We start from the raw sequence: 72,089 nt of genomic DNA on the forward strand, positions 1-72,089 counted from the left end.
GGGAATAGAAGAGAGTTGGATTAATTGCCCTCCTATCCAATTCGGCCAATTTGGTCCTTTGGGCCGCATGTGGCAGGGTAATGTTGAATTGAGTGGGTTGAGCATGCCCACCACTACTACCGGCACCACTACTTTCTCCTACATTACCACTCCTTGGTTCGGCTCTTTGCCTCTTTGAACCACCAGCCATTTCTTACAACAACAATATAGAAATTTTCCAAAGCAACACACCACAACAACCCAACAATTTCCAACAATTCTACACAATGACCACAAAAACAAAACTCTCCAAAACTTTGCACAACCACCAATTCTAAAACCAAAACTTTCTACAAACCAAAACCTAGCAAAAATCCACAATAATTTTCCCTTGCCAAAGCACCACAACAAACAACACACTACAATTCACAACAAATTTTCACCACATAAAACACAAAACCCATTCATTCACCATCAATTCTCCAATTAAGCCAACCTTAATAAGTAAATATCCAAAGAAATAGGGAAAATTAACTTAGTAAGAGTAGGATTATACCAACAATTGGAGACAAATTAGCCTAGAGTTGGAATTGAAGAAGAACCCGGCTTGGCCCGACGCGAACCCGGTAGAACCCGCTTCAATTCTTGATGAAATCCGGACTAGGTGCTGAATTCTTGATGGATATGTATGATTTTTGGAGATAGGGATGAATAATTTGTGAATTTTAGAGGAATTCGTAGTTGGAAGGTGGAGATTTGGAGGAGATGAAGGTTTGGTTATGGAGGAAGAAGTTGAGGGAGTTTGAGGTGAGAGAAGGGATAGGGATAGGGAGTTTGAGGTGAGAATTTGGGTGCTCAAAATTAAGAGGGGATAAAACGCAAAGTCTGAATTGAGGGTCGGAGCGGGCGCTCTAAGGGTAGAGCGGCCGCTCTAACATTTCGCTGAAAAATCAGGTTTCTGGGTTGAAAATCAAAGCGCCCGCTCTATGACCAGGGCGCCCGCTCTAAAGCTGCGCAATTTTCCCACACTTAGTCAATTTTTCACCCAAAACTCAGAGCTCCCGCTCTCGCTTCTCGGATTTTAGCACCAAAAATGTAGAATTTCTGAGGGACCTTCAAAGCGCCCGCTCTACACCCAGAGCGCCCGCTCTAAAGTCTCGAAATTTTCCTTCCTTAGCCCCCTTAAAATCAGAGCGCCCGCTCTACACCCAGAGCGCCCGCTCTAAATTCTCGAAATTTTCCTTCCTTAGCCCCCTTAAAATCAGAGCGCCCGCTCTACACCCAGAGCGCCCGCTCTAAATTCTCGGATTTTGGCCTCAAGTATTCTGAATAATTCCCAATGATGCAGAGCGCCCGCCCTCTGTTTAGAGCGCCCGCTCTAGACTGTCGGATTTTTGGCTTTAAAAGCATTATTTCCCAAACCTGCAAACACTCAAATATCACTCAAACCAAAATCGTTAGTACTTCTATAGGATGCGACCTAAGTACCCGACTCAACCATTGATTGGTTGAGCCAAGAGGTCGTGCCCTTCGGTTTATAGCATTTTGGCTAACGATAACCAACATAAACCATCCCCTCTTTGGGGAAAAATCCTCCGGATTTTTGCAAAGTACTTAAAACAAAAAGTAACTAAAGAGATAGTTCAAAGACAAATATTCACAATATACTACAAAGCATGCTAGTTTAACGTCCCTAGCTTGACGTTACGTCACGAGCAATAAAGCTAAGGGGGAGGAACGGTGTGGACCGTCCCAAGCATTAGGCAACCGATCTTTCCAATATCTCCTTCATCATAGTATCTTTTGATCCGTTGCCCATTCACCATGAACCGGCTCCCATCTTCATGATTTTCCAATTCGAACGAGCCATAGGGGGTTACTTTGGTGATTGTAAACGGCCCCACCCATTTGGACTTGAGCTTCCCGGGAAAGAGTCGGAGACGTGAGTTGAAGAGAAGAACCTTGTTACCCACCTCGAAGTCACGATCTCGAATCCTTTTGTCGTGCCACCTCTTGGTTTGTTCTTTGTAGAGTCTAGAGCTCTCATAAGCATCATACCTCAACTCTTCCAACTCGTTGAGCTTGAGTAGCCTCTTTTCTCCGGCCAAGTGAAGGTCCATGTTGAGTTCCTTTACAGCCCACCATGCCTTGTACTCCAATTCCACCGGAAGGTGGCATCCCTTACCATAGACAAGTCGATATGGCGTGGTGCCAATCGGTGTCTTGTAAGCGGTCCGTAAGGCCCATAGTACATCATCCAGTCTTAGGGACCAATCTTTTCTAGACTTGTTGACCATCCTCTCGAGCAAACTCTTAATTTCTCTGTTGGACACCTCCACTTGCCCTTGGGTTTGTGGATGGTAAGGGAGTCCAACCTTATGATGTACCCCATATTTCTTCAAAAGTGCTTCGAGTTGTTTCTTGGCGAAATGAGATCCGCCATCACTAATTAGGCACCGTGGCACCCCAAATCTAGGAAAGATGATCTTCTTGAGCAACTTCAACACTACCTTATGGTCATTTGTGGGTGATGGTATCGCTTCCACCCATTTAGTCACATAATCCACAGCCACAAGGATATACAAATTCCCACATGAGGAGACAAACGGACCCATGAAGTCCACTCCCCATACATCAAATGGCTCAACTTCTAAGATTGATTGTTGCGGCATTTCATTTCTCTTTGTGATTCCTCCCATCCTTTGGCATCGGTCACATCGAAGGATGAACTTGTGAACATCTTTGCGCATAGTTGGCCACCAAAGCTTGCAACCTAGGATCCTTGCCACGGTCTTGTTGACACCTCCATGACCTCCACAAGGTAGTGAATGACAATGTTCCATAATACCTTCCATCTCATGATTTGCCACACATTTCCGGAACAAACCGTCACTACACTTCTTGTACAAGCTTGGATCATCCCAAAAATACCTCTTAACTTCCTTGAAGAACCTCTTCCTTTGTCGAGCATCATAGTCATGAGGTACCACCCCGCTTGCTAAATAATTTGCAATATCAGCGAACCAAGGGATGGTGTTGGTAACGATCGCCATAAGAGAGTCATCTCGAAGCTCATCATCGATGGGATCCTCTTTGTCAAGGTAAGAAGGGTGGTCTAACGGCAACCTTGAGAGGTGGTCAGCCACTAGGTTCTCACTTCCTTTCTTATCCCGTATTTCAATGTCAAATTCTTGTAAGAGAAGGACCCATCGGATTAGACGCGGCTTAGCATCCTTTTTGCTCATTAAATACTTCACCGCGGAGTGATCGGTGTAGACAATGGCCTTGTTGCACACTAAATAGGGTCTAAACTTGTCAAAAGCGAAGACCACCGCCAACATTTCCTTCTCCGTGGTGGTGTAATTCTTTTGTGCCGTATCTAAAGTCCGGCTTGCATAAGAGATCACATTCAATTTCTTTTCTTTCCTTTGCCCAAGGACTGCTCCAACTGCATTATCACTCGCGTCACACATTAGTTCAAACGGGAGTTCCCAATTCGGTGCTTGCACTATAGGCGCATTCACTAAAGCATTTTTCAAGGTTTCAAATGCCTTAGTGCAAGCATCATCGAATTTGAACTCCACCTCTTTTTGAAGTAAACTCGTCAAAGGTCTCGCTATTTGTGCAAAATCTTTGATAAATCGGCGATAGAAGCCGGCGTGCCCCAAGAAGGCACGTACCCCGGTCACCGATGATGGTGGGGGTAGCTTTTCTATCGCCGAGACCTTTGCCGGGTCTACCTCAATACCATTAATGGACACTTTATGCCCGAGGACAATGCCCTCCTCGACCATAAAATGGCACTTTTCCCAATTCAACACAAGGTTCGTCTCTTGACACCTCTTTAAAACCTTTTCGAGATTGTGCAAGCATAGGTCAAAAGACGAACCACAAACACTGAAATCATCCATGAAATTTTCTATTGCATTTTCGATCATATCAGAAAAGATTGCTGTCATACATCGTTGGAAAGTCGATGGGGCATTGCACAATCCGAAGGGCATCCTTCGGTAGGCAAATGTCCCAAATGGACAAGTGAAGGTTGTTTTATGTTGGTCATCCGGGTGAATTGGGATTTGAAAGAAACCCGAATAACCATCAAGAAAACAATAGTGTGAATGCTTCACCAACCTTTCCAACATTTGATCGATAAATGGCAAGGGGAAATGATCTTTTCTAGTGGCTTTATTAAGCCTCCTATAGTCAATGCACATTCTCCACCCCGTGACAGTGCGGGTGGAGATATCATTCCCCTTGTCATCTTGTATGATGGTCATGCCTCCCTTTTTGGGAACCACATGAACCGGGCTCACCCATTTGCTATCGGAGATAGCATAAATGATCCCCGCTTCACGTAGTTTGAGGATTTCCTTCTTAACCACTTCCTTCAAAGTCGGATTCAACCGCCTTTGAGGTTCAATGGAAGAGGCATGATGATAAGTGGCATTTATGCCACTATTTAGATCCTCTAATCGCGGTATTTTTCTACGTTTGTCCCTTGTTTGTACCCCCTTTTGCTCCGTTTCTCTCTTTATTATGTTTGTGTGCTTTTCCTCGTGTTTTGTAGGCTTTTGGAGTTGATTTTGAGAGAATGAAGAGCTTGGAGAATTGGAGTTCATTTGAAGAGCTACAAAGGAAGTTAAGGAGCAAGCAAGCAAGGCCATGCGAACAGCGCGGGTCGCGCTTTCAGAATGGCGCGGGCGCGCCAAACCCAACGCGGGCGTGCCTAACATTGGGGTCGAAAATATTGGAGGCAGAATGTAGGCGCGATTTGGGCGCGGCTTAGGCGCGGGCGCTCCTATCATAGGCGCGGGCGCTCCTAACATAGGCGCGGGCGCGCCTAAGTTAGGCGCGGGCGCTCAAGGGCCTGAACTCCAAAACTAACCTTTGTTCACTCTTTTAGCCATAACTTTTGATTTACACATCGGATTGCGGTGATTCAAATTGCGTTGGAAACTAGACTTGAAGAGCTTTCCAACGATAGGTCGCACGCTACAAGAAGCCTCCTAGAACAGAAGTTATGGATATTTTAATTTGAATGTCGCTGCCAGGCCGAAACCCAGATTGGCGCGGGCGCGCCATTTTACTGCGGTTCTATTTTTAGCCCGATTCTCTCCTATTTTTGAATGAGTTTTGGGTGGTGGGTTTCTTTGGGGGTTTTCTCTCTCCTCTTTGAGGGGTTAAACCCTAACATCTCTCCATCAATCTTCACATAAATTAGGCTTAGATTTAGTTTTAATCTTTGTTTTTATACTTTGCAATGTAGATTAAGAGTAATTTAGGGTATTTTAGAGAGAGAAAGTGAAGAGCTTCAATGGTGGATTGAAGAAGATGAAGATGCAAAGTGACATTGTTTTGGATTCCTTTTCAATACTTCAATGAGCATTCTAAACTCTATCTCATTTATTGTTCTTTCTTAATTTCTTGCTTGATTAGAGTAGTTGTTTAGTTTAATTGCTTCTCTTTGTTCTTCTTGTTGGGTTTTGTGTTAGTTGTTCATGATTAGTGAGTAATTCCCTTTACTAAGGGATTGGTGATAGCATGTGGTGAATCTTGAATGTATTAGGCTAGACAAATGTTGGTTATATGTGATTAAATATACCTTGTAACCATGTTTTACTAATTACTCCATGTGAATGGCCAATCATGTGTTGTAATTGGGTGGATTGAACTAAGTTATGACGATAGTGTAACTTAGGGATATCCATTAGGTGATCGATTCTATGCAAAAACCTTAACTTTCACAGCTTATGACGATAGTATGAGCATGTGTAAAGTTGGGAAAGCCTTTGACCCCGATAGGTGGTTAGATGGTATTGTTGGTATTGCCTTATATGAGATATTTGGTTTGCATGTAAACTCATTTCCATTGCCTAACTTTATTGAAGATCATTGTCATGTTTGACCCTCTCCCTTGGTGTTAGTTTAACTTAATATAAATCTCATTTTTGTTTATTGTTCTATCCATCCTATCTCTTTGACCTAGCTTAATTGGTGGTGGTGTTGATAGTGTTTATGTCGTCTCCGTGGTTCGACCCTCTACTTACCACTAAACTTGTTTAGTGTAGGTGTAGGTTTATAAATATTGTTTGGTTGAGGGTAATTAGTCCAACGACCTAATTATCCTTCACCAAAATGGCGCCGTTACCGGGGACGGCTTCCATTATTGTTGTATTACCTTATTGAGTCTAGGTCTTTGCGAATATTTTCTTTTCTTTTTGTTTATTTTTTTGTTTTAAAAAAAAAAGAAAAAAAAGGGGAAATTCCAAAAATATTTGAGCTTTCTTATTTAGTTGCTATTTGTTTTGCCTCATTGAGTCATGGATCAATTTGTCCAGAATGAAATGTCATGTCCTTCTTTGCCTCAATTTGAATATGAGCCCTTTTGGGTATACTTTAATAGGTTTGAAGACTTCTCTAATTACCTTGGTTGTACTTTATGGGAGTCTTGTGAGATAATTTATTGGGGTTTAAATGAGTACACTAGGGGGGTGGTTGAAAACATATTTAATGGTGAATTTCGAGCCACATCTTCGGATGAGGCTTGGGATTTCTATTTGTGGTTTGCTCGGGATAGCAATGAGCAAGATAATTATGATAATTGTCGTGATTTTTCTAACTCTTGCATAAACTCTAATGATGATTCTTATGTTCCCCATGATGATCCCTTGATGCATGATGGCAACCCTTCCCTTTTGTATGCTAATTGTGATGAGATGCATCCCAATGTTGATAATGTTCATGATATTTTTCAATGTTCATCAATTATGTGCATGAATTCCAATGATGCTTCACACACCCCAAATTCTCAAATGCATAATTCTTCATCTTCCTTTCCTTTTTCATACACGATTCCTAATGAGTTCCCCTATGTGTCTAATGAGCCTTTTTGTGAGGGTAATTCAGTGGGGAGATCGAAGGAAGAAGAGTGTATGGAGATGCTTAAGGAGTTTATGAGAAAACAAGATGAAGAGAGGAATGAAAGGGAAGCTTGGATTAAAATGATGGAAAGTAAAATTTCCCAACTAGCCTCATCCCAAGAGGATGCCCTTCCTTCTTCTCCCTCCTCCCATTTGAGTGAGCCTAAGGGTAATCAAGAGAGTGAGACAACTCATTTGGAATTTGAGAATGTGATTGAGGATGATGATTTTGAAAGTGATGGAGGGAGTATGGATGGTGAGATTTTTCATGACTTCGTGAATACCAACCCCTCCACCCAATTTGAGCCTCAAAACTCTTCGCAACCCATTGACGATACAAAATTGATGCAATTAAACATTGATTTGAGGTTGCTTAGAGAAAAGTTTGGTTTAGGTGATGATGAGATACCAATGTTCATTCATGGTGACTTGGGGAATGTTAAAAATGATGATCATGCTCTTGTTGAGAGTGAAATATCCCAATTGGTGATTGAGAATACATCGAAAATCTTTGAGGGTATTGAAGATGAGTTAGAAGAGAAAGCTTGTGATTCAATGCTAGGTGGTGTAATTGAGGTGGTGAGTGCGATCCCAATTCAAACCCCTTCAACTTACATCCCTTTTTCAAGGAAGTTTAGCAATATTCCTTCTTTTCCCATCTCACTACCATATTTTCTTAAAAATAAACCAATTGAGGACCCCCTTGCCTCTCTATACCACCATGACCTTACTTTTGATTTCAATGATGAGCTTTCACCTTCCAAAATGCAACTAAATGAGTTTGTTCCCTCTTTTTCTTTTTCTTATTTTAATTTTTCTTTTGATTTTTCTTTTGATTCTTTTTATTTTTCTTTTCCCCCTCCCCTCAAGCATAGAGTTTCTTTCAACTTTGTGCTTGCTTGTCATATGAGCATCACTTATGCTCTTTTTCATGAAATATTTTCCGATGCATATGACAAGCTTTTGCGTTCTTTGTCCGGTTATTTACTAATAAGGTCAATCTTGGACCTTAAACAAGACTTTCTCGGGAAGTAACCCGTGTTTTTATTGATTTTACTTTTCCTTATTTCTTTTAATTTTGTTTTCCTCTTGTTTCTCTTTGTATATAGTTACTTGATGTCTATACTTTTGCGCATGACCTTGGATCGGGAACCATAAGAAGAAACAAACCAAGGAATGCTTGTGATTGGAAGTTGAAGCATCAAAGAAGAGTAATTAGATGGAAATGATGAAAATGAGTTCATTTGCGGGTTTCACACCCACCTATCATTTGGTTCACTCTTTCCATTTTCTTTTTTTTATTGCTTTACCTTCTTATTTGCATGTGGTTTGAAAGATACATGTTTGTGGTTTTGTTGTTTCCTTCTTCCCTTTCTTGGTCTCTTGATTGCTGATTTACCCCCTCCATACATACCAAGGTTTATTTTTGACTTTGGTTATCTATATTTGGATGGCCATGAGCGCCTTATTGATTTGACTTTTGGTATACATGGATTTGTTGATCATGCTCTCATCTTGCGCAACTGTATAAACATTCTCAAGTTGTTCTTGTCTTGTGAATATTTGCTTGTATGGAGTCTTTTCCTTTAAAAACAAGGCAAGTTTTCGTATGTGTTTTATTCATTCTTGTTTTGGACTTAATGTTTTTGAGCTTATGTCCTTGAAGGCTTTCCTTCCTAATTGGTAATGGTATGCACGGTTTGAGAGTGTTTTGGGTTCAGTTAAACATATTTTAATGCTAAGGTAGCGGTTTTAAGAACTTTGGGATACTTGTAGCCTTAATCCATGGTTGTGGTAAGACGGTGTCGCTCTCCATAGTGGATATGAATCCCTTAGGTCGGTAATTGCTATACAAATCCCGTGTGAGGTTTATTTGTTCTAGCCTTCATCAACTTTGTTGAGTGGCATATTTGGATCCTTGGTTATGCATTTTTCAATCCAGAGTTTGACTTCTATCTACCCGAGATCGTGACCGAACCCTTTAAGGGAGGACATAGGCATTTTTCATTTTCTTATCCTTCTTTTTGTTTTGTTACAAAATTGGTTTTCTTTTAAATTTGCCCCTCTTGCTAACCCGTTGAGCCTATTTCCCTTTCTTGATTTTGAGCCACGTTACAAACCGAATGACCTTTTGTTCCCCTAAACCTTTTGTTTATGTGAAGCATGTTGGTTTGAGAATTGTTTTGTGTTGATTTTGAACGCAAATGAGAAAGTTGTAGTTCTTTGGTCAAGCAAGTGAGTAAACTGTGTTTCTATTCAGTGAAATAAGAGCAAATGCTTATGAAAAGCCGTCCTTACTCAAATAAGGTAAGGACCCAAAAAAAAAAAAAAAAAAAAAAAAAAAAAAAAAAAAAAAAAACTTCATATCCCTCGTGTTTGAGCATTGAGGACAATGCTCCGTTCAAGTGTGGGGGAGTCCTGTTTCTTAGTCTTGTTAGTGTGTGTTTATTGAATAAGTGTGGGGGAATACCACCAAATTTTTAAATTTTTCAAAATTTTTCCCACCTTACACCCCAAGCATACCCTTACAACCAATAAAAGACCTTTAGACCCTATAGAGTTTAGTCTTTATCGATGGAGGAAGATAGTTGTCAAGCTTATAGAGAGAGAGTGCATAGCCAAGACGTCGGGATAACCTTCTCATCGTTTTCATTTCTTTATCTTTTTCCGGTTCCTTCGAGGAACCATGAGAAGCCCACCTAATGGTTGACTTGAAGCTAGTGGAGAGAATGCGGCTAGCTAGTTTGGGATGAAAGGTGAATTGTACGGCTCTTAGTTCTCTATGCTTAGCTTAGTCTATGTTTCTTTCAACCCTAAACATCTTGGAATGTGCATACCCTTATTTGTTTAGAAAGTTGTGCATTCATTGGTGCTTGTTTCGTTCCAAAAAGTCCACCAAGAACGTCTTGTTTTTGTGTTTATTTTATTTGTCCATGCATTTCCTTGTTTGTGTTGCTTTATGTGTAGAGTTATGGGTTAAACTCTTTGGAAACCCTTACGAGATCACACTCGTCCTCATAGGCGACTTTGAGGTTTAAATGGCTTGTTGTTTACGCTAAAAACAACCGTGATTCCTACGGAAGTGAGTTAGTGTATATTCTTTTTCACCCCTCTCCTTTTAGTGTTATTAGATCCTTTTTCTTTCTTTTTGTTTCTGCTTTTGTTCTTGCTTGAGGACAAGCAAGAGGCAAGTGTGGGGGAATTTGATAAGTGGCATTTATGCCACTATTTAGATCCTCTAATCGCGGTATTTTTCTACGTTTGTCCCTTGTTTGTACCCCCTTTTGCTCCGTTTCTCTCTTTATTATGTTTGTGTGCTTTTCCTCGTGTTTTGTAGGCTTTTGGAGTTGATTTTGAGAGAATGAAGAGCTTGGAGAATTGGAGTTCATTTGAAGAGCTACAAAGGAAGTTAAGGAGCAAGCAAGCAAGGCCATGCGAACAGCGCGGGTCGCGCTTTCAGAATGGCGCGGGCGCGCCAAACCCAGCGCGGGCGTGCCTAACATTGGGGTCGAAAATATTGGAGGCAGAATGTAGGCGCGATTTGGGCGCGGCTTAGGCGCGGGCGCTCCTATCATAGGCGCGGGCGCTCCTAACATAGGCGCGGGCGCGCCTAAGTTAGGCGCGGGCGCTCAAGGGCCTGAACTCCAAAACTAACCTTTGTTCACTCTTTTAGCCATAACTTTTGATTTACACATCGGATTGCGGTGATTCAAATTGCGTTGGAAACTAGACTTGAAGAGCTTTCCAACGATAGGTCGCACGCTACAAGAAGCCTCCTAGAACAGAAGTTATGGATATTTTAATTTGAATGTCGCTGCCAGGCCGAAACCCAGATTGGCGCGGGCGCGCCATTCTACTGCGGTTCTATTTTTAGCCCGATTCTCTCCTATTTTTGAATGAGTTTTGGGTGGTGGGTTTCTTTGGGGGTTTTCTCTCTCCTCTTTGAGGGGTTAAACCCTAACATCTCTCCATCAATCTTCACATAAATTAGGCTTAGATTTAGTTTTAATCTTTGTTTTTATACTTTGCAATGTAGATTAAGAGTAATTTAGGGTATTTTAGAGAGAGAAAGTGAAGAGCTTCAATGGTGGATTGAAGAAGATGAAGATGCAAAGTGACATTGTTTTGGATTCCTTTTCAATACTTCAATGAGCATTCTAAACTCTATCTCATTTATTGTTCTTTCTTAATTTCTTGCTTGATTAGAGTAGTTGTTTAGTTTAATTGCTTCTCTTTGTTCTTCTTGTTGGGTTTTGTGTTAGTTGTTCATGATTAGTGAGTAATTCCCTTTACTAAGGGATTGGTGATAGCATGTGGTGAATCTTGAATGTATTAGGCTAGACAAATGTTGGTTATATGTGATTAAATATACCTTGTAACCATGTTTTACTAATTACTCCATGTGAATGGCCAATCATGTGTTGTAATTGGGTGGATTGAACTAAGTTATGACGATAGTGTAACTTAGGGATATCCATTAGGTGATCGATTCTATGCAAAAACCTTAACTTTCACAGCTTATGACGATAGTATGAGCATGTGTTAAGTTGGGAAAGCCTTTGACCCCGATAGGTGGTTAGATGGTATTGTTGGTATTGCCTTATATGAGATATTTGGTTTGCATGTAAACTCATTTCCATTGCCTAACTTTATTGAAGATCATTGTCATGTTTGACCCTCTCCCTTGGTGTTAGTTTAACTTAATATAAATCTCATTTTTGTTTATTGTTCTATCCATCCTATCTCTTTGACCTAGCTTAATTGGTGGTGGTGTTGATAGTGTTTATGTCGTCTCCGTGGTTCGACCCTCTACTTACCACTAAACTTGTTTAGTGTAGGTGTAGGTTTATAAATATTGTTTGGTTGAGGGTAATTAGTCCAACGACCTAATTATCCTTCACCACATGATCATCCTCAAGATGAATGCGATGCATACACAAGCTAGGGCTAATCCCCTTAATATCATCAATGCTATACCCGATAACACTCCTATATTTTTTTAAAATCTCAATTAATTTTTGCAATGAGGTGTCATCGAGGTTAGCATTGACAATAATAGGATGTAAGCATTCATCATCCAAATAAGCATATTTGAGAGAAGGAGGGAGGGGTTTTAGTTCTACCTTGGGAGGAGGCGTGGAACTCTCCTCCTTAGACTCACTTTGGATCGATGGGAGCTCATCCACGGCTCCTTGAGTCTCGGGATGAGTTTCACCTTCAAGGCTTTCAACCTCCAAGGCACACAAAGATTCTCCTTCACCCACCTCCTCACATGGGAGGTCTTCATCACCCTTGTCTTTAAATACCTCATGAGACTTCACCAATTCATCAAGTTCGGAGTCCACCAAGTCCACCCGCCAAATCTTCTCTACCATAGGTTGCTTCAAAGTCTTTGAGAATTCAAACTTGTACTTCTCATTGGCCACCTCACATGTAATGGTATTATCTTTGCAATTGACGACCGCTCCCATGGTCTTGAGTGCCTCTCTTCCAAGGATAAGAGGAGTATGAGGGTCCTCCTCCATATCCATCACCACAAAATCGCAAGGCACAAACAAATTCCCAATCTTGATAGGAACGTCTTCTAACTCACCGCATGGGAATTTTGTGGACCGGTCGGCTAATTGAATCACCTTTCTTGAAGGTATCATCTCGAACTTGAGCTTCTTTGCAATGGATAGTGGCATGAGGCTCACACTTGCCCCAAGATCGGCTAGTGCACCCGTGGTCTCCATATCACCAATCTTGACCGGAAGAGTGAAGCTTCCCGGATCACATTGCTTGGTAGGCAAGGTTCTTTGCACTAGGGCACTAACTTGATGAGGAAGAGTGATACACTCATCACTTAGCTTCTTTTTGTTGGAGAGGAGTTCCTTGAGGAATTTTGCATAGGGTGGCATTTGAGTCATGGCTTCAAGGAATGGAATGTTGATGTGAAGTGACTTGAGCATAGCCATAAACTTGTTGTACTTGTCATTCAATCTCCTCTCAACAATCCTCTCGGGATAAGGCGGTGGTGGTTCAAACCTTGATGGTTGATAAGATGTTGATGGTTGCTTGTCTTTCCCAACTTCCTTGCTCTTTTCACTACCTTCACCCTTCTTCTTCTCAATGCTTCCTTCAACACTATTGTCAATTATTTGACCTTGGCTATCTCCATTGACCTCTTCAACCACTTGCTCTTCACCCTCCTTGTTGTGCTCCGATTGATCACTCCTAGGCCCCTCATAAGACTTTCCGGACCTAAGAGAGATAGCTTTGATATGATGGGTGGTAGCCGGGTTGGTAGTAGGTTGGCCCGGGAGCTTCTCATTGGCTAGATTGGTCACCCTCTCGGCGAGTTGAGCCACTTGATTATCCATCATCTTTTGATGTGCGGTGACCTCTTGATGCCTTTGATCCGCTTTTCGCTCACTATTGGTTATTCTTTGATCCATGGCGGATAGGCTTGATTGGATTCTGTTGAGAGTTTCCATGAGCATTTGTTGATTAGGATCATTTTTCATGGAAGGGTTGGGTTGGAAATTCTGAAATTGGTTGGGTGGTCCTTGCTTGAATGGTGCTCTAGGGTGATTGCTAGCATTTGGATTTGGAAAGGGAGCCATTTGACCCGTGTTGTGGCTTGGGCCACTTGCATCTTGAAATCTATTACCATAATTGGCATTGGGGGCTCTCCAATTATCACGTTGATTGTTCATGTACCCCATTGCCGCTACATGTTCGGGGTCTCGACCACCACAATATGATATATCATGGTTGGTACCCCCACAATTCTCACAAGAGAAAGAGTGTACTTGATTGGTGGAGGAAGATGAAGACCCTTGGCTATTTCCCAGCTTCTTGTCAATGACTTGTTCCATAAGAGCCTTGAGTGAACCTTGATCAAGCTCGAATTTGCCCGAAGCTCTCTCTTCACCTCTTCTTCTTCCACCACTCGTAGAATAGTACCTCACAACTTCCTCTATGGTGTCCTCCAATTGAGCTTGAGGCACCTTGCTAATATGTCCACCACATCCGGAATTCAAATTTTGCTTGGGTATGTCGTCAAGACCATCATAGAAGAACTTGATGAGAAGTTGCTTGTCAAACTCATGGTGTGGGCAAGCTCTCACATACTCTTTAAACCGGTCCCAAGCTTCCCCCAAAGATTCATACCTTTCTTGCCTAAATGATGAAATTTTCTGCCTCAATTCGGTTGATTTGTCTTCGGGAATGAACTTGTTCAAGAAAGCTTTGGCCGTGTCTCTCCATGAGGCCAACGAGCCGGGCTTTAGGTTTTTGAGCCACCTGTAAGCCTTGCCTGTGAGCGAATACCGAAAAAGGTGCATCCGGATGTATTCTTGGGTGACTTGGTTGGTTTGGAGTAAAGCACATGTCTCGAGAAATTTGTCCAAATGCTCTATCGGATCTTCATGAGCTGCTCCAGAAAATTGATCTCCACGCACCATTTGAGTGTAGTGCGGGTGGATAGTGAAATTTGTTTCCGTTGTAGGAAGTAGAATCCCACATTGCAATTCATGACTACCCGGATTACCAAAGTCACCAAAAAGAGCGCCATTGGCATCCCCCATGTCTGAAGAAATATCACTAGAAGAATCAAAGAACTCCTCCTCCTCACCCGTTTGTTCAACAAATAGTCTCCTCACTCGCCTTAGAGTGCGGTCAATGTCGAGATCGAGGTCGTGAGTAGGTGGTCCCTGTGATCTTCTAAGCATTCAACACAGCTAAACAGACAATTAGCGAATGACAACAACGGAGAAATAAATGAAAAATAGAAGGATAGAAGTAGAAAACAATTGAAAAACAAGATAACTAAGCAATAAACAATGTTGCCGTTCCCCGGCAACGGCGCCAAAACTTGATCGGCCCCCTAGGTGTCGTTAGTTCCTAAAGGTCGAGTCAAGAATAAAAAGAAAACCCACGTCCTAAACTAACCAAAGGTAGCATAGTGGAAGAGGGGTCGAATCCTCAGGGAAGGTCAAACGTCTCTTGCTTAGATCACTTATAAGTCAATTGAAAAGGGAGGAATAAATTTTTGATGGATTTATCTATAGCTACTAGGGAAACAAATAAACTAAGAACTAAATTAACAAGCAACAAGCAGAGGTATAAAACTTCGAAAATCAAGGAATAGCAAACACTAGGGGATAGGGGAGAATTCCTAACTAACAATGATTTCAACAATTAGAGGCAACAAGAATGGTTCAATCGGTCAACCAAGCAGTTGGGGCCTATGGTCCAACATCTAGGATTCCCTCTCGGGCTCACCTAAACACCGCCTACCCAACCCCGCCTCGGTGGTCGAGGTCATCCCTAACCTAGTCATCATCACATACAAGCTCACTCTCGCGCAACTAGCATGCAACACAAAATAGGGTCTTAGAGGTGATCAATCTCTAATTCCTAACAACTAAAACCTAGGTTGGAATCAATTGCAAAACTTCTCAATCTACCCAATCTTGCACCACATATCATTCATTTCATCATTAGTTCATCATTTCCCCCCTCCCCTAGCTAGAAACCTAGCCTAGAGAAGGAAGGGTCATACCAAAGCACACAAGAACATTAACAAAAGCAAAAACTAAGTTTAATGAGAGAAACATGGCTAAAACCAGAAAATAGGATGATTAAACTTTACTAAAGAAGTTAACTTTGAAGAGAATAAGTTAAGTCTACTTGTAATCTATTCTAAATAGCATGAAATCTAAGCAAATAAGGATAATATTATACTAATAGCAAGAAAATAAAGGATCAAAACCAGAAATTGCAAGTTTAAACAAGGAGGCAACTAAGACATTAAACTATTCTATTGACTTGAAATAACAACTAAAGATAAGCTAAAACTAATTAAAATAGATAAATAAAGCAATAAATAAAGAGTAGGGATAGAAATAATACCAAAAGATTTAATCTTGGATTGAAAATGAAAGAGAGTAACAAAGAGTAGTGTTTTAGATCTAATGAGGAACTAAACCCTAACTAATCTAAAGTGCAAAAGAAGGAAAGAAAACAATAAGCTGAAATCTGATTTTCTAATATTTCTCTCTCTACCTATGTCCCCCTCAATTACAAGGAAGAGAGGTATTTATACCCTCCTCTAAAACCTAACCCAAATCAAGGCCCAAAATTTTAGGCATCACGTGCAGAGTAAAATAATTAGAGCCGTCGGCCTACGCGTGTAGCAGAGTTCAAATCGGTCAGGGGAACACGGAGCGCCCGCTCTAAGGCCAGAGCACCCGCTCTAAGGCCAGAGCGCCCGCTCTGGAGTCTCGCAGAAAATGCTCTGATTATTCTGGGAGCTAAGGCGCCCGCTTCAACATTAGAGCGCCCGCTCTGAGGGTTGGGTACTTGGTTTTTTTCTGCAGCAAGGAATACAGAGCTCCCGCTCCATATCTAGAGCGCCCGCTCTGAACTCTTCTTTCCTTCATATTTTGGGCTCTAATGCTCCAATCCCTTTGACTCCAAAGCATGCCTAATCCTTGCATCCAATCCTTGCTTTCTTAGCCACGGGAGGACCTGTAAGATGGAAAACACAAATCATAGGAAAGGTTCTAATAGGAGCAAATTGAAATGGGTTAAAGGAGAGGGAATAAAACCTTAGGAAATGAGCCAAAAATGACTCAAAACCACTCCAAGTAACAAATATGCTCAATAATAACAAAACTAAGCTAAAATAGAGGAAAAAGGGCAAACAAAGGGCTCAATCGGGGAAGAAACGAAGTAGAAAAGTGGGCCAAATGGCCACTGATCAGTGGCTGCCCAGTGTTAGTTTGTAGGGTAACTTTGGACCTCTGAACATAAAATTTGAGTACCCCTTTGTCATCCAGGCGGTCCAACAGACGCTTGAGGCTATAGCATTCGTTGGTGTCGTGGCCAATATCCTCATGGTAGTGGCAATATTTGTTTTTGTTCTGATTTTTGGCGGAACCTTTCATAGGAGCCGGCTTCTCAATAGAGACCCGGCACTTAATCTCCATGAGGATGGATTAACAGTCTTTATTGAAGTCGTACTTTAGGGAGTACGTTTTTGCTTCTCTCTTTTTCTTCTGGGACGGCTGTTCAGAAGTATCAGCCACCCAAACCTCTTTTCTTTTCTTTTCTTTCTTAGTTGCCTGTAATGACCGACTCTCTTTTTTGTCAGACCTTTTTGAGTCCGACTGCTTACTGATGTTATAGAGTTCGGTCGCTTGTATATCGGCGTCCGCCTCCATCAGTGCCTCTTGGAGGATAGCCACCCTCTTTCTGACGAGGTCGAACTTGAAGGCCGACCCGTCCTTCAGACCTTTTAAAAATTCTGTATAGGCCACCTCATCGGACAGTCCTTGAATCTTAATTTTCATCAGATTGAACCGCCTGATATATAAGCGTAGCCCTTCGTTCTCACCCTGCTATATAGCTCCCAAGTCAAGACTTGTTTTCTTTGCAGGGATACTCATTGAGAAATTTGACGCAAACAACTATGCAAGCGTCTTGAAGTTATTGATGCATCCGGCTGGCAGGTTGCCGAACCATTGCTTGGCGACGCCCTTCAATGTGGCCGGGAAGCATCTACACCATGTGGCATCGTCCAACCCTTGAAGATACATAAGGTTGGTGTATGCCATCATGTGGTTTTCTGGGTTGGTGGTACCATCATAAGTGCCTACCAACACATTCTTCACTGAGCCGGCTATGCGGCCTCAGAAAGCTGAAGGCTGTTCCCCAAGTCTTAGCAGTCGGAGCTGCCAGTCCAAGGGTTGGACATTATGTGTCGCCTGCCCCCCGAAGAGGGTAGGCTGCACATATGGTTGTCCATACGGCATGTATGGTTGTTGAGGCGCATACGGGGCCGCTTGGAACATCTGAGGATTAGAGTGGGCAGACATGCCGCCTGTCTGGTCTTCTCGGTTTGATTGAGAATACCTCATTGAGGTTTTCTGAAAGCTGTCATTGAAGTTCGGCGTTGAGGCCGACTCCGACAGTTGCATATTCTTCTTTTGCTGGATTAACATCCGAGCATCGGAATATGTTTTCTTGGAACCATCCAGCTATACATGCCGGATGGCCTTCCTCTTCCTTGGCTCAGGGAACCGAAGTCCGGCCAAGTTTATTAAGGGCTTCCGTCCTTCCCTAGGCTTAGGGTAAGGAGTGGCCTCTCGGTCATTGACCGGCTTATTCCTCCAAGAATGAGAGGGCTTTTTGGCCATTGTTCCTTGGAAAAGGACAGCCGTCCATTTATCGATTAGATCCTTTATCTCCCCTTTGAAACTTGTCATGAGAGTCATGTGCTCGTTTCTGGTGATGGGGGTGGATCCTTCGGCCACCTGGATCTGACCAGCCAGCTGGCCAACTTTTTCACTAAGCCCTGCCTGGTCGGTGTTTCGTTCCCTCCTTTCGGTGGGACGGATGCGCTGTGTTCTGAGGGACCCGTCAGGGGCCGTGTGGGTGGCGACTTCATAGTCGTCATCCGTATCTTGGTCTGAAACAACCTGGGCTTCGTCCATAGGCCGTTTCTCGTTTAGCGGCGGTACAGTTTCTTGTAAAGTCATCTAAAAGTACTCTTTGAAAGGAATGGTGTCCTTCTAACAAGTATATTATTCCGATACAGGGTTCAGAATTATCAGGAAGCTAATTCTTCAGTGAGATCAAGTGATCGGAATGCCTGGGTGGAGGCCGCTTTCGATCTGTAATATTAGTGAACAATTAATATTACAGCTTTGTCTTGACTGAACCCTTCGGGTCGAACCCAAACGAACTGCCAATCCGAACCGATGAATCAATGCGAAGGATTTGATGAGTCACTAGAGTATTACGAACACAGACGTCGGATATCGAGCCTAGGGCGTCGAGACCGAGCATCGCAAAATCAACAAGCAACAAGTTCGAGCAAAGCCTTAGCATCACATTGGCCTAGCCATGTTGCTGCTAGGCTAGCTCGAGCTAGCACCGCACCATCGCATAGCTAGGAGCTTGCGTGTGTGCGTGCTTCGCTAGCACTAGGCGCACAGCACACCATCGCAGCACCATGCGTGCTTGCGTGTGTGCGTGCATTGCTAGCACTAGGCGCTGGCATGTGTGCATGCATCGCTAGCACTAGGCGCTAGCATGTGTGCGTGCATTGCTAGCACTAAGCACACAGCATGCCTCGTGTTGCTAAGTGCTTGCGTGCGTGCCTTCACATGGCAGCAGCAAGCAGCAGTAGCGAGCTAGGTGCTTGCGTGTGCGTACCTTCGCATGGCAGCACCAAACAGCAAGCAGCGAGCAGCGGGCTTGACGCCTAGCCCAGCGCCTAGCACTGTTGTGCGCCCAGCAGCATGCGTGGCTCGCTAGCAGCACGCATGTGCTGGGGCGTGCTGACAAGGGCTGACTGGCTGTGCTAGCTGGTCAGCAAGGCAGGCTGCCAGCCCAGCCTTATGCTTGATGCCGGTTTAGGAAGAGTGGGGACCAATGCTTGGAGCAAAGCCTTGGGGAGCAAGGCAATGGTCCCCCCCCCCTTGGTTATGGTCCTCACCTAACCTCTCCTCTCCTCATGCCACTTGTTGATTGTTGATTGCATTGTTTTTTAATTTATTTTTAATTTAAATAAATTAGATGAAAAATGCAACTATCCGACATTGATCATGAATGGGAAGAGCAAGTTGTATTTCCCTTTAAATACCCCCTGATTGGGCATTTGGAAATCAACTTCAGTGGAACTCAAAAAGGCATCTCTTATTATTGAGAAAACCTTTAAGTTCGTAAAACTCTAGTTTTATACTTGGTCAAGTCTCGACTAACCCTCGAGACGAAGATCGTTCGGGTCGGGTCGTGGGTACTAGCAGTTGGAGGCCGTCACGCTTGTGAGGTTATAAGCTTCGAAGTAAGAGCTCGGTTTACGAGCGAAGCACGCTTCAAGGGTATTACTTCTTTATCCCTTTTCTTAATTATTGTTTAATTATGTTTATTCATGCTTTATTGCTTTAATTATTGGGGCGGGTCTTGGGCGGGTTTCTCTTCCGCGTAGTGTTGGACGCTATGAAACCCAACAGCGGTATTGGAGCTGCGCTCTTTTTAATTATTGCAATTTGAAATTAATTAAGGTGATTTAAAATGGATTTATATTTCTCGTTGTGCTTTCTAATTGGATTAGAAGCTCGTTTTAATTAATTTTAAAACTCGTATTTTTCTTATTTTGGCTGACGAACCCAGATTTCGACTCAAAAATAGTGATTTTTGGGTGGAATCGATGTTCTGAATCTTTTTTGATCTTTTAGGGTTGTCCTGAAGCCAAAATCCTCCAAGAAATATGTTTTTTGAGGGGTTTTTAGTTTTTGACGAATTTTTTTAAAATCTTTATGCCTTGATTAATTTATGCATGTCAAGGGTAGATTAAATGCATTGTTGCATCCCTAATCTACAGCAGTTTTAAACCCTTTTAAGCATGGTCATGAGGTCATAATGTGTACTTAAGTTGGTATTCAATTTCTCACATAAACTTGGTATTTCACAATCATGCAAATAAATTGCATTAAAGTGTGAATGTTTATTGTGAATGTGAAATTTTAAAGTTCCTTGTATATTAAAGATCCAATCTTTGAATGTTTAAATGGTTGGAACTTTGATTCAAAATTCCATGTTGAACTAACTTTGGATTTATTCATTTTGGTTGATTAAAATCCTTAAAGTTCAAGTCCTTGTGATTAAATCTTGATTAATCTTCATATTGGAAGATGTAATTTTTTATTTTACACAAGTTAAAAGTTGGAAAATTTTCATTGGATGATTGGTTTTATTTTCCAACTCCCTATTTTGTCAAAACTCATCATTAATTTACATTTGGGTTAAATTAATTATGGGTGTAGCCCTTCAATTTTAAAGCATAAAGAAAGACCTAAATTATTTCAAAAGGGTAATTTTGGATGATTTAGGTTTGTGCACCATTAAAATTGAATTTAATTAAGTTGGACTTATTTTATTTTCATTTTGCACTAAATTGATTTTAAAATAAATTCTAGGATTAATTTTATGTCACACGAAAATCGGGATTAAAATCCCGAGAAACGGCACGCAAATCAAGGCAACAACACCCAGGAGTCACCAAGGCTAGCCGGGCTGCCTATGGTGCGCACAGGCGCTGTGCCTTGAAATGGCGCTGCTATGTGGCGAGGAAGTGCTGGTGCGCTGATGCCTGTGCGTGGCATAGGCTGCTGGATGCTTGGGGATGCTGCTGGGAAGCATGGCAGCAAGCCCTAGCCAGCCCGCCATTCGCTGGCAGGCGCCAGCATGCGTAGCAAGCTGCTGGTGTTAGCACCCAGCATCACGCACATCCCATGGGCTGCCTAACAACCATGGTGCGCAACCCACAAGGATTGAGTGGGACTTTTTTTTTCTTAAATTTTGGGCTATCGCTTTTGCACAATTTTTCCGTTTTAATTTTATTTAAAAATTTTAACGAGGTTAGATCTCGATTTTTCCGGCTCTTGCAAAATTTTAATTTTGACAAAATTTGGGTTTACAGGCTTAGTTAATTAGATTAATTAAGTTGGATGTGAAATTTAGTGGGAGCTTATGAATTTTTCGTGAACAAATTGCGCCTGAATAAACATAATATGTTAAACAACTTTGACTAGTTTTAATTAGGCGTGTTAATCGGATTAACAACCTAAGTTAGTTACTAGTTTTCGCGTGTTGTGCATTATTACTTGTTTTTTCGTCGTAAAATGCATGGGTCATTCACATATAGTGAATGGATGAATGGAAATATATTGTTTCACAGTTTTCGTGAAAATGGCAACTAGTGGGGCCCAATTAGGATAGAAAATACGGACTGCGTTCCGTTACGTATTTTTGTAAATCTAAATATGGTCTGCGTACTGTTGAGTATTTTTGTACCTTAATATCTAGATTAATCCTAGTCGTAGTAGCTAGTAATTTTATTTTGGCGAAGATGTCTCAAGACGGCGTTTCGATTAAGACGAGCCAAGATGAAGACCCTTGAAGATTTGAAGATTTCAAGGGGTCATGCTAGTTGCCAAATGCATCTATTTTTATGCTTCATATATATTATTATTGTGTTTATATATATATATTTGAATGTTAGATGCATGTCTAGGATTTCAAATGTTGCGATGATTAGTTAAGTTCACTTAAATCAACCAACATAGAAACCCTAGGTCCCTAAAGTATTGAGCTAAAATTTGTCGTTCCAAGAACAACACTTACCGAACTAATGCGCGTACGTGATGGGCTACGCCAAAGCGAGGCATCACTACTTCCCTAGGAACGTAAGGTATACTAGGTATACGAGTTGATCTTGGTTAAGCTCAACGATATCAGTAAGGAGTCCTTAGATGTCGTGGAAAAAGAGATAAAATGTCAAGAATGCATTAGATGCGACATTTTATCAAACCGAGAGTAGCTTAGAGCTATTAGAAATTGGATTGCTTACCCAAAAATATTAAGTGTTAAGACAAGCCAAAGCATGCTTAATCACTTTCTGATTTTTGGGATCTTGGAATCATTTTATTCTCGCCAAAAGGGACAAATTATTAATGCATGGATAAAATGCTCAGTAAGATTGAAAATTTGCATGAACGCTTTAAATTTCAAACTTATTGATTAGAATGGCTTTTCATTTCAAATTCTTTCAATTGTAGAACCATGTCTGCAAGTAACTCAAACAACCAGTTTTCATTACGCTCAATTCTCGATGAGGAGAAGTTGAGTGGGCCAAATTTTCTCGATTGGCAAAGGAATCTGCGTATTGTTCTCATGCAAGAGCAAAAAGAATACGTCCTTGATGAGGAAATGCCCGACACTCCCTATGAGGAGGTCACTCAGGCTGCCCTTAACCGATGGTAAAGTGCCAATCAGGATTTCAAATGCATCATGTTGGCCACTATGTCTCCGGACCTTCAAAAGACTTTCTTTGAAAAGGAGACGGCTTTTGAGATCATTTCTGAGCTTTAGAATATGTTTCAAGAGTAGGCCCGAACTGAAAGGTTCGAAACCCACAGGCCAATCCTTGAGAGCAAGCTCAAGAAAGGAGAGTCGGTAAGCCCGCATGTTCTTAAAATGATTGGATTGTTTAAGAACATGGAAAGGCTCAATGCTGGGTATTCAACCGAGATGGCAATTGACATCATTCTCCAATCGCTGCACAAAGGCTATGATCAGTTCAAAATGAACTATAATATGCACACCATGGAGAAAACTCTCACCGAGCTTCATGGTATGTTGAAGCAAGCCGAGAAACCCTCAAGGATGAGGGAAAGCATGATATGCTCATGGTGAGAAAGGGCAAGCCATTTAAGCGCTCGGGCAAGAAGAAGAGCTTTAAAGGGAAAAAGAAGAATTTTCCGCCTAAGTCAAACATTGCCAAGAGCAGCAAGGACAAAAAGGTAGCCTCTTCCAAATCCGACTCCGAATGTTTCTACTACAAGAAGAAGGGACATTGGAAACGGGATTGCCTCAAATTCAAGGAAGATAAGAAGAACGGCACCATTGCTTCTTCATCAGGTATTTTTGTTATAGACTTAAACTTCGCTAGCAAAACATCATGGGTATTAGATACCGGATGTGGCTCACACCTTTGTTCTAATGCTCAGGGACTAAGGATAAATAGGAGGCTAGAGAAGGGAGAGGTCGAGTTTCGGGTCGGCAATGGAGCAAAGATGTCTGCCGTCTCCGTTGGAACTCTCAATTTGTTTTTGCGCTCTGGGCTTATTTTAGAACTTGACAATTGCTATCATGTTCCTAGAGTTACCAAAAATATTATTTCAATTTCGGCGTTAGACGCCAAGGGTTTTGAATTTCGAATTAAGAACAATAGTTGTTCATTTTATTTCGATAATGTTTTATATGGTAAGGTATATTCAAAAATGGTTTTTATGTGCTTTCTCTTGACAAACAAGTTTATAACATTAATGATACCGCCAAAAGGGCTAAGACCATCGAGTCGAATCAAACCCACTTGTGGCATTGCCGTCTTGGCGATATTAACGTCAAACGCATCAACAAACTTCTACAAGAAGGTGTTCTTGACTCATTCGACTTGGAGTAGTTTGAAAATTTCGAAGGATGTCTATTAGGCAAGATGATAAAGTAGCCATTCTCTAAGTTGGGAGAAAGGGCAAGTGACTTATTGGGTCTAATACATACGGACGTATGTGGACCAATGAGTACACCCGCAAGGCAAGGTTATCGATATTTCATTACCTTCACCGACGACTATAGTAGATATGGCTATGTCTACCTTATGTCGAATAAATCTGAATCCTTTGAGAAATTCAAAAAATTTCAGAGTGAAGTTGAGAATCAACTTGGCAAGAAGATAAAATCGCTTTGATCTGATCGAGGTGGCGAATATTTGAGCCATGAATTCGACGATCACTTGAAAGAAAATGGTATTCTTTCAGAGTTGACACCTCCTGGAACTCCTCAATGGAACGGAGTATTTGAAAGGAGAAATCGAACTTTGTTAGACATGGTTAGATCAATGATGGGTCTTAGTGAACTTCCTATCTCTTTCTGGGGACATGCGTTAATAACTGCGGCACTAACACTGAACCGTGCTCCGTCAAAAGCTGTCGAAAAGACTCCATATGAATTATGGACTAAGAAACCTCCAAGGTTGTCTTTTCTTAAGATTTGGGGTTGTGAAGCATATGTCAAGCGATTAATTTCTGACAAGCTTCACCCGAAATCAGACAAGTGTTTCTTTGTGGGCTACCCAAAATAAACCAAGGGGTATTACTTCTACAATAAATCCGAGAACAAAGTGTTTGTTGCTCGTGATGGTGTCTTTTTGGAGAAGGAACACCTTTCCAAAATGACAAGTGGGAGGAAAATCGAACTCGACGAAGTTCGAGAGGACGATCAACAATGTCAACCTGATAAAACTGACAATCAAAATGCTGTAGAAGCAGTTGATAAGATTGGTCAGAATCAAACAGACAATGTAAAGGCTCAGCCTATAACCCTTCGTAGGTCACAACGTCCAAGATCTCAACCAGACAGATACCTTGGTATTGTCTTAACCGAAGATCATGACATCCTAGTCATGGATGGAGATGAGCCAGCAACATACAAACAAGCCATGACGAGCCCCGACTCTGCTAAATGGCAAGAGGCCATGAAATCTAAGATGGACTCCATGTCTGAAAATCAAGTCTGGGACTTGGTAAATTTTCCCGAAGGTTACACACCCATCGGTTGCAAATGGTTTTTCAAATTGAAAACATACAAAATGGAAATGTATCAATATACAAAGCTAGACTGGTGGAAAAATGTTACAAGGAAATCCATGGGATTGATTATGATGAAACCTTTTCTCCAGTCGCAATGCTTAAGTCCATCCGGATCATCCTAGCGATTGCTGCATATTACAATTACGAAATATGGCAAATGGACGTCAAAACCGCCTTCCTTAATGGGATTTTGGAAGAAACTGTGTATATGACATGGCCGGAAGGTTTTGTTGATCCAAGCAACGCTGGAAAGGTATGCAAGCTTAAGAAGTCCATTTATGGACTGAAGCAGGCAAGCAGAAGTTGGAATCTGCGATTTGATGAAGCCATCAGTAAGTTTGGTTTTATCAAGAATCCAGATGAGTCTTGTGTTTACAAGAAAGTCAGTGGGAGTGACATCGCATTCCTAGTCCTATATTTTGATGACATATTGCTCATTGGAAACAGCACAAAATTATTAGAGTCCGTAAAGGGCTGGCTGGGAAAGTGCTTTTCAATGAAGGACTTAGGAGAGGCACAGTACATATTGGGCATCAAGATCTATCGGGATAGATCTAAAAGGATGATTGGATTGAGCCAGAGTACTTACATTGATAAAGTACTGGCACGATTCAGCATGGAGAATGCCAAGAGAGGGCACCTACCCATGTCCTATGGCGTAACTCTCAGCAATAAACAGTGTCCACAGACACCTATTGAGCGGGAGAGAATGAATCAGATTTCATAAGCTTCGCTAATTGGATCGATCATGTATGCCATGATATGTACTAGGCCTGATGTATCGTACGCCTTAAGTGCTACGAGCCGATACCAATCAGACCCAAGAGAGGCGCATTGGACTGTGGCCAAGAATATCCTAAAGTACTTGAAAAGGAACAAGGATAAATTCCTGGTCTATGGTGGCCACAAAGATTTGGTTGTTGAAGGTTACACTGACGCTAGCTTTCAGACTGACAGAGACGACTTCAAGTCACAGTCAGGGTACATATTTTGCCAAAATGGAGGAGCGTTTAGTTGGAAGAGTGCTAAGCAAAGCACCACTGCAGATTCTACAACTGAAGCCGAATACTTGACAGCTTTGGAAGCAGCCAAGGAGGTAGTTTGGATTCGTAAGTTCGTCAGTGAACTTGGTGTTGTACCCTCCATCAAGGGTCCAATAGATCTCTATTGTGACAACAATGGAACTATTGCTCAGGCCAGAGAGCCAAGAGAGCACCAGAAGGTCAAACATGTCCAAAGGCAATTTCAAATGATAAGGGAATGGAAATCCGAAGGTGAAATCAGAATTTGTAAGATCGGAACGGATGACAATGTGGCCGATCCTTTGACTAAACCTCTACCTCAAGTGAAGCACAACAAGCACGTCGAGGCAATGGGAATCAAGCACGTCGGAGACTGGCTTTGAATTCCCTATACATGTGTTTTAATTAAACTAGATGTCTTAATGTAAAACACTATGTAGAAACCATTCATTTATGGACTAATTAATTTTTCATGCAAAATTACTATTCACTCCATTGCTATTTAATTATGGTTTAGAATTAAATAATGAGTCCGTTCGATCTATGAGAATATTCAAAACAGGGTATCAAAACCATGTCTTGGATAAAGAAACACCTGTTAAGTGAACATTGAATATTTAAATCAAAAATTATCCCTGATCGAGGTCATTTAACTGATGGACGATCAATGACAACCAGAGATTAGTGTGTAGTATGATTTACAGCACCGTTTCTTGTGCTGCAAGGACATAGTAGTCATAAATCATTTGCACAGGTGCCAGTTTGGAACTGCACCGGATCGACCTATGAGAGTACTTTAAGAGATTTAAGAACGACATAAGTACATTTCTCATTATAGCTATCAGAACCTGTTTCCTCAACCATGAGTATTGTGAAGCTCTCTTGTTTGAGTACTAGTCTCTTTGATGTTATCAAACATCCGCCGTAACTGGAGATTATAACGGGAACACTCGGGAGATTAAGCCCTCTTAGTAAGAGAGGCTTACAGTACAAGACTGGGAATATCCCCCTATTAACAATAGGGAATATGTCTTTGTTGTTTACAAGGCCGCTCGAAGAGCGAGACTGTGAAAATGCATGGTCGTGCTCAGATGGATGTTAGAAATCATCTGCTAATTGACAGTCGAACTCGGAGATCGAGAAACACTTCTGGACGTAATAAGGATGACGAAGATTCTTACTTTATAGTTCACGAAGAGACATTAAGCGACGTAGGAAATGGGCTATACATCCGGAAGGACAAGTGGGAAATTGAAAGGAATGGTGTCCTTCCAACAAGTGTATTATTCTGATAGAGGGTTCAGAATTATCAGGAAGCTAATTCTTCAGTGAGATCAAGTGATCGAAATGCCTGGGCGGAGGCCGCTTTCGATCTGTCATATTAGTGAACAATTAATATTACAACTTTGTCTTAACTGAACCCTTCGGGTCGAACCCAAACGAACTGCCGATCCGAACCGACGAATCAATCTGAAGGATTTGATGAGTCACTAGAGCATTAGGAACACAGACGTCGGATATCAAGCCTAAGGCGTCGAGACCGAGCGTCGCAAAATCAACAAGCAACAAGTTCCAGCAAAGTCGTAGCATCACATTGGCTTAGCCATGTGGCTGCTAGGCTAGCTCGAGCTAGCACCACCATCGCATAGCTAGGAGCTTGCGTGTGTGCGTGCTTCGCTAGCACTAGGCGCACAACACACCATCGCAGCACCATGAGTGCTTGCGTGTGTGCGTGCATCGCTAGCACTAGGCGCTGGCATGTGTGCGTGCATCGCTAGCACTAGGCGCTGGCATGTGTGCGTGCATCGCTAGCACTAGGCACACAGCATGCCTCGCGTTGCTAGGTGCTTGCGTGCGTGCCTTTGCATGGCAACAGCAAGCAGCAGCAGCGAGCTAGGTGCTTGCGTGTGCGTGCCTTCGCATGGCAGCACCAAGCAGCAAGCAGCGAGCAGCGAGCTTGACGCCTAGCCCAGCACCAGCAGCCCAGCGCCTAGCTGCTGTGCGCCCAACTGCGTGCATGGCTCGCTAGCAGCACGCATGTGCTGGGGCGTGCTAGCAAGGGCTGGCTAGCTTTGCTAGCTGGCCAGCAAGGCAGGCTGCCAGCCCAGCCTTATGCTTGATGCCGGTTTAGGAGGAGTGGGGACCAATGCTTGGAGCAAAGCCTTGGGGAACAAGGCAATGGTCCCCCCCTTTGGTTATGGTCCTCACCTAACCTCTCCTCTCCTCATGCCACTTGTTGATTGTTGATTGCATTGTTTTATAATTTATTTTTGATTTAAATAAATTAGATGAAAAATGCAACTATCCGACATTGATCATGAATGGGAAGAGCAAGTTGCATTTCCCTATAAATACCCTATGATTGAGCATTAGGAAATCAACTTGAGTGGAACTCAAAAAGGCATCTCTTATTATTGAGAAAACCTTTAAGTTCGTAAAACTCTAGTTTTATACTTAGTCAAGTCTCGACTAACCCTGGAGATGAAGATCGTTCGGGTCGGTCATGGGCACGAGCCGTTGGAGGCCGTCACGCTTGTGAGGCTATAAGCTTCGAAGTAAGAGCTCGGTTTACGAGCGAAACACGCTTCAAGGGTATTACTTCTTTATCCCTTTTCTTAATTATTGTTTAATTATGTTTATGCATGCTTTATTGCTTTAATTATTGGGGCGGATCTTGGGCGGGTTTCTCTTCCGCGTAGCGTTGGACGCTACGAAACCCAACACTCTCCCCACAAACAGCGCCAAATGTTTCGGGGTTTTTTGATGTCCTACGGGAGAGTTACAATTCCATGACCGACCTCTGGACACAAGTACCTGCAAAACAACGGAGACTCCGGTGGGTGGGAGTTCCGCCTCCGACGATCAAGTTAGAACGTGTTTGAGGAGTAAAGTGCGGAAAGTAAAGGGTCTCTCTTGTATTCCAAGAGAGTGTCTGCAATGTGTAATTGCTCAGTTCGAGGTGTCAGGTGTCTGAATTTCTCTGATGGAGAGTTAATTTGAATTAAATGTTTCTGAATGATGTTCCTCAGAGGGAAACATCTCCCTTTTATAGGGTGTTGGAAAACGTGCCCAATACTAGGTTTCAGTAAACCTAGGACTGAATCGGCTTTGCCTAGGAATTTGGACCGTAAGAGGCCAGTTTCCTAGTTGGTTATCTGTCTGCCACGTGTTGTGGCCTGATTGGTCCACCTTGGACCTCTCACGAGATGACACGTGGCGGACTCTGGTTGGTCCACATGGATGACAGGTGGCAGGGCTTGAGTGGTCCACGTGGCGTGGAAAAATCCCCTAATCAAGATCCATTTATAATATATATAATCTCAAACTTTTATATGTAGCAGGTCACACCTTGTAGCCAACTATTTTATGGGTTACTTCGTTAATTAGTGTTATAGGGGTTACTTAGTCAGTGTTATAGGGGTTACTTGGTTAGTGTTACAGATAAGGGTTACTCAGTCAGTGTTAGGGGTTACTCGGTTAGTATTATAGGGGTTACTCTATCAGTTTTATAGGGGTTACTTTGTCCGGCCACATGGTGTGGCAAGCCGCATACAAAATGCGTTGATATTTAATTTATTTTAAAAAATAATAGATAATCAATAAAAAAAAATAAGTTTACTCGGTAAAAATAATTTTAGTTTGGTAAAAATACTTTCAGTTCAGTGAAAATAATTTAAGTTCAATAAAAGTAATTTCAAGTCAATAATAACATAGATATTTAATTACAATAACTTAAGTTCAATAAAAGTAATTTCAAGTCAATAATAACATAGATATCATATGATTCATATTGTATATAAATATAAGCAATATGAATCATATGATATCGTATGTCTAAATATTATGTATTATCAAAACGGATTATATGACCGTATTTAATATTCAAGTAAAAATGTTTATCCTAAAATTTTATCAACCGGCCATTAGGGCATCGCCCGAACACAAATCTAGTAATGTTAATAAAAGAACTTTAAATTTATATGTAACAACTTAAACTATATCTTAGTAAAAGAGTTGCACCAAAAAAAATATCTAGGTAAAAGAGTGAATTAGTGTCTTGAAGTGGTCTAAGAAAAAGAGTAAGAAATCATTTTATCAATTATATCATCCGTCCAAAATTAAGAACCTATATCTATCTAAAGGTTGTACTTTTTGACAATATTATTCTCGTTTTGATGATTTGTCATCTTTTTTTTTCTTTTTTGTACTTTTGACATCAATTCCTAATACTTTTTCTCTCCCTCTCTCATCAATAATTCTCAACCATTTTTTCTTTCTTTCTATCTCTCTCGAACCCCACATGCATATTTGTACTTCCAATTATTAGTTATAAGGAATCTACAGCTTCCTTAATTTCCGTAAAAAAACCCAAATAGGCTCTTAATTAAAGGACGGAGGGAGTAACTAAAAACAAGAATAAACAAATATCTAGTGTAATTAGTCCACAAATTTAGCACATATATCTATTATTCCAAAATATCAATAATAACATAAAACACTTGCTTGGTAGAAAAAAACAAAGGAAAATATAATCGTTGGGACTTGGGATTAATCACATTTGATAAAGTACTTAACCCAGTATTTAAATTTAAATTTATTTTTCAATTTCTTATCACATGTTAAAATTTACAAATTACATGTTGATTTAAATACTTTGTAGGAAATTTGTTATGAAGTAAATCCTAATCAGTATTTAACGCACAATAATATTATCAAGGACTCAAGCTTCATTCATTTTTCCATGAAAAACAGAGAAAGGTTTATTCATATAATATAGATTCCTAAATAAAAGAAATTGCCAACATACATTTTAAAAGAAAAATCCTCCTTAAAACTCTCTTTTCCTTTCATTTCTAACCAACAAAAGATATCAAAAAAGAAATTTGCAAACAATAAAAATGTCCAAAGATAGGAAAAATGATGATATACCACCTTTTTATTAGCAAAAATCATCGGAGCCAACTCATAATCTTTTTTTTTTTTTTTCAATTTTCTTAGTGAGATCTTTGCTATACTAGGTTAACAAGGGAGAGATGGTAGAAAGAAAATGAGAAGAAAAAAAAAAAAAAAAAAAAAAAAAAAAACAAACACCAAAAGAAAAAAAAAAAATCTAAATTGTTCCCACAAATTAAGCAAAATAAGTCACAATTTAGATTTCCCTTTTTGGCGTACAGGAAAAATCAAAATCATAAAGATAAATAAAAGTTGATTAGCCAATTTTTCCTGTACGCCCCTCTTGTTAACATTTGTTCCTCAATCAAGGTGTGCAACCATGCATTTTGGTTGCCACTTAAAGATTTTCATCATCATTGATGTTCTCCTCCTCTTGAACGTCACGAAACCATCCTTTTCCGACGACTCAAACGCAGCGATTGCCATAGATTGTGGAGCAACTAGTCAAGGTAAAGATGGGGATGGAAGGAATTGGGATATAGATACAAAGTACCTTTCTTCTCAAGGAAATTCTCAAACAATTAAAGCATCTTTTCAAGATCCTTCTCTTCCATCTGAGATTCCTTATATGACTGCTCGGGTAAGTAACTCTGATATGTCATATAAGTTTCCTATCAATTCAACCTCAAGATATTTTTTACGTCTACATTTCTACCCAACATCCTACAGCTCTTTCAACATTAGCAACTCGTATTTTTCCGTGATTGCGGCCGATTTTACCCTTCTAAGCAATTTTAGCGCTGCTGTAACTGCGGAGGCCTTAACCCAGGCTTATATAATTAAGGAGTATTCTCTTGCTCCTTTGGATGGGGTTGATTCTTTAGAGCTCGTATTCAAGCCATCGAACAAGCATGCTGGATCATTTACATTTATAAATGGCATAGAGTTGGTTCCTACCCCAAACCTATTGGATTCGGCAAATTTGTTGGGATTCTCTGACCAATCTTTAGATGGAAAGACTGCAACAACCGAGACAATAGCAAGGTTAAATGTAGGTGGAAACTATATTCCTCCCACCAATGATTCTGGTTTACTACGAACATGGTACGACGACACCCCTTATATATTAGGGGCTGCGGCTGGTGTTACATCCTCGGACAATGACACGAAAGGAGTGCACTACAAAGACATGCCAAGATATATTGCGCCAAGTGATGTTTATAATACTTGGAGGTCAATGGGGCCTGACCCAAATATTACTCTTAATTACAATTTAACATGGTCATTTTCCGTTGATCCAACCTTCACATACATTATAAGATTACACTTTTGCGAGCACATATATTCCAAGGTGAATCAAAGGTCGTTCAATATATTCATTTACAACCAAACAGCAACACCTAGTGGTGCTGATGTGATAGCGTGGACTGGATCGAAGGATGTCCCCATCTATAAGGATTATGCAGTGAGTGTTCAAGATGGAAAAGGACAACAAGAACTTTTGGTAGCTCTTCATCCAAGGGACGGTGCAGATAAGCCGGAATTTTATGATGCCATCCTTAATGGGTTAGAGATGTTTAAGGTAAATGATGGAAATAAGAATTTGGCCGGACCTAATCCAGCCCCATCTGAGGCATTAGTTAAGGCTGAGAAAGAAAAAAGGGAAAATTTTACAAAAGATAAGCCTAACATCAATGTCATTGGGGCAGCAAGTGGAGTCGCAGCTGCATTTGGGTTAGCAACAGTTCTTGCGGTTGTGCTGTATAAGAAGAAGAGCAAGATGCCAAGATTGAAATCAGGAACATCTAGTTGGTTGCCTATCTATGGTAATTCTCATACATCAGGCATGAAGTCAACAATTGGAGGAAGTAGTGTGGCAAGTGCACAACTATCGACTGAGGCAACTACCAATTGTCGTCACTTCACTTTGGCAGAGATAAGAAAAGCGACTAAAAACTTTGACGAATCACATGTGATTGGGGTTGGAGGTTTTGGCAAGGTATACAAGGGGGTGATTGATGGGAGCTTTAAAGTTGCCATCAAGAAGTCAAACCCATCATCGGAGCAAGGAGTTCATGAGTTTGTTACAGAGATTGAGATGCTTTCGAAACTTAGGCATAAGCATCTAGTCTCTCTTATCGGCTACTGTGAAGAAGATGGAGAGATGGCTTTGGTGTATGACTTCATGGCACATGGTACTTTAAGAGAGCATTTGTACAAGGGCAATAAGATCAATCTTACTTGGAAGCAAAGACTAGAGATGTTAATAGGCGCCGCTAAAGGTTTGCATTATCTTCACACTGGAGCAAAATACACCATCATTCATAGAGATGTCAAGACAACTAACATCTTATTGGATGAGAACTGGGTAGCCAAGATTTCAGATTTTGGGTTATCAAAAACAGGCCCTGAAACAAACCAAAACCATGTAAGTACAGTGGTGAAAGGTAGTTTTGGATACTTAGACCCAGAATACTTCAGAAGACAACAACTAACAGAAAAATCAGATGTATACTCATTTGGAGTTGTGCTTTTCGAGATTTTGTGTGCCCGCCCTGCTCTTAACCCAAGCCTTCCAAAAGAGCAAGTTAGTTTGGCAGATTGGGCACGAAGCTCGGTTAGAAAAGGAAACATAGATGAAATCATTGATCCTCACATTAAGGGAACGATTAAACCCGAATGCTTAAAGAAATTTGTAGACACAGCTTTTAAGTGTCTATCTGATCATGGCATTGATCGCCCTTCAATGAGTGACTTACTATGGAATCTCGAATTTTCTCTTCAGCTTCAAGAAAGTGGTGACGCTTCTAAAGCTACTTCAAATAACGTGAGAAACAACCAAAATGATAACATAAACATGCACTTGAACACTCTAAATTTAGAGGAGGATGATCAATTTTCGGCCGCAACATCATCATCATCTAATGAGCAAAACTCAAGCACTGCAATCTTTTCACAAATTGTCCACCAAACAGGTCGATGAGCTACTACAATACGACTATATCTTCTATTAGAGACATTCATGAGAATCATTGGAACTATTTACGCTTGAGATAATGTCAATTTATAAATATGTTTTTTTTCACAGGGAGTGATTATTAGTCACGCACGTTTCTTTATATTTTTTGAGTTTTTTAAATTCTTCAAATTAGTTTTTTTTCCTTTTTTTTTTTTTTTTTGACTTTGTATTTATCATCTATTTACGATTAAAAAGAATGACATTATTTTCATCAATTGATATGATTTTTTGTTTGTAATGGCACATGATAATGATTATTATCGATAGATAAATAAAATATTGTAATTGAACCTTACATTACTGACCTTTTCCTCTCATCTTCCACAAACACTTTCACTGCATAGAGATACACATTTATGGAACTGAGCCTCTCTACTACATTTGTCATCCCAACTCAAGTAGTCTCTTTACATTCTCAATCAGAAATTCAAACTCGATCCTCGCTTCACACGCTGGATTACCTTTCAATCTCCATAACCATTAAGTCCTAATTTTTTATTGATCTTCATCACAAAACTAAATGCAGAAATAATACATCAAATGAAAGTTAGCTATCATTCTTAACTAATTTTATATTGTTTGCAAGCTTATGAAGTTATGAGTGTATTCTAAAAATAGTGAGATATTGATATCAACAATTAGAATCTAAATAGGCAAAGTAGCATCTCATTAATATGACGGGATCTTGAAGAGTGTTAGCTCATAACACCTGTACAGAGTTAGAACTGTGTATAACTTCAAGTACTACATATTACATTTGGGTTCGAGGTTAATATTACATGCGTTCATTTTGTGCACATTTTTCCTGTATTTATTTACTCAACTGATCAGAAAATGCCTACATTATCAGTATATAAGCTAATATACTCAGTTGCCCTTAATTTCTTTCACTTCCTACAAGGGCTACAACTTTACACTTTTCACGGGAAAAATACAAAAGGAAAATAAGTTAAAAGACTAGCATGTATACCTCAAGCGAGATCAAATATAATTCTTCTGCATGATGAAGCTAAATTGTACACAGCTATTTGAGACCATAAATTAGTTCTGAATAGAAACTATGTGAAACTTATCAGGCACTTTCAATGATCAGCTCAGCAGCAGCACCCATTGCATTTATACCACTAACACCCACCAAAGCGACAGCCAATTCTTCTTCATTCCACAGCCTCAAACCCTTGCTCAAGCTCTTCAAAATATGCACGTCGATTTCCTGCAACCATGCAGGGATGCACCTCACCAACAAACCCAAAAATCCTGACACATAAGCCCTCCAAGTGGCCAAATCACATCCAAGGGAAATCTTTCCTTCAAGAGCAGTAGCCATAAATTCGAGGTGGGAAGCAAGGACCTTGGATCTCAATTTTGAGGCTGATGATGCTGCATCAACGCCCCAGGCAAATAGCCCACAAAGAACTGCAAAGTAAGCCAGTGCATAACCACTTAATGTTGCAACAACACCCCCTGATTCTCCAATGCCAACTGTCCTCTGGGTTGATATAAACCATGAGGGTAACATTTCTTTAAGCAAAGTTTGCAGTAGATTTATTCCCCCAGATATCCAGACAAAGGAAGCCCCAACTGAAGCAGCAAGCTTGACACGTGACATAGCAGAAGTGAGAGAAACCTGTCTGTATCTCATTCCGAATTTACATTTCCTTAATTTTCCTATAGTATCATTGGATAAACCACCAGTCGCAATACCTTTCACTGACATCATCAGAAGAGAGAGAATTTCTTCTGCCACAAAAGTGATGTTCCTGATGAACGGAGACACACGTAGGTAAAAGATACCAGGAGCAACAGGGGACATCCCATTGGAATAACCGGAACCAAATCCATGGCCAAGGAGAGCACCCACACCTCCATTTCGACATCTAGGGGATGCATTAAACCCCAAGACTGAAGAAAAACAGCTTCTCAGAAGCTGCACCACAGCATCATTGTTGAGGTTGAAGACAGCACGTGAGGCAGAATGGATAAGGAAGTCACTCCAGCGCTTGGCCTTTTGAGCCCAGAGAGCTGCTACAATAGGCATGCAAGGCCAAGGACAGCAAGCTGCAAGTACGACCACTCCCCTACCAACCAAGTTCAAATAACGTTCATTGGCTTTATCAATTTTGTAAGTTATGGTGAGGCTCAGTAGTGCAGCTAATGGTAGAGGAAGCGTAGGAATAGAGTTACCCACTGCACAAGCAACACAAAATCAGCAGAGTGCGTAAATAATGGTTGCCAGTGAAATAAGTATCTGAGCAGTTAAAGAAGAACAGATTCAAAAGTAATAACTAGGAAATTTAGGGATAGGTTACTTGCCTTTCAGATAAGAAAGAAAGGATATATATATATGACGACATTTTACTAATAACCCTAATTTATTTTCAAATTCCAGTTATTTATGTACTAAATGCACAATTATTTATTTTTTCCACAATCCCAAAGCATATTAAATGCACAGGTTTCCACTGTCCCAAAGTGTTTTTGCTGCAATTTTTATCATCTAGATTTTTTAAGTGGAATCTCTTTAGTTTTGTTTATTATAATGATATGAGGAATATCGTCCTCTTTTAAAGCTTTTAATGATTTCTCCCAATTCCTAATAGGAAGAGCAAAAGTATGAGGAGTACTTCCTTAGTTTCTTTTATTCGCAATGATTAGGAAAATTTGATAAAATATACCTTTTACATATTACTTTTTTGCAAGAAACAACCTTATAAATTTTTTATATTATCCTCAGAGGCTCAAACTTAATCTGCCATTTTGCAATGCACCAAGAAAATGTCAACATAGAGTCCATCCAAATTCCTATATTGTACCACATTGGCAAATAAGACAGAAGTGAGGAACTGGGTTCTAGAATATATTACCAAGGCATTAAGGTGGGTCACCAAACACTAAAGAGAATTCTCAAACCCAGGTCCCAAGGTTAAGATCTATTCTTACTTGGAAATCTATGCAAGTGCCAACATTTTACAAAAAGAACTTTCCTGACTATTTCCTATCTAGGCAAGCAGCATCTAGGTCATAAAATTACCTTCATGCTGTACTTATTTACAAAATGTGTTGATTTATGGGAAGAAATCCGTCTAAGTACTCACACAGTTTCTATGGTGTCAACTCCCCCACTCAAGATTGTCAGTGAGTCATCAAGTTGGAGCTAGGAGAAGCGCAAAAAGGTATGAACTATGAGATTGTCTTCTATTGGATAAAGACAAGAAAAACAAGGTATCAGGCAGCATAATCACACATTCACACCACTCATTATTCATAGACAATTCTACTAATTTCAAGTCATTGGATTGTGGAATGCCTGGAGGGTGGCTAAAGAAAAACAAAGAAAGAAAGGTAGTATTACTAATAAAGAGTGAGAAGCAAGCAAATATATTACTCTTAGTCTTTATTATGGACACAGAAACTAAGTTCACCAGAGAAACATGGGAGATTCAAGAAAGGATACCTGTAGCAAGACTGGGAACATCAATGCCGGTGGTAGCCAAAACTTTATGTATTTGTTGTTCGACCATGGATAAATTAGCCGCAGGACTTGGCCAATCAGTTCCATTCATAGAAACTGGCTTCCAAACTCCCCTAGTTACTTCAGCAGTGAAGTAGCTCAATATGCTTGCCAAAGACGCTGGAAGAAAGTCTGCAAGATCCTTGAGCCCTATAATCCAAAATTAGCTTCTTCAGTAGCCATAACATTTAAAAGTTAAAATCCTCAAATATACCAAAATTCAAGACCGGATTTAAAAGCATGCAATACCAAACCAAAAATGACAGCATAGACACCAATTAAAAACGATAATGTTTGATAGGAAACTATGTCGACAATTGCCAGCCCACAGAGCCAAATATAGAAAATTAATTAATGGCCATGTTATGTCAATAAAACTCTTCTTCTGAGATAAGATATGCCATCACAGTTTTTTCCAACTTTTGCTGCTGAAAGATATCTGTTGCAGCCTTTTACTGCTGTACACTGTCAGCTGTTATGATCCATTGCTAATATTCAGACACATACAAACGTCTAAATCTTCTTCAATTTTCTTAAATCGAAAACTTTTAGAAGGCATATTTCCTTTTAACAGCTTTGCAAACTATTGCAACACTTATCTAGTTTTCAGATGAGAAAAGGTTTTACTATCTGAAAATATATATCCCCGAAATCTGGCATCAGACCAATTTCACCCGAAGTGAGAATAACTAGTTATATAAAAAGAATGACATAAACAGAAACAAGCATTCCCAAGCTTAGTCTCACCATCTGAGTTCTGATCATAACAAACAGTTGAGGTAAAGTGCAAGTATGCAACTCAAAATAAGGGTGAGAAGCTGAGAAACCTCAAGGCACTAGCTTAGACTCATGATGATAACTAGCTTAAGACACAGCTTATGGTGGGACATTTCTTTTAATCTGTCCATCCCATCCCAAAAAGATTGGCCCATTTACTTTGTTGTTTGTCCCAACAAGATTGTCCCATTTCCTTATTTTATAACAAGGCCTCCACAATCTTTCTCCACTTTTTTTCTCTAACCCACATGGCCACATGCAAAGTGACAAAACTACCTCAGTCAATAATAGGTGTGGAAGGGTTAGGTTTTGAGCTAATCAGGTAAGTCTATTGCGTTCAGGGAGAGTTTTCAATGTCTGCAGGTAATGGAACAACAGCCTCAAATGGTCAAAATTATCTCCTTGACCATTCCCCAATGCCCTTTGAGTTCATCACATTAGCAGCCACAATTTTCCAAGACCCCAACGGCAAGTGCTAAAGTCAGCCAAAAGGAGGGAGGATTTAAATAAGAGGAGCCAAATGCAGCAAGTAAATGACACATTTTCATCCCTCCTTCCAAACTAAACAATAATCTTATTTTTAACCCACTACCCCCCACCCTTCATATCACTCCACCACCCACAACAGTATTCCCCTTTCCATCAATCTCCTTTAAGAAATTAAACATGTTTGTTTCATTATCACAAACGGATTTGATATTTTCTCTCCAAGAACCTTGTTATAACACATCTCAGCGAAAACCACATCCTTCTGGTCTCATTGTTATGAAACATTGACTCGCTGTGTTTCAACATTTGTTCTCTGTTACATCCGTTCTTTATTCGAAATTGGCTCTCCGCGTCAAGTGAGCAGAGAAAGGTCATAAAAAGGAGGAAAAAACATTAACTTAGCAGATAAGCTGCATTCCCACAACCAAAGAAGAGAAGAACATGTCGCAAGGGGCTTTCATGTTGGTATAGCAGTGTATAACAAGGCATTGATTTCATTTCCTAACTTGATTGCACTAACGAGTAGAAACAGCTAGTTATAGTTGATAAATCACAGCCACAGTGCTTCATAGAAGAGTTGTAGACTTGTAGTGTTGTAGGTATGCCTAGAAGTCTAGAAAATCATAGAAATGTATGAATATAATATGAATCTTTCATACACCTTAGAGTTCAAGAAATACTTTACTACTTTATTCAACATGTAAATCTCAAAAATTAAATCCCTCTGTGGCTCAGTCCCTGTTTAGTTGACACACTTTGACCAACACAAAGTTTTAAGCAAATTTATCCAACTTCTTATTTTATTGTGCAATTGTTGATTAAGGGATATATTCTATTATTGTTAGTGGGTAGTGGGGTATTATTACATTAGCCAAATAACATAATCATGCTGCATCCGTGATTATTTTTTCTCCATTTTGCATGTTCAACTTCAGAGTCAAATTACATAAAATACAAATTTTAGGCACATTCAACTATTAGGGACTGCATACCAACCTGTGGCTAGGTCACGTGGAGACAACTTATCATAAGCACATGCTGTTAAAGCCGCATCTAGAACAAAGGGAAGAGCTTCTAAAATATCCCATGCAGGTAGTTGCAGCCATAGTACAGCCTCTTCCATAGATGAACCAGACGAACTGCTACTTCCTGAAGCTGTACCTCTATTCATTTTCTTAAAGAGCATAGTTAAAAGAGCCTCAACAATTTGATGGACGGGGGTGCCTGGCGTAAGACCAGAAAGTGGGGAGGCAATGCAAGCTTGATGCTGTCTATACCAACATTTTAATTTAGGAAAAGAATCCATAAATATGGGTTCAGTGGAGGGTAGAGTTATCAACTTGGAAATTCTCTGGTATCTACTCTGATCTTTTGCTGCACTGCCAAATGATGCTAGCTGGGAGTTCCTCACCAGGAGAAGGTACTCGGGACTTAGCTGGGATGCCACTGATGGCACATCACCCAAGGCTTGCTCAATAGGCGTATGATCAAAACACCACAGTTTTAAAAGAAGAGTAAATGCATTAGAGAACACCGCGTGAGAATTTATTTCCTCCCCTGTCGAAAGAGTCCACGATATCTTTGGAGAACAAGATCCAAAAACCTCACAGATGGGCATCAGTTCTCCAGCAAGATGTGGAACCTGAAACAATCATCAACAAAACAAATAGATAAGACTGGAACTCAAAGCAATTCTTCTTTGTTAGAAAAATTGACAGTAAATCTATGCTTAAACCTCTCTACCTTCATTCTGCCACTTGCAATCTTATGTGCATGCAATGCATCCTGTTTATGATGTTAGTCATGATTTTCTACGAAAATATCAAAATTATGCATCCTCTGATCTTTTGTGACTACAATTCCATGTCTTAAATTATGCATAGTAATGGTGGCTTTTTAGGTTGAGTTTTGCTATAACTGACAGCATGTCCAAACTTGTTTGGTGAATTCAGAAAATCCTAGAGGTGAAGGGGTTCATGCAAGCAAAACGTGGAGATTCAGGTTGGTGGTGAAACAGAGGTTTGCCCTGCACTTAGGTATGGTACCTGATGTCCTCTGTGTTTCCTACTACAGGATTGGGTTTGGCTGATTGTGGTGCCTCTGAGAGTTATTGCTGGGACAATTCATTTTGGATATTACCTAGCTTACATCGTATGACACTTTATGGTAGCATTAGTTCAAGTTTCAAACACCCTCCATGGACTATGGTTTGCCTCAATCACTCGTTGAAATTATATTGTTGTAGCTCTGTATTCCTTTATTATATTCTTATGTATAGGGAGGTATACTCTTTATAATTTATCAAAATCCAAAAACTAAACCTAACCAGGCAAACCTTTATCTTCCAGAAAAAAATTGATCTAAGTAAGAACCAAAATCTGGATAAGTTTACATATTAATGACAGCAATTCCCATGACAAAAATGTATAATTTTTATAAAAGTGGCCTCTTTAAGAGAGGCAAACCTAAAAGATGCTAGAATGATCTTTCTAAGGTAGGATTCAACATGAAAATACAATGCTGAAATGGCACCCTAAAACTGCTTTGATCCAAAAATCTGCAAAAGATATGAAACTTTGTAGGCCAGTTACCAAGAGACTTTCAAATGCCCACTCCACTAAATTCATGCTCTCTTGACCATTCCTGGTTTCCTACAGTGGCCTCCTTATCTCTAAGCAAACTCCGGTACTTTGCTTTGATAAATCCATTTATAATAAGATGTCAAATACCAAACTACCATCCTACCTGAAGCAACAAACTTCATTATATAGGAATGGTAATAAAGAAGAAAATTGGGAGTTACACAACATTATGTACAATTTATGTTTTTGATCTTAAAAAACGCACATCTATCTTTCCTATCAGTTCAATTGGGCAAAAGTTCCTTTAATGATGCATCCTCTCCAAATCCAAATTCCAAGCTTCAGAACTACCTTTTTTGTTACTTACAAACAAATCTTCCTGCTTCTGATTAACTTCAAATTGAAATATTTACAAGTTAGCTGGAACAGTAACCAGGAACATAAAGTGAATCAATAAGATAGGATGCCCTCGAACCATGTATCCATCATTCTTTAGACAAGAACTAAGACCTTTACACTGCAAGACTCATTTTCAGCTGTTTATTAGTCAAATTGTATTTACGCAGTGCAACCAGAGGCAGGCCCAAGTAGGAAATAGGTAGATAGTCCACTCTACATACAAAGATCGCAAATTTGAAACAACCTCAACAAGGATCAGCAGATCCCTGTTAATCACAATTTTAAACTTGCTGTCACATTAATTATCAGAAGAGCATACACTAAAAAGACTGAAGAAAACGCATGCAGAAATGTGGAAGATGGCTCCACGGGAATTTTTGAAACAAAAGAAACCAATGCATTTTAAGATCATAACCTCCCCTCATCAGGGTTTCAAGTTCTTTTTTTGAGTATTAGCTTCTGAACAAAAAGTTACATGTCATACTTCTAAATGACTCGTTAAATTTACTACTGCCTCTTGAAAATTCGGCTTGCAGTCAAGCCATCCTACTTCCTAGCATCAGAAACATGAAGCTTATTCAAGACAAAGCACAGACAAAAAAATTAATTTTCTGTGCTTAATTTCGCAACTGCTTTCTACCTCTACTTTTTCCTATTGACTGCAAGAAAATCTCCAAATTTGATCTTTTACTCGTATTTTTTAAAAGCAAATCTATCTTTCTGATTCCTATAGCTCCAAGTGAAATGACAATTTGATGTCCCAAGCCTTTACAAGTGAAAGAAAAAATACGAATTCTTGCCAGCTAAATGAGAATTCAAATCCTAAAAAATAATACTAAAAAAGAGCTACAAAACACAAAGGGTGGGGAAGGTGACCAACAAGAGTTGGATAGTAGAAATTATATCATCTCCATTCTCCAACATGAATGACTATAGTACCATCAAAATTTTGTAATATGAATTACTGAGAATTGATTAATTTTATGGGCTACATCAACCAATAGACTATCAAAATTAACAAAAGCATTTTTAACGAAATCAAAATAAAGCAACCAGTCCAACCTACCAATCCATGGAGTGAAAAGATCTGCACAATGTCAACTGTTGCTATGCCAATAAGGAGAACATTCAAGAATGGCCCATAACTAATCAAATGACTCTCACTTCCAGAATATTCTGGTGGAATGGGAGGTGACAGCAACCTTAAAAGAAATAGGACAGTGTGTTCCTGGAGAAAAAGATCATATGTAGCAACCATAAAACAATCAGGATGTATGAAAATAATGAAAAGAGTACAAAACATACCAAAAAATAGCAACTATACCTGCACATTCCAACCACGAATAAGCGATGCCCCACAGAGAATTGTGGCAGCAAATATCTTCTCATCATCTGATCCGCCAATTGCAATCTCATATATTTTCTCTATCTCTGCTAAGCTTCCGATCAGACAAAAGGGAAGTGAGTTCTAAAATGCTGAGAGGGGTGGGGGGCTATTATGTATCAAGGCACCAGAAATATAATACATAAAAGCAGAATAAGGTTATGGAGGATTCTCTCTTTCATTTAATTTTCTTGCCTTTTTCCGCACTTTCAGGAACCTGATTAATAAAGAATTACTTTCCAAAACAAGGGTAAAGGGAGGTTGAACGACATTCTTTTTTTTTTTTTCAAATTATGAGGGACTAAAGTAAATGGCTCGTTAAACCACCTAGGTCTCCTTTTTGGTATGAAAACATTACAAAGCTTTTCTTTCCAAAACAAGGATCTGACAAAAAAATCCTTTCCATTACATTTAGTGGTAAGTTAATGTCAAAATTCCCTTTCGCCGCATACAGAGGATACAATCCCAACAGAAATGCAGGTGTTTGAGTACAGAACTTTTCCTCTAGAAGAATTAAGCTACAGCATTGACTAAATGAAATCATTAAACAATTTATAGCCAGAACCAAATCAAAGAATGGGGAACTTCTAGGAAGAAGTAAGCCAAAGGAATTTGGTTGCTTTTAGAAAATTTAGTGACTCCTAACCAGAAACAAAATGTGGCCATGCAACTAGCTTCTTTAACTTGGAGGTGGTACCAATGATATCGAATTTGGTCTACATTTTGTGGGTGAATATCAGCAAAAATATCACTGACGTATAGGAACCCTATCGCCAACTATAGACCTCATAAACAAAAGAGTCCGTCATGAGAGAGAGAGAGAGAGAGAGAGAGAGAATTCTATATGGTAGCCTTGAGTATCAACACCAAAAATGACTACATTACAAATCACTCCTGAAGTGAAGAGAAAAAAAATTATTTTAAAAAACAAGTGTAAAATTTTAAAAAACAAGTGTAAAATTATAGAATTAGCTTACAAATTTTAAGAAAAAGGGGGAATAATAAACAACAACAACAAAACCTCCACCCCACCATAATAGCACCTTCAACTCCAGCGCCACATTCCATTTAAAGCACAAAGAAATACTAAGATATACATTAAATATAGCAATGTGGTATCAAGTGAAGCATTGTACCTTGAAGCAGGGCAGGAAACCAGAGCATTCACCAATGCAGAAGTAAGTGGGGAACCTTTCATTAATGATGACCAACCAGTAACTTGTCCAGATACACGGGGAATTTGGTTGACCCGTGCATTCACATAACCAGGCCATGTGTATGCTGAGATGTCCAATAAATTTCTAGCAATACAAGCCTCGACAATTAGATGGCGCAAATTCCCAGCTGGCAAGTTACAAGATAGGTCATCAAATTATGTATATACACAAACACTTGTACTTCATAAATAAAATTAATAAACTAGATTAAAGGGGGTTAAGATCTAAAGAAGTAGCAACTAATGCGGCTAAGGCTAACCTGCATGCAAAAACATTCCAGGTTAGATTGTTAGAACTGAGAATGCCAAACAGGTGCACATAAATGAACATAATGGCCCAATAACAAGGACGGAATAATGTCTATCCTTTTGCATAGGAACACGATAAGAATGTGATCATATACATACAATAATCCAGCATAAACATGATTAGTGACTTAGTGTCCGTATCCATTTAACCTTAAATCCAGAACACACAAGCAAAGTCAATCCCTTATTCAAAACTTTAGAAAACTTGACTTTATAAGAATTATAACTAATGAATCACAATAGAATCAAGAATTAGTGCTCGGGTTTCCTTAAAAAAAGTTAAGTAACAAGCAGAGTGCCAAACACATTGTACATTGGAAAGAAAAGCATTAAGAATACCACAAAGCGCTCCATGAAAAATCGGTGACAGTAACGGTTGTGTTGTCGCATAAATGGCTTGTAACAGTCAGATAGAGCAGATCGTTGACTTCCCGGTGAGAGCTTTTTTTAAAAATCAACAAAAGTAAACTTTTTGAGCTTCTAAAGTCATATTTTGTATTTATACCGCAATATTGCCAAAGTAATTATATATACTCCATTAATTTATTTTGTTTATACTATTTAAATATAAACTATTAGAATAACTTTTTATCATAAATCAAGTAACATAATTATAAATTGTCGATATGAGTTGATTAAGGCAACAGGAAATAGAATGCATAAGAAAAGCAACGGAAAAGCAAAATTAATATTTTAACATCAGAGAAAAAAAATGAAGCCCAACCCACATGTCATTCAAGCTGTTTTCCAACTGTATAAATAATTAATTTTTTTAAAATCAACTTTGTAACGTAGTCAAACCGTCAAAGTCCACGTGCATTATTCTTCCTCCCAAGGAAGCCAACTATCAAGTTTCTAGTACTATTTTCTTCTACTCTACACAAAAATAATTCAAAAGGAGACATTACTTCTATCTCTACTTTTAACTCTTCTACATCACCTTCTTCATTTCTTAGATACGGGTACATCAAAGACTGCTGACAAATAGCACAAAATGAAACCCCAAAATTCAAGATCTCCAATTTAAAGACCTTGGCAAATAGATCCATCAACATGATCTACAAAAAAAATTACAATCATAAATTCTATTTTTCTTCGTCCATCCTTCCAAAGTTAACATTAACACCAAGAATAAATAAGCATTAAAATATAATATGTTTCTTTTGGCCTTTGGTTCTTCCTCAAAAAATGTTCAAAAACAGTCGTTAAACTAACGATTACAGAGTGGGGTTCTACCATTACAGAACGGCCATTGCGACAAATTGGGGTGATTTCTATCTCAGCATTATACACCATGGCTTCACAGGACGGTCACTCAAAAACCCATTACATGACGCCCATTCCTAGAACAAAACAGCCAAAATTGTTTTTTATGCCCCTAACACATATTCCACTGCAAAAATCACAGTGGATATATTTTAGTATTTAGAAATACGATTAACGGATTAAATATTCAGCTAAAATCTTAGGCATAACAATGATATGCTCATTTTATATAGCGTCCCCACTCCGTCTCTTAAGCATTTTATGAGTTTATTTGCACTCTTCGGAGCAATTGTATCTAGCATCTGCCCTCTAGTTGTGTTTTTAGCTTCTTCACTTTATTTTGTAGGAGTTGGCGCTTTTCATCTGCTTTTTCAACCTATTTGGAACAAACACAGAGGCTTTTATGATTGAAGTGTTTGTGACCCGGCTTTTGGAGCTGGGAGATGCAAGATGGGCCTTTTGAAGAGGCAAGTATGGCTTGGATCAAGTGAGTGCAAAATCAGGCCTAATGCACCGTCACCCAGTCCACCATAGAAGGTGGCCTGACCAGGCGAGCTACAAATATTTTTAAGGAAATTTTCAGCAGCTTGGTTGCACACCTGATTGGACAGTAATTTCGCAATTCACCAGGCGAGGTTGCAGGCTTGCAGCTCACATATTAGCATGTTCATTTTCTCCCTCTAGGCGCTGGCTAAATTGGGCAGTTTTGTTCAGCCTACCAGATGTTCTGCTAACGCTGTTTTAGTGTTTTTCTATTATTGTTAACTTTTCAGGTAGCCTATATAAATCTTTTTAAGAGGCACATGAGACTTCTGCTGTTATTTTAACTCCCTTTCACTAGAACCCTAGTTATAGCCTTATAGGTTTTCAATATTATTCTCTCAACTTTTGCAATTGGATCAAAGTTAAATTTCAATTCAAGACTTTGTTTCCTCTTCAATTAATATCGTCGTCTTTTTCCCTATTATCTATATTACTTATCGCGTAATTTTCCATTGCTTATCCCACTATCATGTCTTTGAATGTTAAACTTGCTGTCTCTAATATTAATATGAGTGAGTAGTATTTTCTAGGGTTGGACAATGGACATCTATGAATGCATAAAGGGAATTTAATTGAATGGATTGATTCCTTTAAAAATCACATTATCTTTCTACTGTTTGTTAACATTACTTAGTTGATTAGATTCTGGCCGGATTTGATTGATTAATTTGATTTACATTGAATTATGCGCCATGAGTTAAAAAAAACACACTACATCCTCCGTTCATTTTTACTTGACCCGCTTTGACTTTTACACTATTCACCACTCCTCCTTTGACCGTCTTTTGTGAGTAATATGTAAAGAAAAACATATTCATGTGGGATCTTTTTGAATTCATCTCAATCAATACTATTATAATATATAACGTTTTTAATTTTTACTTATGGAGAATTTAAAGTTATTGATCGTTAAAGTTTTGCATTGGCAAGCGTGATAAAAGAAACAGGTCAAGTAAAAAAAAAAAAAAAAAACAGAGGAAGTATTAAATTGCGAAAGCTTGCTAGTTACATGTTCTAAGGGTAACAAGTGATTCGACCTGTCAAACAGACTGTCAATCACTTAGCTACATGAAAGTACAACATAGAAGCATATTCGTGAAAGTAGAGAAGAAACCACTCACCACAGTTAACCGGTACATCACTGACGCTGACAGAATCAAGGTATCCACTGCTAATATTGAGACCCGAAAGGTACATTGTAGCTTTGATAGCAGCCTGATTTGCAATTGAAGCAACAGATGGTGGAGGAGTCAACAAGCCTTCATACTCCCCTAACTGCTGCAAACTGGAAACCAACTCATGGCGACGACTACTAGAAGCCTGTTTATCCTCCTTTGACTAAACTCAGACTCCTTAACATCTTCGTCAATAAGGTTAAGAAGCACAAGAGGTGTAATGGATAATAACATGCACATGCAAGAGTCAAGACGAGCTACAGGGCCATCACAGGGATTTTTCTCCTGAAACAGTAACGAAGGAATTAATATCAATAAAAAACATGAGATACATACATTATACTTCCATATATTCCATATCCCTTGTATCCAAGAATACATGAATCTCTCAAATGCAGAAAAAGGCATACAAAATTCCCTTATCATCAACAATTATACATGGATCTCAAAGTTTAAGGCCAGAAGTTATCAGGCAACAAAGTATGGTAGTGTTCTCTTAACCTGAATTTCACTTATCTAATCTTATCATACTTTATTAGTCCTGACCTTATATTACATGAACTAATCTGAACTTATTAGTCCTTATATTATATTAACTAAATTTATTAGCCGTTATCTTATCTTATCTAAACTTATTTGAACTTTAAAAAAAAAAAAAAAAAAAAAAAAAAAAAAAAAAAAAAAAAAAAAGTGAAAACAAGGTAAGGAAAACAGAGACTAACACAAAACTTCCTTTCCTATGAAGCAATTATATTATGGAGTGGTAGCAGAGAGGCTGATGCCATTGATCGAGTCACCAATCTTTAGATTACAAAGTATAAGCATATTCTCTTTCTTGACAAAAGAGCTAGTTATATAAAATAAAAAAAATAAAATAAAATAAAAAAATACAATTAGGGGCCGTTTGGTTGGGGTTAATAATCAAAGGGAAAGGGAATGCACAAGCCCCATTCCCTTTACCAACTTTTATTTTTGAGTTCACCCAAATGTATTCTACATTGATTCCCCACCCCCCCAGCCTTTCCCATTCCCTTTCCTTAGCCACCACTACACTATCATACCCACACCAGCCACCACCCTTTCTACCCTACCCCCACCCATCCAGCCTCACTTGCTGCCCCTCACCGCACCTCCCACACCCCCTGCCGCAAGGCTTTGGTATAAATATAAGGCTTTTCTACACTGACTTGGAATATTGTTAACCCTTTTAAGGCAGAAGAAGATATTGTTTCTCCAAATGAATAGACATTACTATTCCCTCCCATATTAGTTGTCAGATGTAAATGAGAATAATTAAAGAAACACAGTGTTTCCCACCATTTATATTACTTTTGGCCAATAGCATATAAAATGTCAAGTTTATTATCATTGGAAACTTGACAGCTATTTTGGTATATCTAAAGAAGGAAAGCTTGACAGCCATAATGGGACAGAAGGAGTATTATGCTACTTAGACTGAATAAAAATACCCTTTGAACAAGGCGTAGGATTGCAATCCATAAGCCAAGGAAGGTGTCATGCCATGTGGCGCTGTAAAGTGCCTGGAGTGATTTGACCATACCTGCATGTGAAGCAAGTAAATTCTCGATTCATATGATGTGACACAAATCACAACATGAAACACCAAGTGAAAAAACATACTAGTAAGTGTATCAATGGCACATGTTGGAGTCACTACAATTCCTTCCATAGCATCTTCTAAAAACAGGTCAATTGGGAGCCACAGAGAAGAGCTACTAGCACCATGGCATTGAATAGAGGATGGTAAAAAGCATCCAGGGGCCATTACTGCATGAAACTGGTGCTGTAAGCTAGTCTTGCTTTGCCAATGAAGATGCTTGCTTGTATCAGATGCCATCTGCGCAAATATTTCTGGAGTTGTGAGCTTGGAACTCCTCAAGGCCAATGATTTTGAAGCAAGTAGTTGTAGATGTTGGTAGAAATCACTCCAATGTGAGGGCCTAAGCAATCCATGAAAGGGATCAGAACTTAATGTTGGTTGCCCTATAATTAATTATACAAAAATAAATGATTAAATATTTAATTACTCTCTCCAATAGAAATAATAGTCAGATACACTAGTTTGAGATGTTGAGAAATTCAATCTCCTGAAATAGGAGTTGAACATAATTGAATTTCCCAAGTGCCATTATTTGAACTGAATAATGGAGAGATGATGGGGATGATGTAACCCTTGTTGCTTCTTTTAGATAAGAAAAAAATTCCACAAAAAGAAAAACAATTACAGAGTAAGGAGATCGGTAATCCAACACCAAGAAACTAAAAAGAAGAATCTCCAACGTTGATTTAAATCCGATAGGAAGAATCCAAGAAAGACTCGGAAGCATGAGCAAAAAGAAGAGAAATACTGCTCTTGCTCAAAAAGAATCTTGGCAAAGGACCTGAATCTTGAAGATTCTGATGTTGATCTAATAAAACCAAATTACCACATTATGGCCAATAAAGCTCAATACCAAAGGATTCTACATCCCAAGCAAACATAAAAGGTCTACGGGTGCTATAAAACAGTTGCAAAACACACCCACATATATTCAGCAATCCTGCAATGCCATAAAGAATGGCACCAGTCTCCCATTGGCAACAGTTTAGGCAACAATGATCCACTGGGATTTGGGTTTCTATATAAATCAGTATCACTGTTTTGTTCAGACTTATGAGTAACTAGCCGCAATACAAATATCAATAGAATAAAAGACTCCTGAACACAAATATCAATGTAGTGCAGAAGAGATCTGGAAATTTTCATAAGGAGTCAAGTAGCGTGCTAGAAAACATTACCCCCATCAACCTAAGCCATTAAGTGATGCTCTTATTGTAAATAAATATCAATAATTATTAACTACACTATATGTTACAAAGAGGGGAATAGGGTTAAATTACATTCAATCAATCAATCAAAGCCTTAATCCCATAAGTGAGATTACATTCTTGACACTTTTTTTAAATAACTATGTTGACCCATAACCCTAAACCTCTTTTTACAACCCTATAACTTTCAATTATTACTAGCAACTTTGTTGTAAATTTTAACCTTGGCAACATATTGCATATCAACCTCATATCTTTAATTTAGCCATTACTTGATGCATTGCGTCCCACCACACACCATGATAATCATATAGAAAAATAAATAAATAAATAAATTGAATGGAAGATTTTAATACCTTTTATTTGAAGTCATACAACATCTACATTAGAATTTAAAATCAATAATTACAAATCAAATTGGGTCAAATAAACCTATCCCATATAAAACTACAGTTGTCGTATGTGATGACATTTCTACAATCAAAATACCTTTTTCTATATAATTTGAATATTTGATTCATGCATTCTTCCACGATGGAGTCAAAGTGATCAAAGTGAGTCATAAGTTAGCAGTCCAAAGTCATATTATAATAATTTAATAAAATAATAAAAATAAAAATAAAAATTTAATGCATTCTAAATATAAAACTACTTTTTCTTTTAATTTAAGTATAAACTACACAAATAAGATGGGCCTTTTTTAGCAATTAATTTAAAGTTCAAGTGCAGTACAACAGTTTTATTTTAAAGTACTGCAGCATCATTGCAAGAGTGCAACAAATATTTACATCAGCAAGCAAGCAATGCTGAAGATGTTCAACTAAAATTTAGACCCTTGCAATCTCCTGTTTCAATTAGCAAAGAAATAATCTAGAAGATGAAAAGAAATACACAAGCACCATAATAAAATAGCACTTACATATTTTGACGCACCAAGAAAAGAATCTGTGATGTTACTTTACTCTGCAAAGATTCTACTATCATCTCAACAGCCATCAAGGTATTTGTCTTCAGTACTCCCTCTTGGAATTCTATTCTGTTTTCCAGAAAGCGGCCATGATTATCAATATCCATATCCTGTATCCCTGTCAGCCATCTAGAACTCTTCTCTGGACTGTATTCCAGCAACCCTTCATCATCCAAAGATGCATCAACCAATTGCCACACATTGGAAAATACAAAAAGCACTGAAAGAACAGCAGGACCAGAAGCTTGAATCCCATAGATATCTGAAAGATGTAGAGCATCATCTATGGCTTTCAAGATTCTGCAATCAAATAAGTTAAATGTTACAAACATAGCCATAACAGCAATCACATATCTCTGATAAAGATGGACTAATACATACAGAGCCCACTAATAGCATATTCCAAGAATGTTAACTACTCCGTATCAACTAAAAGAAAAGGCTGTACTGGAGCAATCCAAATAGGACTTTTCTACATAAAACCACGTGCACTCTGCCACATAATTGCATTTTAGTAACACTATCTTATTCTTTTCTTTGTTTTAATCTTTGTCCTTCAAAGCCTTCATTGAAAATTATTCAAACATATTTCAGATAAATAGTCAGTAAACCTAGAAGAACCCTATTTTTCATAACATGCAGTCCACTTTCAAAAGGAGAACGGCTCAAAGTTATGCTTACTTCTCATGGTTTGATTCATGTAGTTGAGATGCAAATGAAGAGCCATATCTTTTAAGTAGTTCCATATAGAGTCTATAGGCAGCAGGATGAACACGTCGACTTGAAATCACCCTGCAAATGTCAAAATACAATTGAAGTTGACAGCACCAAGTACAGCTAGTAGGAGTATACACTGACAGAGAATACAAAAGGCAACATTAAACTGAGAAGGATTCTTATTTTTATTTTTTTGGCATTTCTGGAGAAAGAGAAAAGCAAGAGTAGTGCAACCATAACTAGTAGAAATCCTTTCATCATCATAAAGCTAAAGATGTAAAGTATTAGATGACATGAGTCTTCCAGAACTAGAGGGGGAAATTGTGCAAATCACACTTTTGGATAAAGACAAGGCATGAGACAACAGACTTACAAGATGTATGGGAACCTAGGTATAATGAGATAATGAGTGGAAAGTAGAATATACATCTAGATTTGAGAGTTCTTTATATATAGTTTGTTTAATGACTATAATAGAAAATTGTGGAAAGGTAATTATGAGGATTATAGTGAAGGTCTTTTAGTTAACTTTTGCCTTTTTTTTTCCATAGCTCTTCTTTTTCCTTCAAAATTGATAAAAACAGCTAGGGAAAACAACAGAAAACTAAAAAAGAAATCAACTACAAAACTACTCATTTTTCAATAGTTTTACACAATAACAAAGAAGTGACCTTTATAAGACTCTATTTATCATAGGTTTCCACGATAACAAACCGAACAAATGAAAGTTAGAGATTTCCAGATATTTATGTAGGTTTACTTTTCTATATTTCTATAGTTTTATGATCCCTTTCTTTTCCACATTAAATTGGTTCCCAACCACAGTATGAGTCCTCCTTCAGTAGGAATTTCCAATTGCACATCACCAACACCAACACCAACTCAAATTTGTTTCCCAACTAGGAAAAAATTCCTCCCTCCTCCCTCACGACAAAAGCCACCATAAGCACCTCACAAAGTTGGCCCAAATTCATTGCAAACACACACAAATCACTCTCCCTCCTCCCTTTCCTCCCCACCCATCCACCCAACCTGCCCACCCCTTCAAACCACGAACTCAATCTACATTTTTACGCAGTATGCGCACCATTTTGCAATACATGATCAAAAAGTAGGCTTAAATGTTATGGTCTGATTAAATATACCCAAATTTTGCCATTGTTATATTTTATTATACCTCTCCTCCCTACCATCTTGATACTATAAGCTCAATCCCCACTTTTCTGAACACTTTACGCCAACAAATACCCGACGTTAATTCATATACCATAACAGCATAGAAATATACTCTAATATACAATACCAATCCTTCTAATTAACCCTTGGACATAATTATGTTTCGCTAACAATTAATTCTTGATTAATACACATATTTTCACCATCAATTTCATTTATACAACAAAAACACATTAAAATTAGTCAATATAGCATCAAATTAAGCATTAAACTATAACTTAATATGATCAAAAATATGCATAAAAATCAAAATTACCTAGTAGAAAGCAAAGCAAGAACAAGCATAGGAGGAACAAACTTAAGAGCCAACGCTTTATCCAGAAACTTCCATGTAATTGGAAAATTGTTATTCCAGCAAATATGAGAAACCAATAGATGAGAGAGCTCAACAGAAGGTAGAGTCAACCCAGCAGAGTTGAGGATGGAACCGAGTTGAATCGCCCAAACCATTGGATCAGTGTTCTTCTCTTGAGCTAACTTGGTAAGTTCGAGAACAGTGTCCCAAATTCCCCCTCCATTTGTTGGCAGGGTTTCCGCCATTGTTGAATTCTTTGGAGGAGATCGAGAGAAAATTTGGGGACGAGGTCTTAATTTTTTATTTTTTGGGGTGGGGGAGACTATAGAGTGTGGGGTTTTGGGGATTTGTTAAACATCGCCCACAAATTACTACATAAAGCCCACAAAATTCACTTGGTTTTCCTAAATTGCCCTTGACCTTAAAAAAAAAAACACTCACACTCTCATCACTCACACTCTCATCACTCACACTCTCATTGCTCATCTTCTTTCAACCTCTCTAAAAAAAAAAAATCAAAATAACGGCAATGTCGAGGCGGCAAGGCAAGGAAGTGGCGGCGGCGGCGGAGGGAAGGATGTCCCAAGGTGGAAAGGTATATTTTGTTTAAAAAAAAAAAAAAAAAAAGGGGGAAAACCGCCGTGAACGCGGTGGGGCGCCCTGGCTGGACGCCCAGCCGGCGGTGGTGGCGCCAGATGCAGACGCCGCCACCAGTTGGCTGGCGCCTGGGCTGGACGCCACCGCCACGGTTGTGGCGTTTAGTCTAAGCGCCGCAGCCGTGGCTGTGGCGTCCATCCCAAACGCCAGCCAACTGGTGGCGGCGTCTGCATCTGGCGCCACCACCGCCGGCTGGGCGTCCAGCCAGGGCGCCCCCCCCCCCCCCTTTTTTTTTTTTTTTTTTAAATTTTTCTAAAAAATTGTTTTTAAATTTTTTTTTTTTTTTTTGTAATATAATTTTGAATTGTTTTTATATTTTGTTGTTTATTTTTATAAATTTTTTCAATTTCGTTGTATTTTTTCTACGTTTATATTTTGTTTACTATTATTTGTTTGTTTTTAGTGTATTTGATTTGCGATGATGATTATTTATCGTATAAATTTTTGTATGTTTATATATTTTAAAATTTTGTGTAGGGTCGTCATGGTGGGGGGAAGAATATAGAGCTTCTTAGTAGAAGTTATTCAGTGGAGAGGTCGGGGCATAAACATGTCAGATCCCGTGGTATTTCGGCCTCAGTTCGTAGAGAACGGATCCACCGTCGGGATGAGGATGACGATGACGATGATGATGCTGAGGAGGGTGACCAGGAGGAGGAGCAGGAGGAGGGCGCAGATGAGGATGAGGATGTGGACGATGGCAGTGGACCGTATGATGATTACGGTCCATTCAGTCAGAGGGTTGATGACATGTACGAGACGCATATGGTGGAGGTGCGTAAGGGTAGGGGTGGTAGATTTGTTAGTAGATCTAGCACATCATCTGCGTCCACTGTCTCTGGGGCAAGCAGGAAACGGTCGAGGGCGGGTAATGATTCTTGGGTTGTTAGGAGTGAGGTGCCCGGTGGGCTTGTTGACGGGAGTGTGATTCCTAGCTTTCTATGACACATAGCTGCCCGTATTTGGGAGGACCAGGAGAGGCCTTCAGTTACGGGGTTGTTGAAATGTCATACCCGGGAAAAGACTTGTAGTTTTTTGCGTACATGGGCTAAGGCCTGGCCGGCGGAGAGCGAGATGTTCGAGCGACTGGAGGGCACTGGGGTGAAGCACGTTCCTGCCACCATGCACGATAAGATTGACAGTACGCTGATCACGGCTTTCATTGAGCGATGGCAGCCGGATACAAACTCTTTTCACCTTCCGTTCGGTGAGATGACGATCATGTTACATGACGTCGAGGCCATTCTGGGGATTCGTGTTGAGGGTAAACGACTTTGTGCTGTGGCTGATGCGGATCAGGCAGATTCGCTGGCGGAGTTGTTGGCGGTGGACAGGGCTGCACTGTACACCGAGGCGCTAGGTGTTTGGGAACACGGAGGTGTGAAGATCGCATCTGTGTTGCAGCGGTGTTTGTACCCGAGTGCACGTAGGACGCCCGACGCACAGCTGAGTGCTTATGTTTTTCTACTCCTCGGATGTACCTTGTTTCCGGATAAGAGCGGCGGAAACAAGCTCAGGCCACGCGACATCGTAGAGGCGTGTGACCCCGACAGTGTAGGCCAGTTTTCCTGGGGATCGGCTACGTTGGCGTATTTGTATCGCCAACTAGGATTTGCGAGTCGGGCTGACGCGGCAGGTATCACTGGGTGTCTGACTCTATTGCAGACTTGGATATACGAGTATTTTCCTGCATTGCGACCACATCGTGACCCAGTTCCTATTGATGAGGGGATGCCGCGTGCTTGTGCGTGGAGTCCCCGCTCGGAGAAGAAGTCCGTTGACCGCCTCCGATCGATACGGTTATTGCTGGACAGGCTGTCCCCCTTAGAGGTAACGTTTATTTATAGAGTCTACATTTTATTATTTGCACATATTATATTCATGTTATTATATTTTATATGTTGTAATTGTACAGGTGAACTGGATGCCTTTCGGCCCGAACCCTAGTGTTAGGGTACCCAGGACCCTGTACACGGGACTCATTCAGTATCGTGACATCGTCGAAGCGTACATGCCCCAGCGTTGTCTTCGCCAACTTGGATTTGTCCAAGTTGTCCCTCCTCCCCCGGCTTGCCCGATGAAGGCGGTCCGACCTGCATCGTCGAGGGAGTACGTCGTGGAATGGCCGGATATCATGACCGGGACGTGGGACCAGTTTCCGATGGTGGCTCGATTATGGACAGCGGAGTTGCAGCGGCCGCCCTCTGGGGTTACTCCCATGTGTGACCATTACTACATGGAATGGTTCAACCGGTATTCGCACCCGAGGTTGATCGCTGATCTCGACCACAGCGATGATGATTATGTGCCACCGCCTACTGCCACGGAAGCGGTATGTCTTTTATTATATTTATCGTTGTCTTTTAATTAAGTTTTATTATATTTATCGTTGTCTGTTATTGTATTTCATCTTCTGTTTTTTTGTTGTATGCAGTGGATGGAAAAGATAATGCAAGACGTTCAGAAACTCTCTCTTGAGAAGGACAACATGAGTGCAACAGGGAGAGCTGTTGTTGATAGTCTGGAACAGACCCTTGCGCAGTGGGAGTCGTCGTCGAGGAGGGATTACTGATGGTTATTGTATTTTATTTATAGAACATTATTTTGGACATTATGTTGTAAAATTGTAACATTTTAGATTGTTCTTTTAGCTTCCAACTTAAACATATTATCAGTGCTGTTTTTAAATTTTGATATAACCGTTCGTGGATCCGCGCAACTTACCCTTGCAACATATAGAATGCAGTAAGCAATACAATATAAAATATTAATGTTCTCATTAAAAGAGCAACGTACAAATAAGATTACAAATAAAGAATGTAAACAAGAAAAACTAAAATGCAGCTAGGGTGTTCCATTCGTGGATCCGGTCATTATATAGCGCATCCCAACCCTCTACGCTCGCTGTGCGAATGTTGTACCACCGAGGTATAATCGGTGGCACCGGAAAATCGGTTGACATGTCTAGTCGGATGAAATGTCTGTATGACGACCCAAGAAACGCAATAGCTAGCTCTCTGACCGGTGTGGTGACAGTCTCACGCGACCGCCAAGGGAGAACCGTGGTACAAGGATAATAAGCTTGACTATGCACTCCCAGGCCGAAATGCATGACTGCGCATTTGTAAATGTTTGCAACGGCAAACAGATCTAGGGGCGCGTCAAAATAATGATTTTCGCCGCAAGGTCCACCTCCCCACCGGATACGTCGGAGAGCGCCATCCAAGTCATCCTCGTACACATGACGATAAACATTTCGGTTAGAGGCAATTTCGTTGTACATCAACTCACGCACCAAACCGTAGTTGTCTTCGCCCATTTGAAAAACATCAGCCACGACCCGGAATCCGCAGTTACCATCTCCGATTACATCATTCCACCCTTCCACGTACGACATGATGATCGCAGGTATCCTTTCCTTGTACGGAAACTGATCAACATCGTTTCTTCCTATTCACCAAATAATTAATTATAGACAGTTAAGAAGACAGGAGTAACACTTTAAAACTATGTGCAATAAAAACAACCAAAACGTACCAGTTCTCAGGGGCATATTCACAGACGATGAAGATTGACTACGACTAGATGACGATGTCCGACCACGAGAACGACCACGACCATGACCACGGATATACTCAAACGCACTCCTGTTCCGCCGCTGTCGACCTCGAGGACGGTCAACTCCTTCGGGTTCCTCATAATCTAAGTTAGACGGGTGGAACATGTCATGAAGCACATGAGTAGCGTCACGAATAATAGAAGGATGGCTGGAGGACACTCGGTCTTACATCGAACGGAACTGCTCCAACTCTTCCTGTTCACGGTCGGCCGTTTGATTGTCTGCATGCTCACCAATAACAAGCGTCCTCCAGAATGAATGGACCTGATCAACATGTAACGACGCCCTTTCTTCTGTAATAACGCGATGAATGGTGCATGCGCAAGGTAATCCATGAGTTACTGAAATAGTACACCCACACCGAGTATACACTTCGTCAGCCAAGTCCCTCACCCTGTTCAGCTCAGTGAGAATCAACCCCAAGCAGTAGTGCGACACACGACCATGGAGAATCTTAAATATAAAATGGCTATACATCGTACCATGTCGTCGTCTGGAGTCCTCTAGAGAGTTCCTGATGTCGTTCTTCTGAGTTTCAATTGACTTGTTCAGTCTAGCGAACAGTGTATCCAAAGCAGCGGTCGATGAATCAATCCAGTCCTTGGTAGCTCTATGAGCGCTCTCAACTCTACATGTTGTAGTGTTCCCAAAATGAAGTACCTGGTTTGTCCAATATTTGACAAACTTTTCCCTATGAGGGACCCATTGATGCATCACATAGTCCACCAGTGCCGGACACCACTGGTACGAATCCCTGAAGTTAGCCAATGCTCGCTCATACGCTTCCTCTGTGGTAGCCTGTAGGATCTTCCGCCACTTACCATTCACCAATCTCTCTGCCATTTCCAAATTCTTCCTGAAAAGGTTGTAGGCTTTCACTTTCACGCAGTTGTTGATGTGCCATGTGCACAATAAGTGGTTCGATTCGGGAAACAGCTCTGCTATGGGGGCAAAGAGACCTCCCTCACAGTCGCTGACGATGGCTGCTGGATGAACATTAGGCCCGATGTAGTTTCTCAGCTTCTCCAAAACCCAATAATAACTTGGAGACGTCTCATCCCTGATGATTACATGACCAATCAGAAAGTTCTGGTTCGTTGGAGCCATCCCAACCATCTCAACCAGAGGGAACTTGTACTTGTTTGTCTTGTACGTTGAGTCGATCAAAATCACAAATGGCCAAGACTTGATCATATCAGCACAATCAGGATGCACAAGGAAAAGATGAGTCACCTCCGCTGTATCTTCATCAGAATCAAACCAGAACAGGTAACCACGTGATTGTGCCTGGTGTAGCAGCTGCTGTATAGGGTTCCTTCCCTCTGACCGTTCAAACCTGAGTTGCTGTCTGACGTTGTAGATGTGTCTTCGGTTTGGATGGTCTTCTGGAAATTTCTCTAACACAGATGCTAATATTTTAGCAGGCTTCACTTGAGCATCACTCATTTCTTTCACAACTAGTTTCGCAGCAGGACTTAAGCCGCTCAGTTGTCGATGACCCTCTTCATATACTATCATCTCATGGTTGTGATACCCCCATTTAGAGTAACCTATCACTTCCCAACCGTCACGACTCCGTAGTTGTCGAACCTTTACTCTGAACTCACACCCACAACCTTTCCGCTTTGTGTCAAACCGAGTGGCTGTACGAAAATCTCTTTCTTCTCTTTTGCGATAACGGTCACATCTCAAAATGCGATCCATTCTACCATCCCGTTGAGATTTATGAGTTGCTACTACCAAGCAAAATCCAGCTGCAATTGCAACCTGTTTTGCCCAATCAATCGCCTGTTGAGCTTCTTCGAATGGACCATCATGTCCAAATATCTCACTGTAATCATTTCCGTCTCCACCATATTCCTGCATCAATTATATATTACAATAAATACATTTAACGGATAATACATTTAATTTCTATATTTCCACATAATTAACACAAAAAAAACATAATTATATATAATCAAACTTAATTTTTATAAAAACCCAATTCGAATTTTCAAACTAAATTTAAAAATATACCATTTCGAATTTTCAAATTTAATTTTAAAAAAACCTATTTCGAATTTTCAAATTTAATTTACAAAAAACCCATTTCGAATTTTTTAAAAAAATCATTTTCGATTTTTTATTTTCACAAAAAAATTAAATAAAAAACAACAACAAAATCAAAAAGGAAAAAATAAAATTTAATTATTAAAGGTGGCGTCTGCCAGGGCTGCCACACCCACTGGACTGGCGCCTGGCAGGGCCGCCTCACCCAGTAGAGTGGCGTCTGCCCAGGACGCCAGTCCGGTGGTCTGGGCGTCTGGGCTGGACGCCACTCAGGTGGTCTGGGCGTCTAGCCTGGACGCCACTCTGGTGGTTCTGGCGTCCGGCTTGGACGTCCAGGCTACGGTTTGGGCGTCCACCCTAGGCGCCGTAGCCACTACGACGGTAAACCGTGAATTTTAGCGGTCACTTACCTCGTTTTCCGTCGACGACGACGTACCTCCGGCGTCCCCCGCATCTCCGGCCTGCCATCCGGTCTCCCCCGACGAGCCAATACGGCTCCACATTTTTTACACCGAGATTATCTCAATTTTAGCAAAAGGGCATAATGGTCAACTCATAACATATTTGTGGGCTTTATGTGGTAATTTGTGGGCGATGTTTAGCGTTTCACGGGTTTTGACCGGAAGAAATGAAGAGTCAGTTCCGGTGACGCCGGGTAGATTCGGCCGCAATAGGCATTGATAATTTGATATGCTACGTTTCTCGAGTTGTGGTTGGCTACGAAATGCAAGTTTATATAAAAGAGCTCGTTTTACTATGGGTTCATTCACTATGGATGAATAATTTGTTTATTCACCATATACCTATGAAAATTTTCAATGCCCTTAATTACTAATGGCGGTTAACTCCATTAGTCATTAAGCCTAGTTATACTACGCGGAGCCTTCTAATTGGTTTTCCTTTAAATTATTAATTTAAATGATTATTTGCTTAATAATTCAAAAATATATAAAAAAATAAAAATAAATAAAAAAAAAAACTCAACCACCATACCACCACCCTCACCCCACCACCGTCACCCCCCGCCAGCGCATTCTACCCCTAAACCCCCGCGCTGACGGCGCCACCCCGATCCCCTAGTCGTCGTTACCGCCTCTCTTTTTCCCCAAAACCACCTACCCCCCACCCTAAGGGATTTGTTAAACGTCGCCCGCAAATCTCCACATAAAGCCCACAAATATTTTTACTTTGACTCTTTTGCCCTTTTTCTAATTTTTACCGAAACCATAATTCACTCTCACGAAGAATGTGGAGCTGGAGTGGATCGCCGAGGGACACCGAAGAGCCGTCATCGTCGCCGGAAAGCGAGATAATCCGGGGGAAAAATTACGAAAAGTAGGGGTGGCGTCTGGTCAGGACGCCGCCACCATGGCTGTGGCGTCCTGGCCAGACGCCGCCACCATGGATGTGGCGTCCTGGCCAGACGCCACCCCTACTTTTTGTAAATTTTTTTTTTTTTTTTTTTTTTGTAATTTGTTATTTTTTTATTTATTTATTTTTCTTTTTTTTTGTAATTTTATTTAAACTTTTTGTAATTTTTTTAAAATTTTATTTAAAGTTTTTGTTTTTTTTTTAATTAAACATTAACACAAAAAATTAAACATTAACACAAAAAATTCTGATTTAAAAAAAAATATATACATTAGAAATAAAAACATTAACACATAAAACAAAAATATTAAACATTAACAAAAGAATTCTGATTTTCCAAAAAAAAATATTAGACAAAAAAAAAAAAAAAAAAAAAAAAAAAGTGGTAGGGCGCCTGGCCAGGACGCCCAGCCCCTGGTGGTGGCGTCTGCTCCGGCCGCCGGGACCAGGGGGCTGGCGTCTGACCTGAACGCCCAGCCACGGCGGTGGCGCCTCTGGAAAATGCCACAACCGTGGCTAGGCGTCCAGGTCAGACGCCAGCCCCCTGGTTCCGACGGCCGGAGCAGACGCCACCACCAGGGGCTGGGCGTCCTGGCCAGGCGCCCCACCTCTTCTGGTTTTTTTTTAAAAAATTTTTTTAAAAAAAAAAACCTTGCCACCGTGAGCCGTCCTTCCCTCCGCCGCTGTGGCCGCCAAGTCCTTGCCTTGCCGCCTCAACATTGCCGTATTTTCGGGTGATTAGAGTGTGGGTATGGGTTAGATTTTTTTATTTTAGGTTTAGGGCAATAAGGTAAATTCAATATAGATTTGTGGGCTTTATGTGGAGATTTGCGGGCGATGTTTAGCAATCCACCACCCTAAACCCCCTCCCTCACTCGAAAAACTCCTCCTTCTCCTACTGCCAGCGCTCAAACCCCCTCCCCCTGCTATTCCCACCCACTTTCCCACCATAAACCACCACCCCATAACCCTAAAACCCCAAAATCGAAACTCGACCTCCCCTACGCATAGGAGGAAGTGGTTTTCGGGGTGGAGGTTCGTGTTTTAGGTGGAGGGGCGACGGCGTAGTCGCGAGGGAGGCAGTAGGGTTGGGCTCGGGTTCGGTGCCAGCACCGGAGCGGGGAGAAGGTTGAGTGAAGGGTTTTCTATAGGGTTTTTAGAAGAAATGAGGGAGGTTTCAAGTGGGGGCTGGTTGATTCCGGGTAGGGCAACTGTAAGATTCCGTATTTTTATAAAATTTTTATGTATATAAATTAATTATTTTTATTTATTTTTATAAATTAAAATGATTCATTTCATTTTAAAAGAAATTAATTATTTAAATATTATATAAGTGTGTATAAAATAATATGAGTCATTAATTGAGGCAATAAAAGTATTTTGAATTGGATCATCTTTATTTAAATGATTGGATCAACTTGTTGGAAAATTGAGGACATTTAAGAGCCCAACAAGTTGGCCCCCCAAAGGAAGAAGTTAAGTGAAAGTAGGATTTAGTAATGGCAGTCTTGTAACTATGAGTTTTTGTTTTGAAAGTATAAATACTTTAAAACCTCAAGATTTTACACTCAAAAATCATAAATGTTAGTTTTCATAAAAATCCCAAAAGTTTTCTTCTTATTTTTCTCTCTCCTTTTTCCTCTCTTTTTTCTCTCTCTTTCCCATGCCTCTCTCTCCTCTCTTCCCCTCACGACCGATAGCCACTGGGGCCACCATCAACCACCGGCGACCAGCAAAAGCAGCCGGCGACCACCGCCCTCCTTATCCTCTCTCTCCTCTTCGATTTGGTACAAAAGAAAAAGAAAAAAAATCATTTCTCCTTCCTAATTTAATTCTAGTGTTTTATTATTTTTAAAACATGATTTTGATTATGTTTTGGTAATGATTTTGGGTATTTGATGCTGTCAAATTATTCATATAAATTTCAGATTTTTATTTAATCAAAAACCCTAATTTATAAACCCTACAATTTGGGAATTGTTATGGTTAGGGTTTGATCCTAGGTTGTTGTTATTGTTTAATTAATGGTTTAAACATGTTTTTAATGAGTTTAAAGCCCTCAATTTAATGCTGGAATTTAATTATACACAATACCTTTTAATTAATGTGTTAGGGTTTGATTACCCTTTTAGAAGGTTTTAATGATTTAAATATGATTTCTTAGTCTATTAGTGATGTTTTATATTAAATAAGTATGCTGAAATTTTATTTAAGTCATTAAAACTAATTCTTTTTTAAAGGACTTAAAGTATCCACTTAAAGAAAAAGTTTTATGGCTTTTATGTCATTAAATTGGGTTGATTAGTAAGGTTTAAAGTGTATTATAGTTGCCGGAAATTTGTGAGAATAGTGGATTAATTATAGTTATATATTTTTATTTGTAGGAAGCTTTGAGCTAGGTGATTTCTAGCGAGTGTGGTCGAGTTTAGGCACTATTCAATGTACGTATGCGCACAAGAATATTTGTGTATGCGTAGTATCATGCTAGGATTGTAAAGTATGTTTTAACTGATGAATTAGTAGCATGTTTGGTTTATTATATGGGTGGAACTGATGTTAGTTGAGCATGAATTATTATGCAAGCATGTGAATATGTTATTTGAGGCATGATACAAGTTGAACATGTATGAATCATGGAAGTATGTTTTATTTTCAAGTATCAAGAAAGCATGAATTTAATAAGCAAGGCTTATTTATGTTTAAAAAGCTAAAGTTAGAATTATTGAACATGATTCATGAATTTATTTCTCACGCATTTAGTATTGGTGTTGAGTCAAAAAGTTAGTTAATTTATTTACTCGCTCATGTAAGATGAGTTCGAGTCAAGGGAGTTTATTAGTGCATCTTATGCACCAAGGTAGTAATCGTGCAACTTTGTGCACAAAACTAGGCAAGCAACCTTAATTAAAATAAATAGTATATGCTTACTAATTGATTCAAGAATGAATTGGAAGTATGTGTTGAATGTTGTTATGTTTATTCTTGATTGATTGGTTGGAGTCACGGCAGTCACCACAAGTTAAATTGACAAATTACGTAAAGTGTAAGAGGATACGCACCAAAACTCTTGGAACGTATATACCTTGAGTATGAACATATGGGGGGAGTTATGAGGTTTTATATTTAACCATATCTTCTATATGGGTATAGGACGTTGTACTTTCTTTTATTATTAATGCGTTGGAATTCCGTCACAAGTGTGACATAGTAGGTGCCAATTGGGGTAGCTCCCTAATTGGAAGCCCCATGTTTAATGGACTATTTTTAAGGAAGGAAACCCGTTCCATGCGTAATCCAAATTTATTTATATAATAATTAATATTGCTAGTTATGAGTCAAAGGTAAGTTGACTTGTGATTGTATGACGAGCATGTTTTAATTATTCATATTGATACTAGGATATTCATGTTAGTGTGGTGCATATGTACTCAGCTTTTGCCGATTCGTACTTTTGTGGTTGTGTTTGGTTTTCCTTTGGATTGGCTCTACTATGACCCATTTTATATGGTTATTAGAGGGGTTGAAATAAAGAGAAAGTGACAGGTACTTGAAGCATGAAGAGCATGAAGGGAATGAGTGCAGAGAGTTACTTGTTATGCTTTCTTAGTTTTATGTTATGAATTATTGATTCATTATTTATGGACTAACATTGTTATGTTTATTTTTAATTGGTTTTTAAAAGGGCCATGTGTTGAATTGGTTCCAACTTGTGAACATTTTATTTTATTGTGTTTTGAGGTTGTGAACTCGAGTTTTATTTTAAAAGTTGGTTTTAATTTTTAGTCTTTCGCTGTTTGACTTTGAAGAAAATAACCTTAGTTGTTATCACGGTGGCGATAATATTTTGGTTATTTCTTAAAAAGGGTTTTATTTAGAGTAAAATGAGCATTTTAAAAGAAGGAAATTTCCAGGGTATTACAAAGTGGTATCTGGGAGCTTTGGTTGGATTTTAATTACCACTAAAGCCAAAAACGTTTTTTTTAGGTACCTATGTTTTAAAGCTTGGCCAAGTGCTTATTTAATTAAGTTTGAAAATATTTTTTTTATAAGGGTTCGATTTTTTACAAAGGCCGAAAATGAATTTTTTTTTTTATTTGGTATGAATTTTTTTAAAATAATAAGGGCCGATTTTTCTTTTTTTTATTAAAGGGTCCGTATTTTTATTTATATTTTTTGGGTAATTATTTTCGAAAATGAAGTTCAATTTAAAACAAAAAAAATTTAATTATGTGTGCAGGTATGCGAAGGAATTAAGGTATATAATTATGAGTTAATCGCTTTTGAAAGCATGTGGTGAGATTGGGTAGGAAAGAAAGGGCATATAGGCTAGAATTGTATGTCTTCCTATGTACATATTTTATTTATGCAAGATGTTCAAACATGTTGTATGATAATATGAATCTATGTGAAAGCATGTTTATGTGTAATAATATAAATTGTATGATTGAACACCAAACTTAAATTTTTGCAAGGAACTGTATGTTTAAATTGAAAAGAATTTTCTTTATTGAGTCATAACCCAAAATACCTTGCAGGATTTTGATTTACCTAGTAGATACACTACCATGGGCACTCTAGTAAAGCAGGACTATGAGCATGTGTGGGATTATATTCCCAAGATTCGCTTTTACTGTACTTATAGATCTGATGTGTTTGGAGAGCGTCATCTTGACCAACCTGATTATGTCTCTGCCATGATTGTTCATTGTTTGCCTAACTATCCTCCCTATGAGGCTATTAAGAGTCGCTTTCGTGATTTTCATTTGCCTAATGGTGTAGCTAACTATACTAAGTATAAGGACTATAATGGTCAGTGGGGACAAGATTGGAGATATTTATACCGTTACATTGCCCACAAGGAATTTATTTACCTTAACCCTCAGTATGCTTCTTATCCTCTTCCTTACCATAACTTTGGTGATCTAGTCCACAACAAAATGCACCTTACTATTCTTCAGAAAAATATGATCACATGTCTGAGTCAGAACCTGAGCAAACTTATGAGAGTCAAGGTGAGCCAATGGAGCAAGATGATGAGTCTGGAGATACTTCATGCAAAGTCATTCCTAATCTAAATCCTCCAAGCTTTCCAGTAATCATTAACTTAGAATCAGATGAGTCTGACGAAGACCCTGATGAAGAATGGATCCTGAGGAAAAGGATGATGATGATGATGATGGCAATGATGGCGATAATGGGAGTGATCTTGAGTATAATCCAAAGAAGTACAAGGAGATAAAAGACAAGATTGACAATGTCAACATTTGAAGATTTTAGACTAACTTTTCTGTAGTGTTTTGAGTATTTATTTCATTCTTTATTTATAGCTACAGTTTAATACTGATATGAGTAATAAGTAGCAAGGCTACATTTGGGATACCAAACATTTCTTTTCAATATTTCAATAAAGTATTATTTATTCTTTTTCTATTTATTTCCATCTTCAAACAAGCTTATCAAGTGTCGATTATTACTTTTATTTTCTGTAAATGGTATCAAGGGTAATGACTCAAAATTTTTTTTCTTATGATGTGCTTACTTAAGTGAAATGGTTGCATGACAACCAATATAATGTGTTGAATTATTAGTAGAAGAAATGAGTAGTTGCTTCTACTATAATTCAAAATGACTGGTTGTATGCTTGGATTAAAGTAGCTTGGTGGTTGTTTAGTTAGAAGAGTTGTGACCAACCTAATAGTAGTCATTTCTTTATTCAAGAGGACTAGGATGGTAGGGAGAAAAAACAATAACAATGATCTGAACGAGGTAGTAAGGCAATTATCTACTGTAGCTCAATAGGTAGCTGAAAGGAATAACAATAACAATCCTGACCCTGCTGGGGAGTTGTTTAAGAAAATAGCCCAAAGCAAACCTCCTACCTACCAGGGAGAACCTGACCCAACTATCCATGAAAACTAGTTGAGAGAATACGACAAGCTGTTTGTGGCAGTAGCATGTCCTAATGAGTCCAAAGTGATTAGTGCAGCTTACTACTTAAGGGGTGAAGTAGATTTATGGTGGCAGCAGAATGAACAAACTGTGAGAACATTACCTAACTTTGGATGGAATGTGTTCAAGGAGAAAGTGAGGGATAAGTTCTACCCTATATTCTTGCAGAAGTAGAAAGCTGGATGAGTTCCCGGAACTTAAGATGGGAAGTATGTCTGTGACTGAGTATTACACTAAGTTTATCGAGTTGTCTAGGTTTGCTGAAGATACCGTGGCTACTGATAGGCATAAAGCTAGAAGGTTTGAGAGGGGATTGCCTCTTTCTCTCCAAGGCAAGTTGTCAGGGCAAGTGTTTGACAATCTGGATGAATTGTATGGTAGGGTAGCGCATTTACATGCATTAGAGTTGAAGGAAAAAGCTGAAAAGGCTGAGTTGGAAGCTAGAGAGAAAAGAAATGAGCCTATGACTAGTTTTGGACCATTTAGGAACCAGAATAACTTTAAGAAGCAAAATTTTAACAACCACCAAGGTAATAACTTCCAGAACAATAGGAATGACCAAGGTGAGCGCAATTTTCCTAAGGAAAATAGGAACCAACCTAGGGATCATAACCAGAGGATATATTACTGTAAGAGATGTTACAAAAAACCACCCAGGGAAAGACTGTGAGGGTAACTTACTCACTTGTAACCTGTGCAACAAGCAAGGACACAGGGCATACGAGTGTTTCTCTAAGAATAAAGGGGGTCAAGGAAACAATCAATTTAAGGGTAGTGGACAGAACTGAAATCAATCAGAAAGGAGGTCAGGGTAACAATGGGAATCAAGTGAACAAGGGGGCGCAGTTTTACAATGGAAATAAGAATACCAATGGTGGTAACATACAAGTCAAAGGTGGAACACCAGGAAAGCTTAATGTGATGGGTTTGTGTGAGGCTGACGCAGCAAGAGATGTTATTACTGGTATATTTTCTTTAAAATTAGTTCCTATTAAAGTTTTGTTTGATTTTGGTGCAACATATTCTTTCATTTCTAAAGCTATGCTTCAAAAAATATCGCATTGTCTGAAAACTGTAGATGACATAGATATTCTTATAGAATTTCCAAGTGGGGGAGTAGTTCATTGAACTAGTGTAATACCTCGTACTTTTGAAAGGTATTTTAGTCTCGTATTTTGACGTATTTTTCTAAATTAATTATTTTCTAAAGAGTATTTTAGTTTTGGAGCCAAAATGATATTTAAATTTTGGCGCCTAAATCATTATTTTACAAAAGTAATTAAATTGGATAATCCAATAAATGAAACTATTTTATACTTATGTTATAAATAGTATTTTTGATTTCTCAAAATTTAAATAGCTAAACCGAAATTATATTAATTCGGTAGATTAATTAAAATGTATTTTCGGTTTTCATCGAATAAAAATCTAAATTGTTTTAATATTTTTCTAAATTAATTATTTTCATGAAATATATTAATTTTCGGATTTTATACAATAAAAATCTGAATTAATTAATTATTATATGTCAATATTTTCGGCCACCCTAATTATTTAATAAAAATCTGATTTTTATTCTTCAATTATTAATTTTCACAAATAAATTTAATGGGATTATTAATTTTAGGTAAATAAATTATTTTACAAAATCCTTAAATTAACATAGAAGGACCGAAAATATTGAGCAATATTAAGCTCAATATTTTCGGCCACTCATGAATTTTCTAAATGGTTTTAATTTATTTTATTAAAAATAAAAATCCCTTAAAATTCCTTATTTCTATTCTTAAATCTAAAATCTCTTGATCTTATTCTATACTTGCACTCCAAGCTAAAACCTACTAAATAATATTTCATGACCAAATAAAAGCTAATATCCTTCCATACATTTAAAACCCTAGTTTCTATTCTTTAAAATTTCCATAAATTATACAACCCTAAATTTCTATAAACTCATCACCTAAACACCTATAAATACCCCCTCATAACTCTCATATTCTTCACACCAAAAACTCAATTCCCTTCTTTTCTTTTACTCTTCTTTTCCCTCAAACTTTTCCTATTTTTCTTTTCCTCTTTTCTAAAAGAAAATCTGCCCGTATATCTTTAGAGCCAGTTTTCGGGCACTTCTGGTCAGTTTTTGGATTTTTCTATTTCACAAAAAATTATTCCTCTCAAAAGACCCTTGAGATTAGGCTCAAGAATCACCCAATTAGGAGTTATATCAAAGGAGTTATGACCTCTGCAAGTTCTGCCTATCCTTTCCGACGCAAATTCAATTTCCTTTAATCCTATTCCTTTATTTTCTTCATGGTTAGTTTTCTAAAATATAATTACCTATTTCACAGTTATAATTTTATATTAAAGTATTATTTTTAAAAGAGTTTTATAGTCCATGCGCATTAGATTTGGGTTTATGTCTAAAGATGTTGTGATAACCGTATGGTTATGTTAATTGCAAGGTGTATTCATGATTGAACTTTGAAAGTGTGAAGTGTTGATTGATATTCGGAATTAAGGTACGTTATGTGGTTTGATACTTTCGAAAGTTGACTATGAAATTATGTTTTAATATAGTTCTTATGAAATTATGTGCCGTATGAAATTATGTTTTACTATATGAAATTGTGTTTTATGATAGCTTGAAATTAATGATTTTGGTTAATCAAAGAGGCTTTGAATTGCGATTAAAATTATTAAAAGGATTGGATTAAAAATGATTTACAAGTTTATTGATGTCCAAGTATAACGGATTTTTTTGTAAAAGGTGCTTTTAAGCAATCAATCGATATGGTTATGAATCCCACTTAGGGAATGGATTAGAGAAGGCTATGGACTTTGCATGACCTAGCCTTTCTTCAAGATTGGCCTTTGTTCATAAAGTAAACCATTTGGGGGGTGTGCACACTTAGTGAGGAATTGGTTTTGGAACGTAATCGATTGAGTTTTTAAATTTGTCTTGAAAGAATTGAATTGGAAAACCTTTTACTTGAGTATGGCATTGGAATTCTTATGAATTAAATCTAAATGATTTAAATTATGTTTTACTTATCTTACACATAATCTACTTAGCATAATTTGCTAATACGTGCTTTTGTTTCGGCTTTGCCCTGTTTACCATTTATGGTAAGCAGGTGAATGTTTCAGGTGGAAGTTGATTGATGCATACGGGAGTCCACGGGAATTTCACCTAGCTTAGGAAAAGTTGAGTCGTTTTTGTGTCACAAATTATGAACAAGTTTTATTTAAAGTTTTATTAATAAGAATAAAGAATTTCCGCTGCAAAAGTATTTTAAAGTATAAGCCTTGCGTTATCACGCGGCGGTAATACACCCCAGTCTATCTCTACGGTATTTATACATATTTTCTACCTATTCCGTAGAGGGAGATTTGGGGGTGTTACAATTAGGGTCTATAAGGATGATCCTATAAAGATTAAGGGGAAGGAATTTATGTCCAACCTGATTGAATTTGAACTAGGAGACCTTGATATAATTCTGGGAATAGATTGGTTATGTCGTTATCATGCTGAGATTCGATGTCAGTCATAAAAAATCCACTTGAAAACGGCTCAAGGAGAGCTCGTAGCCCATTGGATCGGAGGCATGGTACTAAGGTCATTTCTGTGATGAAGTTGGACAAGTATATGAAGAAGGGGAATCCAATCTATTTCTATAGTGTGATAAACTTAGAGTATGAGGAACCTTCTAAACCTGAGGATATTAAAGTAGTAAGGGAATTTTTAGATGTGTTTCCTGAAGAGATTCCGAGTATGCTGCCAAAAAGAACCATAGACTTTACCATAGACTTAGTACCTCGAACAACACCTATCTCTAAGGCACCATACAGGATGTCGCCTGCTGAGATGAGTGAATTGAAAAGTCAATTACAGGATTTGTTGGAGAAGAGATACATACGACCAAGTGCATCACCATGGGGAGCTCCTGTATTGTTTGTGAAGAAGAAAGATGGTAGCATGAGGCTATGCGTCGATTATAAGGAGTTTAACGAGGTAACCATAAAGAACAAATACCCTTTGCCTAGGATAGATGATTTGTTTGACGAGTTGAAAGGTGCAGCAGTGTTTTCTAAGATTGATTTGAGGTCTGGATATCATCAACTACGGATTGCGGAAGAGGACATTCTAAAAACGACATTTAGGACAAGATATGGACACTATGAGTTTACAGTGATGCCTTTTGGGTTGACAAATGCACTTGTAATCTTTATGGACTTGATGAATAGAGTGTTTCAACCTTTCCTAGACTAATTCGTGGTGGTGTTTATTGATGACATATTGGTTTATTCAAAGAATAAAGAGGACCATGTAGAGCATTTGAGATCAGTATTAGCTACTTTAAGAACTAAACTAGTTGTATGCCAAATTCTCGAAGTGTGAGTTTTGGTTGGAGAAGGTAGCATTTTTGGGAAATTTTGTATCTAAGGAAGGAGTGGAAGTAGATCCTGTAAAGATTGAAGCTGTGAAGGGGTGGCCTACACCTAAGAATTGTCGGATATTTGAAGCTTCGTAGGCCTTGCTGGATATTATAGGCGGTTTATGAAGGACTTTTCAAAGATAGCTAGACCTTTGACTTCGTTGATGAAGAAAAAATATAAGTTCATTTGGAGTGATAAGTGTGAAGAAGCGTTTCAAACCTTGAAGAAGAGTTTGCAATAGCACTAGTATTAACCTTACCTGATGGAAGT

At 39.2% G+C, this 72,089-nt stretch overlaps 2 protein-coding genes across 2 annotated transcripts; one reads left to right on the plus strand and one right to left on the minus strand.

Moving 5' to 3' along the window:
* The first annotated feature begins 30,820 nt into the window (after positions 1 to 30,820).
* On the plus strand, positions 30,821 to 34,605 carry LOC110694964 (receptor-like protein kinase ANXUR1). Its single transcript, XM_021872151.1, has one exon. It carries the CDS (start codon positions 31,400 to 31,402, stop codon positions 34,001 to 34,003), a length of 2,604 nt encoding a protein of 867 aa, XP_021727843.1. The 5' UTR covers positions 30,821 to 31,399; the 3' UTR covers positions 34,004 to 34,605.
* Positions 34,606 to 34,734: 129 nt separating this feature from the next.
* Positions 34,735 to 54,070, minus strand: LOC110694963 (mediator of RNA polymerase II transcription subunit 33A-like). The gene is given in 13 exon segments (XM_021872150.1): positions 34,735 to 36,226; positions 37,494 to 37,700; positions 39,813 to 40,458; positions 42,864 to 43,025; positions 43,122 to 43,236; positions 44,318 to 44,525; positions 47,637 to 47,852; positions 47,855 to 47,975; positions 49,160 to 49,251; positions 49,332 to 49,651; positions 51,439 to 51,786; positions 52,168 to 52,278; positions 53,696 to 54,070. Coding segments are annotated over 13 exon segments (3,945 nt in total). The 5' UTR covers positions 53,980 to 54,070; the 3' UTR covers positions 34,735 to 35,111.
* Between the last annotated feature and the right edge of the window lie 18,019 nt (positions 54,071 to 72,089).

The sequence above is a fragment of the Chenopodium quinoa genome, unplaced genomic scaffold (genome assembly GCF_001683475.1).
Source record: "Chenopodium quinoa cultivar QQ74 unplaced genomic scaffold, ASM168347v1, whole genome shotgun sequence".
NCBI lineage: Eukaryota > Viridiplantae > Streptophyta > Magnoliopsida > Caryophyllales > Amaranthaceae > Chenopodium > Chenopodium quinoa.

What these genes read in the sequence shown, in the direction of transcription:
- LOC110694964 (XM_021872151.1), top strand. Translation starts at nt 31,400, where the DNA reads ATGCATTTTGGTTGCCACTTAAAGATTTTCATCATCATTGATGTTCTC.